Source organism: Zingiber officinale, chromosome 10B, assembly GCF_018446385.1.
Source record: "Zingiber officinale cultivar Zhangliang chromosome 10B, Zo_v1.1, whole genome shotgun sequence".
In the NCBI taxonomy this organism is placed as follows: domain Eukaryota; kingdom Viridiplantae; phylum Streptophyta; class Magnoliopsida; order Zingiberales; family Zingiberaceae; genus Zingiber; species Zingiber officinale.
This window is the reverse complement of record NC_056005.1, coordinates 90,592,552-90,664,640: the sequence shown is the minus strand read 5'-3', so window position 1 is coordinate 90,664,640 and position 72,089 is coordinate 90,592,552. Positions and strand designations below refer to the sequence as shown.

Below are 72,089 nucleotides of genomic sequence, written 5' to 3'. Positions count from 1 at the left end.
GAATGCAAGGCTGGACACTCGGCTCAAGGTAATCCTCTGTTGGCAGGTGGAGGATCGCCGTCACAGATCGTCGACCACTCGGGGCCGATTGGGAAGAGGCCATCGAACCGAAAGGTGAGGCTGTGGGAGTGGGGCGGATACCGGAGCGCAAAACCCTTTATCGGGTCGGGGGCAGAAAGGCGACTGGTTGTGTAGCGAGGGTCTCTAGCGGCAGCTCAGCCAGGGGCAGCGTCCGATCAGATGAAGTGGCCTTCGTCGTTGCTGGGATGGCCGCAGGAGATGAAGTGCCTACCCGCTCGGCAACCCTCACAGTCGAGGTGGCGGAACAGGAAGGCTGGTCCACTCAGCGTCTCTTGCGCCTAATAAGGGGCTCGCTGTCGCCCGAAGATCCGAAGCCCTCGGTCCGGGCGGTGGGTTGCGACTCGGGGTGGGGAGTAACCCCCTAGCAGCTTCAACGCTAGGTGCTCGGTCGGCAGCACCCTCGCCCACAGTAGGCGTCTCCCCGCTCTCGGCAAGCGTGCCTTCATGAGAGTCGACATGCGTTAGACCCCGGCTCGCCAATTCCCTTTGCAGTCGCCGCCTCAACCTCGGTGTCCTTAAGCTTTGTGAGGCAGACCATCCGCGCTCGCATCATGACTTCGGCTGTAAGAGACAGAAAAGAAATCAGTTAGACTCAAAGGAAAGGATTAGATAATGGCGTACCTAGGCTGCTCGGAAGCTTGGTGCGAATCGGGCTCAAACCGAAGATGTACATGATGTTGGAGTGTATACTAAAAACCTAGCTTTTTGTATAAATATTTATTTAGAAATAAGAATCACATTGGTCAAATGTCTACATTTATGCTAAGTGTAATTGTCCATTTAATTTATATTGTAGATAACATGGTGTGAGGAGACACACAGAAGATCATGTTATCATATTCTTATAAATTATAAATAGTAGCTCACAACCAAGATGGAATGGACAAACCATTGGAGTGGTTGTAGTGTAATTTGATATTAGTTTATCTAGACTATAAAATTACACTAGTACACTATGAGTGTATTGAGTAGGACCATTTGAGGTAGTTTCTTTTTATACTGACTATATAAAAGAACAAAACCTCTGTTATTATGGAAGTGCATAATCTTAATCATGATATAATAACAAGCACGTATATTTAATATTTATTTCTTTAATTTATCAAAGGGTGTGATTTAACTCGTTAAATTAATAGGCCCGATAAGTTAGGAAATGATATTATTTATATGGTGTGTTGTTGATTATAGAATGAAACTATGTCCTAATAATTTAGGTTGATGATGTCCCCTTGAGGAGCTCATAAGGATTGTCATGTAAACCCTGCAGGTGGACCTACTCCGGCATGACAATAAAGTTGAGTGGTATTACTTTTGGAGCTAGATATTAATTAAGTGAGTGTCAGTAACTCATTTAATTAATGAACATTCGATATCTTAAACACAGGGAGATTAACACACTCATAATAAGAAGGAGCCCATAATGTAATTTGGGATTGGTGTGGTAGTTTAATAGTAGCTCTTTAGTGGTATGAGTTATTATTGATGAACTTGAGTTGAGTGTTCAGGAAGAACACGGGAAATTCAAGATCATCGGGAGACCAAAATCAATTCCTCCTCTCGGTCCCTATTGTAACCTCTTATATATAGTCTTATATCCACCCAAAGCCTAGCCTTTAGACCATACTAGGGGTCGACCCCTATCCTTGCTTGGAGCCCAAGCAAGGGGCCGACCAAGATAAGCTTGGAGCTCAAGCTAGGGCCGACTAAGCCTTGCTTAGTGCCCAAGCAAGTGGCCGACCAAGTAAGGAAAAGAAAGGAAATTTTATTAAAAATAAAATTTTGATAAATTTTTTTTTATATATATTTTTATCCACATGGTTTTAAAAAGAGAGTTTTTAATTTAAAATCTTTCCTTTTATAGATTTTCTACAAAGGATTAAAAGAGAGATTAGATATCTTTTCTTATTTGTAGATATCTATAATGTTAAAAGAAAGATTTTAATTTTTAAGAAAACTTTCCTTTTTTATAACCATGATATAAAAGGAATTTTATTTTTAAAATCTTATCTTTTATAGATATCCATAAAAAGATTTAAAAGTGAGAGATTTTAATTTATAAAATATTCCTTTTATAGCTAACCACAAAAGAGATATTTTAACAGAGAGATTTTAATTTTTGTTTAAAATCTTTCCTTGTTTGTTTAATAAGAGATGGCCGGTCATGTCATGAATAGAAAAGGAAGTTTTATTTTTTGTTATAAAGCTTTCCTTTTTTGGATTCACCAAGGATTATAAAAGAGAGAAGGGTGCATTCATGGAATACAACTTATATTCTATTGTTCCTCTCTCTTTTCCTTTGGTGGTCGACCCTCTTCCTTTCTCTCTTCTCCTTTTGTTTTCCACATTGTGGCCGGCGACATCAAGTCTACTAGGTGTTTTTGTTATAAAGCTTTCCTTTTTTGGATTCACCAAGGATTATAAAAGAGAAAAGGGTGCATTCATGGAACACAACTTCTATTCTATTGTTCCTCTCTCTTTTCCTTTGGTGGTCGACCCTCTTCCTTTCTCTCTTCTCCTTTTGTTTTCCACATTGTGGCCGGCGACATCAAGTCTACTAGGTGTTTTGGTGGTCGGTTACTAGGAGGAGAAGAAGAAGAGAAAGGAGGCCCTCTTGTCTAGATCCCTTTGGTGGCCAGAGCTTGGAGGAAGAGAAGAAGGCTTTGGTGGATTTCTTCTTGGTAGATCGTCACCCACACGACGTCCAAGAGAAGGAGAGGAATACAATAGAAGATCAAGAGGTTTTTTTGTTAACAAAGAAAGATATAACTAGTTGTTTTATTCCGCATAATACTAGTTTTCTTTGTACGGATTTTTGAATTACCAAACACAAGAGGTTAACGATTCTAGGCAATCGATTTTATGTTTCGATTTTGTGTTTCTTTTATTTTTCGATCTTGTGATTCAATTGTTCTTAGTGGTTAAACCTAGGGTTACTATAAAGAGATTAAATATTGAATTTCGTTGAAAGACTTTGTCTAGGAAGTGGTGGATGATCTCATACCCAAGAAGGCATAGTGTCTCGCCATGTTTAACTTGGAAGCCGATCTTTGAAATAAATATTTAATCAACTTTGTAACATGGGTGGATTTGGATTAATAATGTTAAGTATCGTTTGTGATCCAAGTCTAAACCTCTAAGAACAGATAAGTTGAACTTGGAATTAATAATATTAAGTTCTGTTTGCGATTCCAAATTTAATTTCTAAAGAACACAATAGGTTGTTAGGAAAGGTTCGAAACTTGTACAAAATTTTTATACAGGGTGATCCGGTAGTAAGAGTGGGCCCCCCCTTTCTTGCAAAGTCAACGCCAAGTGGAAGTCACCGGAACAGCCGCCCACCCAGAGGAGAGTGTGGTCCGACCGGACGGATGGCCGTAGACGGCCGGTCCGATTGGACTGCCGGCCGGCCGATGGAATCGAGTATCCGTAGGGGCCCGGCCGGCTCGCACTTGTAGTTGGGAGGCACCCTGTCAAATCGGGGTTCCGACGCTCAGTTAAAAAGGTCATGGACCGAGCTGACCTTTTGACCGACCGCAGTCATAAAGCACCCCTGTTTGTTAGTCTCCACAAAGCACAAGTAAACCACTGCGGATGTCCGGTCGGATGTTTAGGTATCTGTCCGCTCGGACTACAAGTTTGGAGCAAAGGAAAAGGCCAGAGGATTTCTTTCTTTGACAACCTGTAGGTTTCACGTGTGTGCCATGCTCCAAATCTTGTGACAGGGGATTCTGCTGTCCCATCGAGGGCATGCTTTGACTGTAGCGATATGGGTCAGGTAAACTTTCTGACAGCCGCGTACCTAGGAAAGGACAGGTAAGCTTTCTGACAGCCGCATACCTAGGATAGGACAGGGGACACTTATGCACCTTGGTACGCGTGCCCAAACCTTTCACAGCTCTATATAAAGAACCTCAGGTTTCATCGACAAAAGATTCTGGTATGTACTCTGAGACTTCTGGAGCCACCTTGTTCATCGTGATTTACCTGACTTGAGCGTCGGAGGGTCGTCGCTGGGAATCCCCTTCCCGGCTCGACTTCTGTGCAGGATAGCCGGAGCATCTCGACACTAGTTGGAGATCTACATCAGCGAGCCTTGGAGCGTCACGTGCCCAGCGTCTGTTGACTTCTGGTTCGGACAGGATCAAATTGGCGCCGTCTGTGGGAACGCTCCTGCATCCGATCGAAGACAATGGACGAGGCTGGACGACAACACACGGTGACGCTTTCAACAGAAGAACTCGACGCCCTGGTCGAGATAAGGGCCGCCAAACTCATAGAGCAAAAACAAAAAGCATCCGCCGAGCGGGCGGAGCAGCAAGCAACATCTGCGTCTCATGGCCGAGCGGAAGCACCTCAAGCCACCGTCGCATTTCACCGAGCCTTGTTTCGCACTCCTGAAGCTGCACCAGCTCGAAGGGATAGAGGCTCCTCTTCAGATGAAATGCCAAGGCGGGATGACAGAAAAGGGAAAGCCCCCCGGGCAGACTCATCTCCCGAGCGGACCAATCGCCAATTCTCGGAAGATATTTTACGAGACCCTCTGCCCAAGCACTACGTGCCTCCGACGATCGGCGAATACAATGGAACAACGGACCCGGATGATCATCTGGGTAAGTTTGATAATACAGCCACGCTCCATCAATACACCGATGGAGTAAAGTGCCGCGTCTTTCTTACCACTCTCTCGGGATCGGCTCAACGGTGGTTCCGAAGGTGCTGACGGATCCATCACAAGCTTCAAGGACTTCGAGCGGCCTTCCTCCACCACTTCGCTAGCAATCGGCGTTATCAAAACAAGTGTTAGCTTGTTCGCCATCAAGCAAGAACCAAAAGAATCGCTTCGAGCTTACATCCAGCGATTCAACCAAGTGGCGATGGACATCCCAACGGCCACATCGGAGACGATGATGAATGCCTTCACGCAAGGCCTTGTGGATGGGGATTTCTTCCAGTCGCTCATCCGAAAGCCGCCCCGAGATTATGATCACATGCTACATCGGGCCAACGAATATATAAATGTGGAAGAGGCGCAAGCCGCTCGGAAAAAGGAAACTCCAGCCGAGCGCGCACCTGTTCATGCCGAGCGGAAACAGCACACCGCTCAGCAGCCGCACGTACAAGAAGTGGCTGCCGCTCGGCCCAAGCCAAAGAAGAGGTGGACCCCTATGTTCTGCACCTTCCACCAGACGGATACGCACAACACGAGGGATTGCCGAAGCCTTCCCTTTGTGTCCAATCCTGTTCCCCGGAGAGCCGAACGACGGTCTCCTCCCCTCGACACGAGGCAAAGGACCCAGGAAGCCGACCGGACCCGCATAGAGAGGCGACATCACCAGACGTCCGATCGGCATAGATCCCCAAGACAGGAGAGTCGCCGGACGTCCAGAGAACGGTCCCGACCGTCCGCTCGGGAGGAGGAAAATAGGAGCAATACTTCTCGGGGCGAGATCAACGTTATTGCTGGCGGACCGACCGGAGGAGATTCCAACCGAGCCCGAAAGGCGGCCGTCCGGCAGCTGCAGATCCATACGGTCGGCTGTAGCCAAGAGCGGGCAAGTGGACCGGAAATCACTTTCGGGCCTGGAGACTTGGAAGGAATAGAAGTGCCCCATGACGACGCGTTGCTCATTAAAGCGGTAATAGCAAATTACACTATTCATCGCATATTCGTTGACACAGGGAGCTCGGTCAACATCATATTCAAGAAGGCGTTCGATCAGCTGCAAATTGATCGAGCCGAGCTGCTTCCCATGACTACCCCGCTCTACGGGTTTACGGGCAACGAAGTTCAGCCGGTCGGACAGATCCGGCTGGCCACCTCACTGGGGGAAGAGCCGCTCAGGAGGACCAGGACAATAAACTTCGTGGTGGTCGACTCTCCATCATCCTACAATGTCATTCTGGGACGACCGGCGCTCGGCGAATTCCGAGCGGTTGTTTCAACCTTCCACCAGAAGATAAAGTTCCCCGTGGAAGACAAAGTAGGAGAAGTGCGTGGAGATCAACTAGCAGCTCGGCGATGCTATATAGAGATGATCCGAGCAGAAGCTTCTTCCGCTCGGAAGGCCCCCCGAATCGAGGTACACGCCATAACCGAGAAACCTCCTGCTTTAATTTATGATGAAAAGGAGGAAGTTCAGATCCATCCGACCCGATCGGAGGCCACCACTTTCATCGCCTCGGATCTAGAGGAAAAACAGAAGAAGAAGCTGATCCAATGCCTCCAGCAAAATCATGATGTCTTTGTTTGGTCGACACACGAGTTGCCGAATTTCGCCTAGCCTAGCGCAGCATGAGTTGCATGTCGACGGCTCGGCGATAAAGCATAAAAAGAGATTTTAGCGCGGCGAATGCCATAATCTGGGCGGAGTAGAAACTTCGAGGCCGCCACATACGCGAGGTGGCTAGCTAACGTGGTATTGGTCTCAAGCCGGGCGGCAAGTGGAGAGTTTGCATTGACTTTCGGACTTAAACAAAGCATGTCCCAAAGATTTTTATCCTCGCCGGATAGATCAGTGGACTCTACTGTGAATTAATTGCATGCTCGACGCCTACCGGGCTATCACTGCCGCCAAGATCGTGAAAAGGTTAGCCGTGATCGCCGGCACTCATCGTTACAACGTGATGCCGCTCGATTGAAGAATGGGGCCACCTATCAACGCTTGATGAACAAAGTGTTCGAGGAGCAGATGCGGAATCTGGAAGTTTATGTTGACGACATTCTTATCAAATCCGTCCGGGCGGCCGATCTTTTCAAAGATATGGAAGAAACCTTCCAAACACTGCGCAAATATGGAGTCAAGCTAAATCCACAGAAGTGCCTGTTCGGAGCAAAGGGAGGGCGTTTCTTGGGATACGTAGTGACCGAGCGGGGAATCGAAGCCAACCCCGGCAAGGTGAAAGCTCTGCAAGACATGCTTCCCAGAAACACAAGGGAAGTGCAACGGTTGACCGGTCGGATAAGCGCTTTGTCAGATTCATCTCACCGCCGAGTCCGCCATTCTTCAAGATCTGCGAAGGCTACTAAGTTCCAGTGGAACGAAGAGTGTGACCGAGCATTTGAAGAGTTGAAAACATATCTGAATTCTCTGCCTATACTTGTCAAGCCGATCGGGGGTGAGTCACTTTATATGTATCTATCGTCAACTGAGCATGCTGTAGGCTCAGCACTTGTGAGGGCGAACGGTGAAGAGCAACCGGTGTATTTTCTGAGCCATATTTTGAAAGATGCTGAATCTCGCTACACCGGGCTCGAGAAGTTGGCCTTTGCTTTGGTTCTAGCCGCCCGGCGCACCGTATTTCTTGGCTCACACAATCATTGTCCGGACGAACAGTCCACTCGGAAGAGTCCTGTTGAATCCAGAAGCGTCCGGACGGCTTATCAAGTGGATGACAGAATTAAGCGAGTTTGACATCCAGTACCAGCCCCGCTCGGCGATTAAAGCTCAATCCTTGGCTGATTTTGTGACCGAAGTGCAGAGGCCCGAGCCGGAAGCGCTGTGGAGGATATATGTGGATGGGTCTTCCACCCGACTCGGAAGCGGGATTGGGATATTACTTATCTCACCGCAAGAAGAAAAGATGCACCTATCCGTCCGGCTGAACTACAAGGCCACCAACAATGAGGCAGAGTATGAGGCCCTTATAGCCGGATTACAGGCAGCACGGCATGTGGGAGCCGGTCGGGTGACTCTCTATTCGGATTCACAGTTGGCCGCTCAGCAACTTTCCGGCACCTTTGAAATCAACTGTGTTCGGCTTAAACTCTACGCTGAGGCCTTTGAAAAACTCAAAGCTACTTTCCGAGAAGTGCTTATTCAGAAGATTCCCCGAACGGAGAACCAGGCGGCCGATGAGTTGGCCAAACTCGCGAGCTCAATAACGCCGGTCGCCATTCAGCAGCCAATTGAAAAAACGCTGATGGTGGCGCATGTCGACCGGATGCAAGGCCTCGCGTTTCCAAGTGACTGGAGGACACCTATTATAGAATTCCTCCGTTCGGGCACCACATCATCCGATGAATATGCAGCCCGGCTCCTCAGAAGAAGAGCCGGTCGGTTTACACTCATCGGAGATCAGCTTTACAAGAAAGCTTTCTCGCGTCCTCTGCTAAAATGTGTAAGCTCGGAGGACTCAGCTTACATCCTCCAGGAAGTACATCAAGGATCATGTGGAGGTCATCCGGGCGGACGCTCATTGGCCAAGAAGATCCTCTTGGCCGGATACTTTTGGCCAACTTTACAAGCAGATGCCGCTCGGACAGTATCTACATGCCTTTCATGCCAGAAGTATCACAACTTCTCCCACCGACCGGCAGAGGAGATGAAGGCATCAACCATCTCATGTCCGTTCGATCAGTGGGGAATGGATATTGTGGGTCCATTTCCGATGGCGACCGGGCAGAGGAAATTTTACTAGTGGCGGTAGACTATTTCTCCAAGTGGGTGGAGGCCGAGGCGCTAGCAAAGGTTAAAAATTCATATGGCAACACATCATTTGTCGGTTCGGCATCCTCGCCGGCTGGTGTCCGAGCAGTTCACAGGGAAGATGTTGGAGGATTGGTGCCAAAGCTACGGATTGAGCAACATTTCACGTCCGTGGCCTATCCTCAAAGCAACGGTCAAGCTGAAGTCGCCAAATTCTGCGCGCTCGGCTCGACCATTTGGGAGGAGTTGGCCGGACGAAGTGCCGAGCGTCTTGTGGACTATCCGAACGACGCCAAAAGAAGGGACGGGAGTCACACCGTTCCATTTGGTATATGGCGGTGAGGCTGTCATACCGGTCGAAGTCGGCGTTGAGTCGGCCAGGATCCGTAACTATGATGATGACAACACCGGACGAAGAACATGGAGCTGGACTTGGTAGAAGAGGAGAGGGCAAAAGCGTCCGTTCGGCTGATGGCGTACCGTCACGGATGAAGCAAAACTACAACCGGCCCGTAATTCCCAGATCGTTCCAAGTCGGCGATCTTGTCCGGAAGAAAGTCAAGCCGGTCGACGTGAAGCTTAAAGCGCCATGGGCAGCCCTTTCAAAATCATCAAAGCTCCGCCGCCAGTATTATCTCGGAGGACGAGGACGGACGGCCTAGATAGGCCGTGGGCGAACCACCTCCACCTTACCGCGGGTGAAAGGTGTATCACTTGTAAATCACCCTGTATTTCATTTTCGATACTTGAAATGCAGAGATGAAAAGTCAAAGGAGCGAATATAAGGCATTATCATCGTAGCGCGAAGGCCCCCGAGCCGATCGGCCGGGAGGTTTATGTGGTTAAGACTTGTAAGCAAATAACCCGTGCCGTTCGGCCGGAAGTAAATTGGTCGAGCCAAGCGCTCGAGGAACGAAGGCCCCGCGCCGTTCGGCCGGAGGTAAATGGGTCGAGCCAAACGCTCGAAGATCGAAGGCCCCGTGCCATTCGGACGGAGGTATATTATCCGAGCCAAAATACTCGATGAAGTAGATCCTGAGCCGTGCGGCCAGGAGGGCATTATCCAAGCTGGGGGAAAGGCAAAGAGCTACTCCGAACGGAAGTGTCAAAATTAGCCTTGACGGCCGTCTAGCCCAGACGTTAAACCGTAGAGACGAGCCGGCGTCTATAAACCCTCCGAGCGGAAGGCCGACGAGCACCGTCGTTAAAGATCAAGAGACGAGCCGGCGTCTATAAACCCTCCGAGCGGAAGACCGACGAGCACCGTCGTTAAAGATCAAGAGACGAGCCGGCGTCTATAAACCCTCCGAGTGGAAGACCGACGAGCACCGTCGTTAAAGATCAAGAGACGAGCCGGCGTCTATAAACCCTCCGAGCGGAAGACCAACGAGCACCGTCGTTAAAGATCAAGAGACGAGCCGGCGTCTATAAACCCTCCGAGCGGAAGGCCGACGAGCACCGTCGTTAAAGATCAAGAGACGAGCCGGCGTCTATAAACCCTCCGAGCGGAAGACCGACGAGCACCGTCGTTAAAGATCAAGAGACGAGCCGACGTCTATAAACCCTCCGAGCAGAAGACCGACGAGCACCGTCGTTAAAGATCAAGAGACGAGCCGGCGTCTATAAACCCTCCGAGCGGAAGACCGACGAGCACCGTCGTTAAAGATCAAGAGACGAGTCGGCGTCTATAAACCCTCCGAGCGGAAACCCGACGCACCGCCGTTAAAGATCAAGAGACGAGGCGGCGTCTATACCCTCCGAGCGGAAGACCGACGAGCACCGTCGTTAAAGATCAAGAGACGAGCCGGCGTCTATAAACTCTCCGAGCGGAAGACCGACGAGCACCGTCGTTAAAGATCAAGAGACGAGCCGGCGTCTATAAACTCTCCGAGCGGAAGACCGACGAGCACCGTCGTTAAAGATCAAGAGCCGCGCCGACCGGCTATAAATATCCGCGCCGACGAGCACCGTCGTTAAAGATCGAGAGACGAGTCGGCGTCTATAAATAATCCGAGCAGGCCAACCGTCGAGCTCCGAGGTTGAACATCGAGAGGTTCGGATCGTCTCATAACCAGCGATTCTTGGTAGCAACACAGAATTATGTGCGGCCGAACGGAAGAGCTGGAGAAAATACTCCAGCGATTCTCCAAAGGTGTGATGTGACAGGAGATGAGCGGACAGCACAAGTGTTAGCAAGGGGACAGAGCAAGAAGATAAAATACACGAAAGGAAAGCATTTCATTAAAATTAAAACCTTAGGCCGAGTGGCCTAAATACAAAAGGGTTCATGATCAGCCGAGCGGCTAAATTACAAGAATTACTCGATGTAGTCGTAGAGGTCCCTCGGAATGTTGCTCAGAAGCTCCACCTGATCGCCGCCCGGAATATTGGTGGACTCCGGAAGAAGGCCCTTCGACTTCAGATAGGTCATAGTAGCCGTAATTGCCAAGTCGAAAGCCGAGTACATCCGCTCGCAAATTTTCTCCGAGAACTCGGGCGATCGGATGTGGCTTTGTCGGAGAGCGGCGACTCGGCTCGGCTCGGCATCCTGGTATTCTTTGAAGGCTGCCTGGGAGCTTGTGAGGGCCTCATTCAGACGTTCGATCTTCTCCGCATCAGCCGAGCGGCCTGCCTTCTCCCGATCGAGCTGCTCTGTCAGCTCTTTTATCTTCGACTCCAGGCCCCGGGCCTCCACGTTTTTCTTCTCCAGATCGGAGATGGCTGTGTTCTTCCGAGTGGTGGCCAGAGTTATCTTTGTGTCAAGCGACTTGACCTGTCGCTCGGACTCGGCTAGGGCGTGGGCCTGGTCAGCTGTTTTCTTCTGCTCAGCAGCCAGCAGAGTTTGAGCTTTCTTCAGCTCTTTTTGCAGCTCGGAGTAGGAAGGTCCTTGGGAGCCGCTCGGACCACCTGCCGCCCGCAGTTGCCTTATCTCCTCGTCCGCCATAGCCAGACGGCTGGAAACTGCTATCTCTTCCACCCACCTCTGAAACGAGAAGGCGCAGTTGTTAGAAGCCGAGCGGAAATATTTTAGGCAAAACAAAAAACAAAAAACAACGAAGAACTTACCCCCGTAGCCGCTTGCATGTGGCTGTTGGCTAAGTTCTGGAGAGGGATCAGTGCTACGCGCGCCCGGGCGTCGGCCCACATCTCGGCGAGGGGCCCTTTCAAAGTAATAGTGTGCTCGGGCACGGTTGTCCGGTCAGCTTCTGGCAGCAACTCTTCAGTCGGAAGATGAAGAGTAACCCGTATTGTGCGGCCGTGACCAGGGATCGCCCGACCGGGATCAGAAGCTGGCGCAGAAGACCGCGAATGGATGGTCGAACGTTGGACTGAACGGCGAGCGGGGGGGAGAGTGTCGACCGGAGTGGCTTCAACCGGAGTGGCCTCGACCGGAGCAGTCAGCTCGTCCCAGTCAGAAGGCGTCCGGTCGGACGAAATGGTCTCGGGCACAGGCGCCTTCCCTTTCGCAGTCGAGGCGGCCCGGTCAGAGGGTTGGACCGCGGAGGTAGCCGAGCGTAGCGGGGTCTCCACTCGGCGTCTCTTTTGTAGTGGCTGATCCTCCTCCCGAACGGACCCTTCCTCGGGGGCCGTTGGTTCCCTGGAGGGGGTAGCTCCGCTGTCCACCTGCTGTTGAGAGGCCTGAGCGGCCGACTCAGCCTGGGTGCCGCTTTCTCCTTCGTGAGAACCGACCGGCTGAATACCCAGCGCCTTCATTTCTTTGGCTGCCACGGCCTCCAGCGCCGCTGCCTTTCTCTTTAGAACGCCGGCCATCACCGAGTCCATGACGATGTCAGCTGCAGGAAGAGAAAAAGAAATCAGTTAGCAATTAAAGCAAGTGCCAAAGCAAAGTTCTTACCGAAGCCGGTCGGAAGTGGGGTCCGTATAGGACTCAGCCCAAAAATGTACATCACTCCCTCGTGAAGAAGCTTGTTGATGTCAAGCCGTAGACCGGCTAGTACATTTGCGGCGTGAAGATAGTCCGGTCGGGTCTTGAATTTCTTCAGTTCGGGAGGGGGAGGTAGACTGACTTGCCACTGGGTCGGAAAGTTTGGCTGACTGGGCATGCGGAGGTAGAAATAATAGTCCTTCCAATGTTTATTGGAAGTGGGTAGTTTATTGAAGAAGACCAGACCGGGCCGAGCTTGGAACATAAAGGTGCCCGGCTCGGCTTGCTTAGGATAATAGAAGTAAAAGAAGACCTCCGGTCGGAGGGGGATGTTGTGAATCTTAAACAAAACGACAACGCCGCAGAGCAGACGAAAGGTATTTGGTACTAAACTGCCGAGCGGCACACTAAAATAGTTACAGACGTCTACTATAAAAGGATGTACGGGGAACCGCAGACCGGCGATGAATTGGTCGCGAAAGACACAGAAACCGCCGCGCGGTGGTCTGTGAGGCCGAGCGGCAGGACCAGCTAGGCGAACTTCGATATCCTCGGGGATTTCGAAATTGTCAGCCAAAATATCAAAATCCCGTTGTTCGAAACGAGATCGCATGGTAGTATACCATGGGCCTAAAGATTGTTCTTCGGGATGAGAAGAACTGGCCATGATCGGGACAGAAGAAATCAAAAAGGAAGTTTCAAAGACGAGGAAATGGAGTTTCAAAAACTAGAGCAGAAGTGCGAATTAGATATCGGAAAGGAAAAAGGAGAGATCTAAAACCTTACTGGGGGAAGAGGGATCGAAGAAAGGCGCCGGATAGCGTCAAAGGGCAGAAGCGAGATCGCCGGAGCTCCAGAGCGCAGAAAGCAACAGTAGAGGTGACGGAGGCGTGTGAAGGTGAGGAGGAAATGAAGAATTTATAGGGTGAGGGCCGGGCGGCCTCCACCGTCGGATCCAGGTCACGGGAATCAATGCATACATCTAGCCGTTTATTTCGAATTGCTTCGGTCACATCAAAATATCATGCAACCGCCTCCGTACTCTGATGGCATTGCTCCACGTGGCAGTCAATCATTCGGAGCATTTAATGAAGGTATGATCGACATTGATGTCGAAGATTGGCGCAGAACGCAAGGAGATCCGGCGAAAGCCATCATTGATTCATTCAAGGATATCTCTGCCGTTGACCGGGCGGAGAGTATTAGCATGGATGAGCCGTTCGGCTAGACTCACAGTCCAGTCAGTCGGACTATGCGCCTCCTTCGACTAGACTTGAAGGGAAGGCAAGTGATCCGGTAGTAAGAGTGGGCCCCCCCTTTCTTGCAAAGTCAACGCCAAGGGGAAGTCACCGGAACAGCCGCCCACCCAGAGGAGAGTGTGGTCCGACCGGACGGATGGCCGTAGACGGCCGGTCCGATTGGACTGCCGGCCGGCCGATGGAATCGAGTACCCGGAGGGGCCCGGCCGGCTCGCACTTGTAGTTGGGAGGCACCCTGTCAAATCGGGGTTCCGACGCTCAGTTAAAAAGGTCATGGACCCGCAGTCATAAAGCACCCCTGTTTGTTAGTCTCCACAAAGCACAAGTAAACCACTGCGGATGTCCGGTCGGATGTTTAGGTATCTGTCCGCTCGGACTACAAGTTTGGAGCAAAGGAAAAGGCCAGAGGATTTCTTTCTTTGACAACCTGTAGGTTTCACGTGTGTGCCATGCTCCAAATCTTGTGACAGGGGATTCTGCTGTCCCATCGAGGGCATGCTTTGACTGTAGCGATATGGGTCAGGTAAACTTTCTGACAGCCACGTACCTAGGAAAGGACAGGTAAGCTTTCTGACAGCCGCATACCTAGGATAGGACAGGGGACACTTATGCACCTTGGTACGCGTGCCCAAACCTTTCACAGCTCTATATAAAGAACCTCAGGTTTCATCGACAAAAGATTCTGGTATGTACTCTGAGACTTCTGGAGCCACCTTGTTCATCATGATTTACCTGACTTGAGCGTCGGAGGGTCGTCGCTGGGAATCCCCTTCCCGGCTCGACTTCTGTGCAGGATAGCCGGAGCATCTCGACACTAGTTGGAGATCTACATCAGCGAGCCTTGGAGCGTCACGTGCCCAGCGTCTGTTGACTTCTGGTTCGGACAGGATCACAGGGGAACCAGTACGATATTCTGAGTAGCAACCAACACATGACACCCTCCAGCAGTAGCTTATGGATGTCATATCTTTGACCAGCCATCAGGATGCTGCATGCAGATAGTCTGCTTGGCTCTTATGCTTCTTCAAGTCGGGTTGGGGTGGTAATCAGACCTGCCAACACGTCCAAAAGCTAGGCCGTTCGGGGAGTCGCATAAAGAAGAAATACTCCTTCCAATATTTGTTGGAAGTTGGCATTCTATCAAAAAAACACTAAGCCGACCCGAGACTAAAAAAGGAAAGTTCCCAATTCGGACTGCTTGGGATAGTAAAAGTAGTGGAAATCTTGAGAGGTCAAAGGAATATCGTGCAGCCGAAACAACATGATGACGCCGCACAACAAGCGAAAAGAATTTGGTACGAGCTGCAGACGGGGGGCACGGAAGTAATTACAGACTTCAATGATGAAAGGGTGGATAGGGAATCGAAGACCGACCATAAACTGGTCTCGGAATAGGCATATGGTGCCGATCGGAGGGTCATTGGGTCGATCGGACGAAGAAGCCAGAATGATTTCATGGTCAGAGGGAAGCTCGAAGGCATTTTTGAAGCTCTCAGTGCCACCCACGTCGATCCGGGTCTCCATGGTAGTGTACCAGTGCCCGAGAGCGAGGTCTGACAGTTGTGAAGTGCCAGCCATGGCCAAAATACGAAGGGAAAAGAGTCCAAGGGAAAGAAAGACGAGCAAAAAATGTAGAGCAAGCACGGACAGTACCGAGAAGCGAAAAAGATCGGAGGGAGGATTCAGAAAAAAGTTTACAGGAGGAAAACGTCGCCGCCGATGAAATGCAGGAGATCGCCGGAGCACAGAGCACGCACAAAGATCGCCGTCAAAACTTCGCAGAAGGCATAGGGTGAGAGGAGAAGTCGACGCTGCGACTTTATAAACTGCGGGCTTGGCCGACCGGAGCCGTTCAATCTAGGTCACGGGAATCGGAGCGCAGATTCGGTCGTAGAATTCAAATCGCCAAACGTCACATCAGTGCCTGTTGCTTCGGACATGCGACAACTGTGGCGGCGACATGTGGCAGTTCCCCATTGGTCCGCATTTAATGAGTGGCACTAACAGGCGTGGGCGCATGCTTGTCTTTAATGGGGGTGATTTGCACGAATTCCCAAGAGATTCGGGTGACGGCAGCGTTGACCTCATACGCGAGCACTGATCGGCTTCAAGGATCGGTCCCATGGCCGACCGATACCCTTCAACAGGCCAACTAGATCCATCAGTGGCCAGGTCGATCGACCAACTGATCCCCAGACTGTTGGTGCGGGAAGCATCCGACGATCGAACCTAAGTTTTGATAATGGCAAAGGATTCAAAGTTAAGATGTGTGGTGATCTAACGGTCTGGATGAGATTGCAGGAAAGTCCTAAGTGTACTTAGGCAAAAGCCCTAGCTACGGTTAGGCAAGGTGAAAACCCTAGGGGGTGGTAACCATAGGTCATAGGGGGTGGTAACCCTATGCGGAAAGTTTTGGTGGGTCGAGTGTTTCAGGCAAAAGTCCTAAGGGAGGGGGGGTAACCCTAGGTGGAAAGTCCTGGTGTCGCGAACTAGGTGAAAGACTGGACCAACCGGGAAGCGGAAGTCCAGCAGAAAGTCCGGAAGTATCGAGCACCGAGCAAAAGTCCAGTTGATCTGGAGGATCGCACTGGCATCAGGTTAAATCTCCTGAGTGGAGTAGGTGAGGACGCGTTCCCCGTAGAGGGAACAGTAGGCGTCGGGTCGACCTAGGGTTTCCGGTTGGAAATCCGAAGTCAGACCCGGACAGTCCGGAGACTGTCATTATATTCTGTTATCATATTTACTGTTGTTTTGTGCAAACTTTGTTTTTCAGGGTATGTGTTTGGGACTAACACTTTTTCAGGAGTAAAGGAGCACAAGTTAACCTCGGATGAACAGTGTCCGAGGCGCCTCCATGGAGCTTGGAGGTGCCTCGGGTGCAAAAGATGAGCTGGTTGCGAAGCAGGCTTGGAGGCGCCTTGAAGGAGGCTCAAGGCGCCTTGGACTGGAGGATGAAGGCGCCTTGAACCTGATAAGGTTCGACCAGTTCAGCCCCTATCTCAACGTATGACTCAGCCATCATGGAGGCGCCTTAGATGGCTTTCAAGGCGCCTTGAACACCCTTTATAAGAGGGTTTCGACCAGCAGCTCAGAGCAACTCATTCCAAGTGATCCTCTTGCTGCGTGCTGCTAAATCGACGACCCGGAAGTGCTGCGACTTGACACCGACGACCCGAAGCTTCGCTTTTTCATCCATTGTTGTCGATATAAGATTTCTGGTTTAAATTAAGCTGTAAATTGTTATACTTGTAAACCTTATCGAGCTTATAGTTGTTGCCCACGGAAAGCGATCAAGGATCGCGGGTCTTCGAGTAAGAGTCGATCTAGGCTCTGAACGAAGTAAATCCTTGTGTTCTTTCTATTTGCTTTTATTTATTCCACTGCGTGTTTTAACTCCGATAGTTTTACGATTCCGAACCGAGTGAAAGCCACGAGCGCTATTCACACCCCCCTCCCCCTCTAGCGCATCTCGATCCAACAATTGGAATTAGAGCGGGGTCGTTTTGAATCGGTGCAACCACCATTCAAAATAATTTTTTTGTGGTATTTTCAGATTTTTCGGAGTCAATTAGAATTTAGCTTTATAGATATATTCTAATTCTTTTCTCGAAACAGTTTTTGCTCGAAGTTGGTGCAACACCACTCGAGATCGTTTTCTTTTAACTACTTCCCGCACTACTAATCCAGGACCAAGTCCTGGAATTTTTTTGTCGTTTATTTTCTTCATAGTTGATCTAAAATGGCCCAACAAGAGGGTTATAGCACTGTCCGTCCCCGGCTCTTCACCGGAGAGGACTTTGGTTACTGGAAGGGCAGAATGGAGAACTTCCTGAAGATCCAGTTCGAGACGTGGATGATCGTCAAGACTGGTTTGGATCTGCCAACGAATAAAGACGCCAATCCTACACCCTGCGAGGACTGGGAACCTGCATTAATCAAGAAGGTGGAGGCAAATGCCAGAGCAACTTGTACCCTCCAGTGCGGATTAACAAAGGAGGAACTAAACCGCGTCGGTCCATTCTCAAGCGCCAAGGAGCTATGGGAGAAGCTGATCGAGCTTCACGAAGGGACCTCCGATACCAAGGTAAGTAAAAGAGATCTTTTACTTAATAAATTATATAATCTGAAAATGCAGGAAGGTGAAACGGAAAGTTCACTGCACGCAAGAATTCAAGACATCCTCAATTCTCTTCACGGAATCGGGCAAAAGGTAGAGAATCGGGACGTCATAAGGTACGCACTAAACTCGTTTCCGAGGAGCACATTGTGGGCATCTATGGTAGATGCCTACAAAGTCTCCAAGGATTTATCTTCAATAAAGTTAGATGAATTATTCTGTGAGTTTGAATTATATGAGCAGACTAATGCACAGCCAACCGAGAAGGGGGTTGCTTTGGTTGCAGGTACCAGTCGAACGCGCGAACCGAGATCACGACGAAGAACTGAACCAGAGTCAGAAGAAGAACCCGACTCAGATGATGAAGATGAAGAACTAACAACCGAGCTCATGAACCTTGTGAAGAGACTCTATAAGAAGAAGAAAGGCTTCAACAAGAAGGACCTAAAGAAGGCAGTCCAATCCAAGGAGGCCCAACCAAGTTCTAATGTGAAGTTCGAAGTGATCTGCTACGGGTGCAACCAGAAGGGGCACATCAAGGCCAACTGCCTTAATCAAAAGGATGCAAAGAAGCAAAGAAGGAAGAAGGCCTTAAAGGCGACATGGGACGAATCTTCATCAGAAGACGACGACGACGAACTCGATCAGACGAGTTTACTTGCGCTGATGGCCCGGGACCAGATCGACGAATCCGAGAGCGAGATCGAGTCGGAGGCCGAGTCCAAGCGAAGCCACGGATCCATATCCATTTCCGAAGGGCCCGATCCCTCTGTAAGTATCCCTCGACTCAATAACTTAGTCAATTATTTATTACGAAAATTAACTAAGTCGAATCTTAGAATTAAGTCACTTCTAAAGGAAGTAGCTGTCCTTAAAGAAGTGACTGACTCCAAATCTTTGACTGAACCAGCTCAGACTGGAAACTCAACTCAAGTTCAAAAACTTGAAGAAGAGAACTCCAATCTGAAAACTCAAGTCAAGGATATGGAGAAAACACTAAAACGGTTTTATTTAGGTTCCAAGAATCTTGACCTAATTCTTGGGACACAAAGAGCCGTGTACAATAGAACTGGTCTAGGATTTAAACCAAAAAGGAAATACAAATCTTACTTATCTCTTGTAGAAAGAACAAATAGAAAAACAATCCAAGCATGGTCCCCAAGTCCAAATTGATTAATCAAGTTGGACTTGGTCAATATTGGATCCCGAAGGATCAAATACACTACCTCGATAGACCATATCGAGGCTATGATCTAGGGGGAGCAAAAAGAAAAATAATATTAATAAAATGAACATAATTTCTAAAAAAAAATTAAAAATTAAAAATTAAATTAAAATTCAAAATTCAATTAAAAAATTCAAAATTAAATTAAAATTCAAAATTCAAAATTCAAAATTCAAAATTCAATTAAAAAATTCAAAATTAAATTAAAATTCAAAATTCAAAATTCAATTAAGAAATTCGAAATTAAATTTAAAATTTAAAATTTAATTAAAAATTCGAAATTAAATTAAAATTCAAAATTCAATTAAGAAATTCGAAATTAAATTAAAATTCAAAATTCAATTAAAAAACTCGAAATTAAATTAAAATTCAAAATTCAATTTAAATCAAATAAAAAAATAGAAGGAGGATCCAGAATAGCTGGCACCCCCAACTAAACTACCCGACTGGGTAACCAAACTTAATCTACCCGAAATGGGTAAACAAGAGTAGACTACCCGGTAGGGTAATTAAGGTTAGATTAAAAGGAGCTAGGTTTAACTTGACCCATGGTACTGGTGAAGTTTTTGGATGATAGTACGTTAGGGAAGCTTCGGCATCGCATGTCTAGGAAGATATGACTTCGACCTGGTGCATTTGGCCAAGTGGAACTGACCGAAGCTACCCTTAAATGAATCCTAACTAGTTAGACCAAGGTTTAGTATTAAGTTCAATGGGTAGGACTATTTGGAAAACTTCGAAGGTATGGTTACTTTAATGAGTTCCTTGTGACTCACCATAGCCCAGAAGTTTATCCAAAGAATGCTTACTTATTGAACCCAAAGCTAAACCTGAATCTAACACAAAGTTAAACATAACTCTAAAATTGAACCTCAATTCATCTCACAAAAATTATAGGATTCCCTGATTGAAAATTTAGATCGGGTGAGATAACTAAGGAATTTAAAATTCAAATTCAAAATTAAGTTCGTAATTAATATTTTTTTAAAATAAAATCCTTTAAAAACTTAATTTCAAAAATCTTTTAAAAAATCATTTTAAAAATCTTTTAAAACTTAATTTCAAAACTATTTGAAAAATACTTGAAAAATCTTTTAAAAATCATTTTAAAATCTTTTAAAAACTGATTTTCAAAATTACTTTAAAAAACTTTTAAAACTTATTTTCAAAATTATATGAAAAATTATTTTAAAAATCTTTTAAAACTTAAATTCAAAATTAGTTGAAAAAGCCTTTTAAAAATCATTTAAAATCTTTTAAAACTTATTTTCAAAATTATTTTAAAAATCTTTTAAAACTTATTTTCAAAATTATTTGAAAAATTCTTTTAAAAATCATTTTAAATCTTTTAAAACTTAATTTCAAAACTATTTGAAAAATACTTGAAAACTCTTTTAAAAACTGATTTTCAAAATTACTTTAAAAATCTTTTAAAACTTATTTTCAAAATTATTTTAAAAAAAATCTTTTAAAACTTATTTTCAAAATTACTTGAAAAATCATTTAAAAAATCTTTTAAAAATTGATTTTCAAAATTATTTTAAAAAATCTTTTAAAACATTTTTTCAAAATTACTTGAAAAATCTTTTAAAAAATCATTTTAAAAATATTTTAAAACTTATTTTCAAAATTACTTGAAAAATATTTTAAAAATCTTTTAAAAACTGATTTTCAAAATTACTTTAAAAATCTTTTAAAACTTATTTTCAAAATTATTTTAAAAATCTTTCAAAAATAAAAATTATTTTTTCAAATTATTTTTCAAACATTAATTATTTTTTCAAAATTAATTAAACTTAAAATTATTTTTCAAATTATTTTCCAAATTCAATTAACTTAAAAATTATTTTTCAAAGTTAACTTAAAATTAATTAAACTCATATCACAATTCAAACAAACAAACAAAAAATAACTGTGGCGCCTGTCGGAGGCGCCTCCCATACACGGGAGGCGCCCTAGAAAGCGGCGGGAAAACTCCTGCCGCCTGAAACTAAGACGCCTCGGATCATGTCCGAGGCGCCTTCAACGACTTTATAAGGCGCCTTAAACTCCTGTTTAAGGCGCCTTCAATAGATAATATTGAAACGAACAGAAGTGTTTCTGCTCGTTTTTTGCCGACGCCGAGCACGCGATACTCGTGCGATTTCTTCACGATCTAAGGCGCCTTCAACCTGTTCCTCTCCTTCTACACCCCACAATGCCTTCCTAGGTAAATTCTAAACACTTCCCAGTAAGTTTTTACATAATCTTTGTGCTTATTTTGTCAATTTTTGTGTAAAAACGTTGAAAATAGGAAACGACGTCAAGTCGATCCCAATCTGGCTAGACTCCCATCAGCCGACCTCAGATTCCCAACCGACCAACTTAGGGCTACATTTGCTAACTTCAAATTTAACCTTATCAAACCTAGATACGTAAATAGGCCCTTTTTTAGTCAGTACTGTCACCCATTGGTCCAGATGATAGAATATTATCGGCTGGACAAATTGGTTTACTGCAGTAATGTAGTAAATCATGATTTATGTGCACAGTTCTATCACAACCTTGAAAGGGTTGATGATCGCACATACTCCTCTAGAGTCGGTAGCACTGACATCCAGCTTACCCCCACTTTGTTACGTACCGCCTTAGGGCTTAGAGCGTCAGAGTGTACCTTCTTGTGCTACCCCGGTAGGGATCTATCATTTGGCGATCCCTACTCTCATATTACGTTAGACACTATCTATACGTACTTTTTTGGGGGGGAGAGACCACTCGGCTTGACTGAGTTCAGGTCAGTTTTTCTTAGAGTCCAGGACTATGTTATGTATAGGGTCCTGACAGCCTGCATACTGTCGATCTCATCTCGGGATGTCCCGAAGATGCGATCCTTACATTCATTCTTTCTATATGCCCTGAGTCATCGTTTGGACATTGATATAGCCTTACACATGTTCCAGAACATTATCTCAGCATCTAGTACAGTCACATCCCGTATAGTGCATATGCCCTACTGCCATATTTTGACTTCCATCTTTTCGAACATCGAGGGTATAGATGTGACCAGAGGGACAGTTATCCCCTTAACCATATACGACGAACTAGGGTCACACAGTTGTAGACTAGCCCATGCTGAGGTCAACGCTGATGGAGTTCTAGCCTGGACATGATGACCACAGCCAACCGCTGCCCCTATCACTCCAGAGGCCGAGGACATACCAATCGAGGGAGAGGAGTGGGACGACTTCTTAGCCGAGGATTTTTTCACAAATCCTTCTTCCTCTGCCGGGCCCTCCACATCAGGCGGGCCTTCATCTTCGGCACCACTTTCTGTCGAGGACAGACTCACTCGGCTCGAGATCGAGTCCTCTCAAGCGCGACGAGCTGTGCTAGATAGCCATCGCTTCCTTCGATCTATGCGATCCGAGATAGCTGTTGGGTTCGAGTCTCTCCGAGGCGAGATACGGCGTCAGGGACAGCCTCAACTGGCCCCCGGGCAGCCTCTAGCTGATCCTCCAGCTGACGATCCGCCTGCTTGACTCTATTTTTTTAGATTGTCTGGATATGTCACTCACTTTTTGGACCTGGATATCTTACTCATCTGTTGGTTGTATCTTGGAGTTAGTTATCTTATGTTTAGCTGACTTATGTTTTAATTCAGTACTTATTTGTCCCTTTTTTCAAAATTGTGAGTATAATTTTAAAACCACTTTTATATTGTTCTTAAAAAACTCTAAGAAAAATAATGATTTCAAAATCCCCTTTTCTTAGAATTTTAAAAAATTGGACTTAGTTTAGGCTTTACCCTAGAAACCATGTTCCCCTAGATTTAAGCCAGAGCATCTCACAAACACCTAGGTATACCTTGCTTGTGTTTGAGAAACATAGAATGGTGTGAGATGCATAGGGTATAGCCTGGACTCAAGAATGCTTATTTCTGTACATCAATATGAGTCTGGGCGTTAAATACTTTATTAACAGTAATCAAGTCAAGTCTTCTAGCCTTAGTCAAATCTAACTGTACTAAATGACTTAACTTGACTAACCAAGTGAAAGCTACTGCCCTCTAGGCAATCAGCAAGTAGCTAAAGGTTAGACAGTTGGTGAAGGAAATAGAAATATTAAGATTAAGTATGCTTGTAATTTAGGGCTCTGATACCTGATCAAGACAAGTTAAATAAGTTGACTCATGCTTGGACTTAAGGACCAACTGAATAAATAACTTAAATTTTTAGCTACTCTCTCTTCATCCTAAAAATTAACAAGTTCTTACTCCTAATTGTTCAAAAAATAAGTATTATTTTATTCAAAATTAAGATAAGACCCTTTTTCCACTTAAGCTATATTTTCAAAATTCAATGCTTGCAAAAGGCTTAGCTAAGTGATTCATAGAGCAAATTTCAAACTTTTTCAAACTTAGCCAACCTTGAAACCTAACTTTAAAAATTCTTACTAAGATATTTTCCTAAGTCACCTTTCAGATAGTTTTGTAAAATTTTAACTTAGTGCTTTCAAAATTTTAGGTGAAAATTTATTTTTTCAACTTAGCACTTATCCAGTTTTTTTTCATAGCCTAATTTACTTTTCAAAAAGAAAAATTGAAAATTATTTTCAACTTGCTTATTTTTTGATAAATGACAAAGGGGGAGAGTAGGAAATTCAAAAGTAAAAAAAAAAAAAAAAAATCAAAATTCAAAAAGGAAGCCCTGCATTAAGGGGGAGCTTCACAAAAGTTTAAGTGTTAGCTTAAGTTATACTTTTATTTGAATTTATATACTTAAGCTTACTCACTTAAAACCTTTTAATATACTTATGCATTTGTTTTATTTAACTTTGAATTTGGGTTGTCATAATCAAAAAGGGGGAGATTATTGGTGCGAGAAGCATCCGATGATCGAACCTAAGTTTTGATAATGGCAAATGATTCAAAGTTAAGATGTGTGGTGATCTAACGGTCTGGATAAGATTACAGGAAAGTCCTAAGTGTACTTAGGCAAAATCCCTAGCTGCGGTTAGGCAAAGTGAAAACCTTAGGGGGTGGTAACCCTAGGTCATAGGGGGTGGTAACCCTATGCGGAAAGTCTTGGTGGGTCGAGTGCTTCTGGCAAAAGTCCTAGGGGGTAACCCAAGATGGAAAGTCCTGGTGTCACGAACCAGGTGAAAGACTGGATCAGCTGGGAAGCGGAAGTCCAGCAGAAAGTCCGGAAGCATCGAGCACCGAGCAAAAGTCCAGTCGATCTAGAGGATCGCACTGGCATCAGGTAAATCTCCTGAGTGGAGTAGGTGAGAACGCGTTCCCCGTAGAAGGAACAATAGGTGTCGGGTCAACCTAGGGTTTCTGGTTGGAAATCCGAAGTCAGACCCGGACAGTCCGGAGACTGTCATTATATTATGTTATCATATTTACTGTTGTTTTGTGCTAACTTTGTTTTGCAGGGTATGTGTTTGGGACTAATACTTTTGCAGGAGCAAAGGAGCACAAGTTAACCTCAGATGAACAGTGTCTGAGGCGCCTCCATGGAGCTTGGAGGCGCCTCGGGGTGCAAAAGATGAGCTGGCTGCGAAGCAGGCTTGGAGGCGCCTTGAAGGAGGCTCAAGGCGCCTTGGACTGGAGGATGAAGGCGCCTTGAGGAAGCATGAAGGCGCCTTGAACCTGATAAGGTTCGACCAGTTCAGCCCCTATCTCAGCGTATGACTCGGCCAGCATGGAGACGCCTTGGATGACTTTCAAGGCGCCTTGAACACCCTTTATAAGAGGGTTTCGACCAGCAGCTCAGAATAACTCATTCCAAGTGATCCTCTTGCTGCGTGCTGCTAAATCGACGACCCGGAAGTGCTGCGACTTGACACCGACGACCCAGAGCTTTGCTTTTTCATCCATTGTTGTCGGTATAAGATTTCTGGTTTAAATTAAGCTATAAATTGTTATACTTGTAAATCTTATCGAGCTTATAGTTGTTGCCCACGGAAAGCGATCAAGGATCGCGGGCCTTCGAGTAGGAGTCGATCTAGGCTCCGAACGAAGTAAATCCTTGTGTTCTTTCTGTTTGCTTTTATTTATTCCGCTGCATGTTTTAACTCCGATAGTTTTACGATTCCGAACCGAGTGAAAGCCACGAGCATTATTCACCCCCCCTCTAGCGCGTCTCGATCCAACACAGACTTCTTGTCCAGTCAGTCGGACTTGCAACTTCCTTCGACTAGACTTTAGGGGGAGGCATGCGATGTGCTGATGAGGGGCCCACACAGTGGAGGGTCATTACCACGGTGGAGGTCAAAGGTCAAAGTTGTGGCGGTCAACGCCCCTTACCATCGGTCGGTCGGGCAACCCACCCACCCGACCAGGATAGAGAAGGTCTGACCCAACAGCATCGTAGCTTGGCCACATACCGAGCTTCTGACGCTCAGAGAAGTGTGTCGGTGGAGCACACGCCGAGCGGCCAGCTCCGCTCGGAGTTACATCAAACCTCGGCACCAACCTAGCGGAGCCACGACCGAGCAGTTTATATTCAAAGCGGAGCTTGGGCAGTGGGTGACTGGCCGAGCGGCCATCCCGCTCGACCCGAGAATGATAAGGTCCGGACGACTGATGGTTGGCCGAACGGCTCACCCGCTCAGCCCAGTAATGGACAAAAGGAGGATCTGTGATATCCTTCTAGGAGTCTGTGCCACCGATAGACGACATGGTTGGCGGCATGGCCAGGCAGTGGATCGTACAACGGAAGCTTCCACCGTCACGTCAGAGATATGCTTGGGTCGTTAAGTTATAGTGTCAGAAATACTTTCTTGACATGTCTTTTTAGGGGAAGCTTTGAGAAGCGTACCCATCTCGATGAGCATGCACGCGCGCCCCCGGAGCCCTATATAAAGGATCCCAAGTTTCAACGGAGGTATGCTAATTTTTACTATAGCTACATTGTTACTCTATTACTTTGCTTCCTTGCTCCCACATCGTCAGTGACTGACTTGAGCATCGGAGGGTCATCGTCGGGGAACCTTTCTTTGACTCGACCTTGACATTGTTATAATTACAGATCTCTCTAGCTCGAAGTCCACACACAGTTAATAGGAATATCACATCCCCTAATATCCATTACCTCGACTCTCGGAAGTATCAATATTATTTCTGCCCTTTTTAGGGTTTAATTCAAAAGAAAAATTGCATCTCTTGCTCGTACACATTCATTAGTCTAAACTTTTTATTTCCAAAAAAAAAACAACGAAGGTAGAATTAAATTACAAAATGTGGAGTATATTAATAATGCCGCCACCAAACGGCTGAAAGCTACCACTCAACTCCATTGGAATATCGCCACGTGTCCTCATTGCCACTTTAAAAATATCTAACATTTCTTTAAATATGTTAGACAATTTCTTTTCTTAATGAAAAATAAATAAATATTAGTTCTAATGAACAAATTTTGTTTTGATAAAAAAAAGGCTGGTTGACAGAGATATAAATTGAAGTCGAGAATATTTAATTAAAGATTAAGATAAAATTAACATTATTTTTCAAAAAAAATTAATTATAAAAAGAGAAAAAATTGTTCACTAGTAGTTTGTAGTATTTTTTTAAAAATGATAGCATAGTGTTTGAACCATCATTTTATTATTTGTTGTTGAAATACCCTATCTCTTTGTTATTTCTAAAGTGAAAGATGATTATAAATGCTTACACTTTATAAATTTTATTTTAATTTGTAAAACAATTTAGTCATTTTATCCTATATGTAAATCACTTTGCAACTAAATTTTAAGTTTTATAATTTTAAATTTTTATAACATTATAAACTAATTGAAATTAACTTATGGTAGTAAAAAGACGAATACGCTTACCCCAGCGCCTCCGTCAATACGTCCCAGGATCAATACGCAGCGTCCCCGCTAATCCGTTCCAAGATTAACACGGAAGAGGTAAATCACAGATGGCTACTAGCATTTGGAATAATGACTAGCACATAAGGAAGACATTTATCTCAGTTTTGTTGAAATTCGAACCCTAAATCTCATGATGACAACATTTCATATGTTAATCATTAGATCCATTTGAGGAGACAATTGAAATCAACTTATGCACATTTGAACTTAGGCTACGAGATAATTAGTCTATTAATATAATTAAGATTATATTATTATTTTATTTGGTACGTTTAAAACTGTAATATAATATGTATAATGTGGATGGTAAAAGATAATAAAATTTTATAATTTGGGTTAGAATCTAATTATATTTTAGCTCAATTATTAACTAAAATTTAAATATCAAATAGAAGTGACATCGTCGTTGGTTGTTGTCATCACCATCGCTGGTCTTCATCCACCGCCATCTGCCATCGGTTGTCGTTAGCCAGCTTTAGGCATCGACATTGTTGGTCGGGGCGTCAGCGTCGATCGTTGTTGATAGCCGACGATGAAAATAATAAGATATTTTTATTATTTTATAATAATTTAAAAGTAATATAATATTAATTAATTACATTATAACTTTTATTATAATTATATTATCCTTAAACTTAATCTTACAGTAGAACAGAATGACCGCAAACTAATGTGAACTTATTTCGTATATTGCTAATTTTAAAAGAGAATACAGAATATTTTTAAATATTAGCAATTTGTTGAGGGTTTGGGGGGCAAAATGAAATTTTCAATCTCCAAAGTTTGAAATATCTTTTAATCAACCCAGAAATAGAAAAAGGCGAAAGGCGTTATTTTCCTCTTCCCGCTTCGGCGCTTCCTCGCCGTTGGGGCTGGGGCCGGCGGAAAGGTCAAAATCGATGAGTTATTTGATTAATCTACTTGAGAAATCAATGGGACCGTGATCTGGAGTTCCAGATCTACTGATCTAGGTTACTTTCCGTTTCTCAGTTTGTTTGCGTTACCAATTCCTTCTTTTATTTTGATCTGTTCGCCGTCTTCCACCTCCTTGCGTCGCCGATCGAAGAAACTGATGTCATTCTAGGTTTTCTCCACCATTTTTTTTCTCATTCACCCTATAGCGATGGGATCTCTTTCCCATGAGAGAAAATATGATACCTTTGCTCCTCTCTCGTCTCCTTGTGAGTTGAAGTACATCGAGCATCATGTATCCAAGTTGGACACACTTGCAGGCGTCGCCATAAAGTACGGTGTTGAGGTAATTCGGATTTTTCTTTACGAAATGTTGATCTTGTTTCAGAAATGAGAAAAAAAAAACTCTTCTTTTGATGAATATTGCTAACAAAAAAATCTTGGTTTTACTTATTTTTCTTGAATCCTGAATCAGTAAATGTGTGATAACTGTCGGCAAGTATGATTAAGAGTTTAAAATTCCATGAGAATGCAAATAATTCAGTATTATGAAGTCCTGAAGGCATGTGAGGGCCTAACTAATAGGTGTTGCTATTCTTTCTCTCCATTATGTAGTCCTTTGATTAATATTTGCCAATTTTCCATAGTTTTCACTTTTAGATCTTTCAAGCATCTAGTGACAAGTGCAGATTGGTTAGCACTGAGAGTGTTCTCTTTTGTTCATGAAAGATTGCAGATATCAAGAGAACTAATTGTCTAACAACAGATCTTCAATTGTTTGCTCACAAAATTTTACTTATTCCTCTTCCTGGAAGGCATCCACCATCTACTCCAATTCAGTTTAATGGTTCTCTTGATGACAGGTACTTTTTGCCATCATATTTTTATGAGGATTTGTTTAAAGACAAATTAATTGTTTTTAGGTAGTAATGAACAATTGATGAATTCCCCTAGGATTAATAAAAGGGTATCATGCAATGAGCAAAAAGGATCATGATTCCACACCATAATATCTGGTTTGCTATTCCTGATATTGGATATGGGTTTCTGGTAGGTAGCACCCCAACGTAACATACTTTCTTTTTCTGTCACAAAGGTGCACTTTACTCATGATTCTTCCTTTCCTCTTTATAAATCTAGCGACTTTGAAGGATATGGCAACTGCTACTGCTAGTTCGCGAGTTATCTTTTCATGCTACTCTCCACTTTATGATGTTTTACTATCAGAAATTCATATGCATGATGGAACTTTCTTGTGTTTCTTAAGCTTTAGGATGCATTACTAGAGTTCATAAATGACACTGAAGTTACTTGAAACATACAGAAATTAGAGGGGTGACTACCCTTTATTTATCTTTTTTGTAAATTATCTTGCATAATGTAACTTGATCACTACACGTCATTCATAATGAAATTATCCAAATATTAACAATTCAACAGTCATAATATAGCAAGGAGGATTCATGAGTCGTGCTGGTGGCTGTATTTAGAAATTGGGGAGTTTGCAGAGAATCATGTATATTTTATCATTTGACTAGCTTGCTTGCATTAGCATTTTCAATTGAGAAAGGTTGAAATGGAATCACATCTATTTGGCATAGGTTACATGGATTTTGACCATTCTTTGAGTTCTATACAAGGCTCTATTGTTGTTTTTGAACAAAGTCACAGCAAGAATCTATTTCAAATTCTGTTGATAATTTGATATGAATTTTGCAAACAAGTATTAAAAGTGAAAGCAAGAAGTCCAACCTAGAGGGTCAGCTGAGGCTCACGGTTCTAAAAGGAAAAGTTTGGCTTTCATGTAGGTGAATATGACCCTCTAGCCCTCAAGGATACAATTCGAGACACCTCTACTACCTGCATGACATGCTCTAGAGGCTTGTTTGTAGACCCTTTCAACTCTAGGCAATAATGAAAAACAAAAGCTTAAATGTAAGAATAAAAAGGAGAGCTTTCAGGGTTTAGAGCACACAGTAACTTGGAATTTTGCAATTGCAAATTGCTAGTGTTCTCGTGAGTTTGAGTGAGCTACTTCGCTCCTTTTATAGAGGTTGGCACCCCAAACCCATACACCCATACCCATTGATTTGTTGTACCTCTTAAATTATGTTGATATTAATTCTGCAAATAGGAATTAAAAGTGAACTTAAGAAGTTAGAACTGGAGGCAAAACTGAATCTGAGTCCTAGAGCAAAATTCCAACCCTGGTGCAGGTGAATTCGGTCCTAAGGATACAAATGGAAACACCACTGCTGCCTGCACATGCTCTAGAGCTTGTTTGTAGACCTTTTCAACACCAAGCAATAATGGAGAAAACAAAAAAGCCTAACATAAGAAAAAGAAAGAAGAAGAGGAGAGCTTTTTACAAAGTTGAACTACACTTAACTGCTCTCAAATATAAGTATGTCATATTTTATTCCTTCGAGTAACTTCACACATTCACTTACCATCAATGAAGAATGGCAAATTGCACTATAGTTTTATAATCTATTCCTTCTACCCTAAGGGGCCATGATATTCACAAAAGACTCGAAAGAAAACTCTTTTTAACCATTCGAAAAATTTCTTTTTTCTTGTCTCTAATCTACATTATAACATGACTTGTTTCTTTGTGATGTATTAGCCCAACATTGTCTTTATCTATCCACATAACCTCTTGTTTACTCTTATAGCAAAATATATCGTTCTAATGTAGCTCTTGCAATTTGGAACCATACAGAGATGATTCTGCTACCCATTCTCCGAAAGGGAACATATTTGATTCTTTACAGCCAATGAAATTGAACTTCCTCCAAAACAGTGACATCTCACCTGTCATGAGTAGCTTACAGAGATGCTATGATCTTCCACGCCATAAAAATGGAATTACAAATAAAAGCACAGAAATGACTGTTTATAGAACAGGCAGTGTACCTTACTTTCAAGACGATTTGCTTCCAAAAATGTCACCATCATCTGAAACACAATCAAGAAGATCCATGGGTCTTCTCAGGAGCTACCACTCAGATAATGTTCTTCAGAAGGCCTTGCAACTTAACAAATGTGGAGATGCTAGTGACGGTGAGAAATCTAAGTCAGATAAGTCTGTCAGGCATCGTCAAAAAGCCGATACTGATGCTTGGAGCACTGTCGTTGAAGGGATCATAAACAATATTGGAAGAGGATTAGCCCCAAGGACATTGTTAGCTAGTCTGATGGATCACACAAGTCCATCACAAGAAACTTCTCAAACTGCTAGTTTTCTCACTGTGATCAAGTCTTTTAGCTCCTTGAGTTTGCAAGAGGAAAACGACTCCGCTTGGTCCTATTCTAGATGGACACCAAAGCCCGATTCAATCACAAAACCAATTTTATCATCTTTGCCAAAGCAAATCTCTGTCTGGAGAAGCAAAGCTGCTCTAGATTAACCACAGAACTTATTTAGTTGTTGTACCATGTCATTTTGGGACAAAGCATGTTGTGTTAATACACTGGGCCTTGAGAACAATTCATCCTCGATTAGCAAATGTTTATAGAAATGTTATTCTTGGCATGTGCCATATTAATAAAAGATCAAAGTGATAATTCTTATTAATTTACAGCCAGTGAAAATTGCAAATGTCTGGTTATGTGTTCTCATTGAATATTGCATTAAAATGTCAGAAATCACATAAAAAGGCCATTCACAATCGGGAATACCCAAATAGAATCCTATATCATTATTGTTAGAATAATTTGATTTTTTTTAAAAAATAAAGTATGAGGCTAACAGGCCTGGCTCATAATGGCCTATGCCTAGGCTCCAATATTATTGGGGCCCATTGATTAAATAATTAAATAAAGATATTAAAAAAAATAAACTGAGTCATTAATATTAATTAATGATATCATATACATTAATAAATTTCATGCTAATCCATTAATGACATCTTATTAATTAATTCATTATTCCTATTTACACATTATACTGTCCTTATTTTCTCATAATTACAATTAGCCAAAATTTTATTTTATTTAATCTTATTTCCTCATAATTGCACTTAGCCAAGATTTTATTCTATTTAATTATATATCTTATAAAACTAATAAACTCTTTTCTTCTCAATATCTCTAAAAAAATCCTAATTATTCTTTCACCAATGTTGTCTATTTCTTTTCTTCTCATTAATTTTGTATATTTATATTCTTTCGCCCGGTTATTTTTTTTTTCTTTTCTCATCAATAATTTTGTACGTGATACTGTCAAAGAACGCCCTTCCATCCCTTGCTAATAATATTTCTTTCTCACTCTTTCTTTTTCTTTCTCGGTAATAACATAAATCAGAGATTTTTTTTATCCATACAACGTAAAGTAAAATGCTTCATAAAAAAATTAAAAATTAAAATTAATAAAGTTTTATTTACGTTCAATGTCTAAAAAAGATTAAATAATTTAACCGTGTTAACAAAAATTATCTAAATATTAATGAGAAAACTAAATTTTATATAAAAATAATATTTTATTTTTTAAAAAATAAATCAAAAAATTTTAAATCGGTCATTCTCAATCCCAAATTCAAATGAAAAAAAACTTGAGAATTTTTTTTAAAATATATTAAAAGATTTTTTTAAACTTATTTTTACCTAAGGTCTCGGGAAATCTTGAGACGTCCCTAGAGGCTAAGGCCCATTTAGTATAGTATAGGAGAAACAATTTAATAAATTAAAATTACATAAATTAATTATTTTTTAAGTAAAAAAGTATCTATTGATTTAAACATCTGTCTCTCTTTTTTATTTTTATTTTTATTGAATTTTTAAAAGTTTTTTTTCTGACTTTTTATTGTTTCACTAAAATAAATTGATTTTTAAAAATAAGTTGCATTCATAATGATATTAATATTTTAGTCCTGAAGTTGAAATTCAAATTGGAAAAAGAAAGAGTTACTTTTTTTAAAAGAGACCTTGGTGATAATACTAATCAAAATTACAGGCCTTAAACTAAGAGGGGGTAAAATGAAACTTGTGTAGAATAAGGCAATAGGCCTATCTGATAAATGATAGAAGCCCGCTCCTTCGTTCCCTCTCATCTTGCTCCGCTCTTCCTTCCCGTTCCGAGCGATTCCTCCTCCGTCGACTGCGCCAGGGTTTGCATCGGCATCTTGCCCCGACGGAGGCCTCCGTCATGGAAGCCTTCAACGCCTTCAGCGTCCGCCTCAGCGGCGTCGGCGGCGGCGGCTCTGTCCTCCCCTTCCGCTTTCCGTCTCGAACCAAGAGAGTAAGCGGTCGCTATGGACATGCCCCAGTCCTTTGCTGTGCGTCACCTAAGGATCGCCCCGAGCTCAATAAGTGGGACATGATGGAGCTCAAGTTCGGGCGCCTTCTAGGAGAGGACCCTAAGCTAACTCTAGCCAAGGTAAAAAAAAAAAAATTGATCCAATAGAGTCTTATAGAATCTGGTTTTCTTGAGCAATTGAAAGTGGCTTGGCAGATTTTAGTGGCTAGGGAGCCATTAACCCTTGCATTCTCTGAGCGACTGTATGGTCAGCTTGGCTTTGTATGTTTGGTTAAAGAACACAGAATGTTTATTTGCACGGAAGAAAAAACTACTTGTGGATCAAACAAAAATAGAATGTTCCTAGCGTTTGGCAGGGAAAAAGATTGATGATTATATTTGCACGGAAGAGAAACTTAGAAAATATTTCTCTTTTTGAAATTTGAGTGAACAAATTGTGCATCTTTCCTAATCCTAGCTATATGCTTTATATGATTGCATTACATTTAACCATGTGAAAACATATAAAAACGGTTAGTGTATCAACATAACGTGTTGATACTGATGAAGGATTACTAAGGGAGATAAAAATAAGTTATTATGTGAAAGCATTTAGACGTTGATGTTTGATAAAATGAGATAAAATTGATTAAGATGACAAGGAGAGATTGATAAATTCCAAGAAAAAAAATCCAATAAATTATAGTTTATAGTGGGAGCGCTAAGGGGATGAATTCCATAGCTTTGCTTGTGTTTCATTCTCATATGGTCTTAGTCAATGTTATCTTGGATTAACCACTTAGGTACCTTCCTGTTACTGCTTTTAGCATAGGCGTGCAGACTCTTGGCTTATTTGTTTTGCTGATGTATCCCCTAAGTGTGAGCTGGCACTCCAGGCTTGATGGTGGTTGTGCTGGAAAGTGGTCATCTAATCATTGGAGGGACTGCTAACGGTCACAACGCCAGAGCAGAAGGGCAAATATGATGGAGAGAGATAGTCAACAGTAATATGGTTAGCATTTTGAAGGTCAATGCTCAGCTTCAAACAAGACATTATCAATGAATCAATTTAGGACAATGGAATAGATTAAGAATAAATAGATAAAACAAGTCAACGTACTTGATTACCATTAGAGAAAAAGATGTGTTACTGACTGGAACATCATATGTTGTTTGGTTTAAATAAGGTCCCGAATCTGGGTTTAATTGATCTAATTTTCGTATGTGTCAGGGTAGTGAGAACCATGCAATTTTTTTTTTGTGTGTCGGTGCAATAGAGCAATAAGACCTGTGTAGAGTTGGTGCATCAATGCATCAGATTGTAGAGCAACAAAACAAATCTAGGTTGCTAGTTTTTGACGTGTTGTTGAAGGCGTGGAGTGAAGATGGGTGAAGTATGTTGTGGATCCTTAATGGACAAGGTGATGGGCGCAATGAGAAGTATTGGATCTAGATGCAAGGGAAAGGGGACAAGAGCAATAGGAAGAAAAAGAGTCAAGAGGAGGGGTGGAGGGGAGGGAGGCTACATCATCAAAGAGAGGGATAAAATTGTATTATTATTACACAAAGAAAATAATTACACAGATATATGTTGGCCTTTGACATAAAACTTAATAACATAATATTCATGTTGAACTAAACAGACACATTATAATACACATATTGTCAACTTTAGTATTGTTTACTTTATATAGCAAATCCATATAGTTATATATGTGTTTTTTTTTAAATATATAAAATTAGCATCGTGACTTTAGGCAATGTTTCTCAAATTTATATTAAATCAAGTTGGGTAGAAGTTTTCAGTTCTATTCTTTAATTGAGAAAAAAAAAGGCAGCCCGGTGCACGAAGCTCCCGTCATGCGGGGCCCCGGGGAAGGATCCATTGTACGTAGCCTTACCCTGTTTTTTGCAAGAGGCTGTTTTCAAGATTCGAACTCGTTACCTTTTGGTCACATGGCAACAACTTTACCGTTGCGCCAAGACTCCCCTTCTTTCTATTCTTTAATTGATTAGATCAAAATTTCATTTAGCATTGACATCATCATATTAGAATTTATAATTATGCTAGAAATATAGAGAAGTCTAAAAATAAGAATTGTAACATGTGAGTAAGCTTAATTTTTGTTTGTAAACAGTGATGGTAAAAAATTTTCAATAACTTTATTTGGTTAAAATGCAAGATCATTGGGTTCTGTTAAGAAAGGATCCAAATAGGTGATTACCCATATTATATGATTGTATCACCTCCCAAAGGTGGCAATTGATTTTTTAGTAAAAACTACCTTACTGTTTCTATATTGTTTACAATTGCGCTTGCATTTCATGGCTGAAAATTATGATGCTTGAACACCTGGCTTGCAGATAATGGCGCGGAAATTGGATCCAAATGTCTCTTATCTTGATGTTGAAAAATCTTTCTATAAGAACAAAGGTAAAATGAGTGATTACGCACTGAATATCCCATCAGATGTGATACTGGAGGAACTGCAGCCACCAAAGAAGCCAGATACATCTTACCAGAAGAATCCACAAAATGTAAAGGATAGTAACATAAATCTGTCACGTCCAACTATAAGCAGAAGACCTAAAACCATGAAATCCTCTAAGGGTTCCATACAGGTGCAGACACAACCAAACCACAATAGAGGAAAAACTGATGACAGGAGTGAACCTCCCAACATTTCTTTGCGGAAGCCCACTGTCACCCAGGATGATGACTTTGAAATTAACTCAAAGTTCAAAATTGAACCAAATGTATTCTTGAAAATGAGAAAAACATCAAGTGAAGATATAAGTAATATGTCTCTTTTAAGGAAGCCGGAGGTTGTCAAACCAAATTTTGAATCCACACAACAGAAAGTTTCTGCGGGAGATTCTTTTCAAACTAGTCTTGATGAAGTGAGGGGCTTTGATAGTGATACAGAGATCTCAAACAAGGGAGAGATGTTGTCAGATGATCTCAATGCAATTAGCACTGTGACAAGCTCAGATGAACTTCAGTTAATCAAGTTAGGACTACCTGTGGAGAATAATAAGGATGAAGAGAACTTATATGGCAACCATGATGCCAAATCTATTTTTCCTAAGCTTGATGATGGTGGTGTGGTTACAGGTAGTGTGATAGGAAGCCTTTTCTCCGTTGTTAAAATTTAGTTAGTGTTTATATAACATTCAAATTTTTTAGGATCGCAGCCACCTAACCAAAGTGCTTCCAAAGTATCTGTTGCTTCATCAACATCTAGGCAAGCTTCCCTGTTAGGGAAGCCTCAGAGGTACTTCGCTTTCAGAATATTTCAACTATGGGAGACTTCTTGGCATTGATACAGTTTTATTATGAAAAGTACATTTATATGATTTGATGTTAGCTATCTGGTTGCCTTGTATACCTACTTTATTCAAGTGTATCTCAACCATGGAAGACTTCTTAACATTTCTACAGTTTTATTGCAAAGAGTATATTTGTATGGCCTGATGTTTTTTATCTGGTTATCTTGGATTGCTATCCTATGCAAGTATAGTTGTTTCTGCCACTTTCAGATAGATTGTCCATTTGAGATATGATTCTAGAACTCATGGCATCTGTCCCCTAGTTGTGCACCTTTTCTCTGCATGATAATATATATTAATTAGGGACGACTACAGAATACTTTTGTGTATTGCTATGTTTTACCCCTTCATGCATGGTTTTGCATCACTTAATTGCTAACTTCTTTGAATGCATGATAGTCGGATTGTCGTTGTTGGAGCTAGGGAGATGCTTTGCATGTTTGGATTTTCTGGTTACTAAATCTTTGATCATCTGTTTTTTGCCTTCCCCTATGACATTGAGTGTTAGAAAAAAAGCAGTACTATTTTAATTGATACATTGCAAACCTTTAGGCTGGACACATCCACAGAAGGGATGTTACCACTATATAGAGGGGAGAAAGTTGCTTTGCAGCTTGATGAACATGTCTTCACTTCTGGAACTGAGACTGTTATATCAGCAGATCAAGAGGTACTTTTGTTGATTTTTCTTCATTATGGCTGAAGTATTGAGCATGTTAATGAATGTGGTTTCACAATTAATGTCATGCAGTTTGGTTTACAAACTTCTTTCAGAATACTATTGGAAGATCTGTCTTACATTTAAATGGAAAATTGCAGGAAAGTGACTGGAAAAGGGCAGAATACTTGCTTCATAGTGGAGAAAAAGCTGAAGTGGAATTGATTAGTTGTAGCAGCAGAGGTTTTGTTGTCAGTTTGCTTGAACTCTGTGAATCCATGTATCTTTTTTTCATCATATACTGACTTTATTATTTATACTTCTCATTTCTCATGGTTCCTAGGTATCATTTGGATCTTTGCTTGGTTTCTTACCTTACAGACATCTTGGTGCCAAGTGGAAATTCTTAGCTTTTGAATCATGGTTAAGGAAAAAGGGGGTGGATCCCTCCTTATACAGGCAGAATCTAAGCATTGTGGGCAGTTTTGATGTGAGCAATAAAAACCTTGAATTGGAGGAGCCTACATCTCAAGAATCTTATAAAAAAACTGAAGTGTCAACATCACAAGAAAAATTTGAAGAGCTTCTTGAAGCATACAACCTTGAAAAAACTAAGTTCCTATCATCTTTTATCGGTCAGGTTGAAGGACATGCTTCATCTTTACATTCTTGATACGCTAACTTCATACTTGCAACTTAGTGAAAACCAATGTATGAATGCAGAGACTTAAAGGTTCAGTAATTCTGGCTGATAGAAAATCCAGAAAAATAATGTTCTCTGGGAGGCCAAAAGAAAAGGAAGAATTGGTTGAGAAAAAGAGAAGTCTTATGGTATGTTGCTAACTTGCTATGCTTATATAAATTTCTATCACACTTCTTTTTTGTCAGAAACCATGTTATATAGGGCAGGGATCCTCTGGTCCCGGATTCCTGGACCAGTCTTGATCCCTTGCTCATTTATTGATTGGATGGGCTGGGTCCAGTCCATCCACCCAATGAATGAATAGGGCCTCTTCTGGTCCAGAAAATTCTGGACCAGAGGATCTGACCTCTGTTATATAAAGCCAGATACTTTGGTGCATTTACTGAAGTTTTTCGGATGCCAGCTAGCAGATAGTCTTAGACAGTTATATTTGATTAAGTCTCTTCTTTATGCTAAATTCATTCTGGTACAGAACCCATTTCTAGTTTTCTTTTTGCTTGGTATGTGTAAGAAGACTATGGCATAAAGTTCTCAACAGTAGATAGGTGGGCATCAAAGCTGCCAGATCTGTTTGGCTTGGATAATGGATTATAGTAAACCTATGAAGAAAAAAGCAGGAAAGGGAAAAAAAGTGAACAAATATCATATGCACAATAAAAGGTTCTTCCTCTTCTGCTTTGTTTAGTTTATCGTGTACAAGGTCAGACATCCATGCTTTATAGTAAACCATTCAGATTTACTTGTTCTTTTCTTTATTTCTATTATTTATCTGGAATTAGATGTAGTTCTGACCAAAAAATAATCTCAAAATGGCCAAAATTGGAACACGAGTGACCACAATTGAATGGACAGGTAGAACCATGTGATTTACAATTTCCTGTTCTGTTGAAAACTTTTTTTTCCTTTTCTTAGTAGTTGATGAAACAGAGCCACTGGATACGGCTGTTTTGCCACTGTAATGGAGGCACTATATTCACCTACCAGTAAAGGAACCATATTGAGTTGATAATTCTTAATTGTTTTTTGTGCAGGCTAGACTCAATATTGGTGATGTTGTGAAATGTCAGATTAAGAAAATTACGTTCTTTGGCATATTTGTGGAGGTAATCAGTGCTCTCTATTCTTTTATAGTACCATTTTGCAATAATCTCTATAGTGACAGGAAAAGCCGATTTGGCATCAATAGGTTGAAGGAGTACCTGCCCTTGTTCACCAATCAGAAATTTCATGGGATGCAACTTTAGATCCATCCTCATACTATAAAGTCGGGCAGGTACTGCAAGGAAATGATTACTTTTCTTCATGCACAATGAATGACACTGTATATACATCCTTGCGCATTAAACTTGGACATGTATGCTAAGTGATACTTTACCTTCTTTTTTTCATCCATGGGCATTACAAAATGGTTTTGTTGTAGCCAGACTAGAATTCGTCTTGGAGTTTGAATTGATTTATCTGTTAAGAAGGATTCAGTGGTGATACCAGTTCATGCATTTTAATAGTGGTCTCATACTCCTAGAGATGTTAGATTGAAGAAAATATTGCTATTGATCAATATCTTTTGTTATGAATTATGGATGTTTAGCACTGAAATAAAGATTACAGGATCATGATAGACATTTATATGGTGAAGGGGAGCTTGACGCAATGGTAAAGTTGCTGCCGTGTGACTTAGAGGTCACGGATTTGAGTCTCAAAAATAACCTCTTGGAAAACAAGATAAGGCTCCATACAATAGACTCTTTCCCGGGACCTCACATTGATGGCAGCTTCGTGTACCAGGCTGCCCTTTATTAGTGGTAGGTTTACCATCAGCCTAGACAGATAGTGGTACATCTATGCCTTCACACAATCTAGATAACCAGGGATCTTTTACAACCATGATGTATACCATGACCAAAAATGATAATGCTTAGCGATTAATCAAGTTATCAAATCATGGCACTATTTTGGATTGTCAGTGATGTAGTTCTGAAACATTATCGATAAGAAGATAGCTAGTGATCTTATACAGACTCTGTTTATTGATTGTTTAATGTGAATAATTTATAAAGTACTCAACATTAAAGCAACGACTCAATTTAGAACATCAGATAAGTATGAATCTGTACTCATTTTATTGGGCATTGAATATTCCTATATCACATGACAATAATACCCAAGAATTGCATCCAAGCAATTCTTTTGTGCTGATTACATCTTGTTTTAGATTTGGTCTGTCAAACATATGCTATCACGTGTAATAGTTTGGAACATTACCACAACTATGTGTATATCCTATTGTTCCAATGTGTCATAACTAGAATATGACTGAATGGAAAAGATGATAGTAGCCTTACATCAAACAAACACACACAGATATGAACATTTGAATCAATTGAGCAAGTGTTTTCTAGTTAATAGGATGAAGAATGGAGATTCAAGTATATCTTCATATCCTCTTTAGGCTAAAACAAATATTCCATCAAGACTGGTACAATCTGCCATAATATATGGATTGGAGTGCTACATTATTAAGAAGCAACATGTAAATTTAATAAACATATATGAGAAAGCTAAGGTGGATGTGTGAGGATCCTAAAAAGGTGGAAATATATCATATTAATATTCAAGAGAAGGTAAGCATAGCGCCAGTAGAAAATAAAATAGGAGAAAATAGGTTGAGATGATATTGACATATTTAAAGATAACTAAGAAATTCTATAGTTAGAATAGTTTAGTCTATTAGAGTGGAAGGCGAAAGGGTAAAGTTGAAGGTGTAAGAGTTTAAGAGGGCCAAAGAAATATATTATTTAATGTAACAAAAAAATAATTTAATTAATCTTAATATTACTAATGATATAGCTTTGCATGTAGCTTAATGGATTAATGTAGTTACCCCAAATAATTGGATAAAAACACTTGACAAGATGATGAAGATGATGAATTGAACAGGCATTTTCTAGCACGTGAATAACAAACCTTGTGGGGTGGTTAACAGATTAGGTGAGGATGCCAATAAGATAACAGAAATTTTTTTGCACTTGGTTAGTATTGATGCACACCAAATAAAAGTCTTTGTTCTCATTGAATGCTCCATTATACTAGAAGTAATGCACATGAGGGAGTGGTTTCAAAATGCAACACCTTGATTAATGAAATTGAGCAAAGATTCTGCATAATTTAACAATATTCATTCTCTTTAAACTTTATGAAACTTTAGCATATCTATTTTTTTCCCCAGATGGTGGAAGCAAAAGTTCATCAACTAGATTATACTCTTGAACGAATCTTTTTATCTTTGAGGGACATAATGGTATGCATGTCCACATTCCGTGAGTTTCATGCAATAAGATATGTTTGGATATAAGTATATAACTATCAAACTTCTTCCTCGTCACATTTTCAGCCAGATCCATTGATGGAGGCCTTGGAATCTGTTATTGGTGATGGTACTGCTTTGGGCGGAAAACTTGAAGCCACACAAGCTGATGTCGAGGTGTTAAATCTTTCCATCTTTTGTTAATGTTTCAGTATACTACAAGTGTTATATGCAGCATAAGGGCTTATTTAATTGAAAATTTTCACGGTAGCATCAATAATAAGAGCAGTCCTCTAGAACATATTTCATTTTGAATATTCATTAGTAGTATCTATTAAACTATTGCTGCATCAACTTATTTTTTCCATTGTATCATAATCTTCTGAATGTAATTTTGCATTCACTCAGCCTATTTGTATATATTTTGAACATATATTCAAGATAGTCAGTAGCCTTTCCTCTATTTTTTTTTTCACAATATGACCTTACTGTAACATATTTGAATTGTGCTCAGTGGGCTGATGTGGATTTGCTCATAGAAGAGTTGCAGAAGATTGAAGGAATATCTAGTGTTTCTAAAGGCCGTTTTTTCAAAAGCCTCGGTTTAGCTCCAACATTCCAGGTTAATTAGCATAATTTTTTCTTTTTCTTTGCTAAGTTGTAGATCATTCAATATATTGTTATTACATAATTTTATTTTATTTTATTTTTATTTTCAGGTGTATATGGCTTCTATGTTCAGAAACAAGTACAAATTGCTTGCTCGTTTTGAAAACAAGATCCAAGAGGTATCAATTTTGTAGGATGAATGCTAGGATGCCAAGTAGTTTTATTTACTGCAATTTAAATATGGGCAACTTCTTAGTCAAACAAAGCTTAGTTTTGAAAAGATTTCAGTGCTAATATTGGTAGAAAATAGCATTATTTTGATCACATTGGCAAGCAGTAATCATCTTCAACCTCTCATACAAGCACAGAAATACACTTTTTTTGTTTTGTTTAGTACATATTAATTTGTCAGAATCTACATCTTGCTAATGCTTCATCTACCATCTACTAGTTATGTTTTCTCGATCTATCTAATTATATGGATCCTCCTTTATCATTTGGCTCGATCTCCTACCATGTTTAACATCTAATCTGACAAATAAATATTTTCCTTCAAAAGTTTCACAATTACCTAAATATATCCCTTTTCTTGTCCTGTCTTCCTTGTTTCATCATATAAACCAAATGAAATTATTTTTCTGCTCATTTCTTGTAATTGCGATGCTTATCTTTTTCGTAACAGTTCTTTACACTTTGAAACACGATTATGTTGTGCAGATCATTGTGGAATCATCACTGGATAAAGAACAAATGAAGACTGTAATTTTAACTTGTACCAGTAAAGTCAACTGAAAGAGTATTAATGATTATCGTGAATCTTTTCTCTCTCTTTTTTGCCATTTTATTTGACAATTTCCACTCTTGATAATTGTCCACTCATTTCATAGACGAAAAAGGGTTCGTCTGTATATTATGCTCCTATTTTAGGGTGTAAATAATAACTCTTGTATAATTTAGAAAACCATAACATGAGTAGGACAAGCCCCGTAGGAACTTTGATGGGATGGATTACATAGCAGATTTTTTTTCCTTTATTTATTAAATATATAATTCTAATTAGGGATTAAAAATTAAATTAAATAAATCAAAATTTAATTAATTATTATTTTAAATAAATCAAATTAATTGAATTTTATTATTAAAATTGAACAAATTGAATATATATATATATATATATATATATATATATATATATATATATATATATATATATATATATATATATATATATATATGCTTTGATCGATTATTGAATTAATTAAATTTTTTTATCAGTTGATGGATCATCAACTCCATTGATATTGGACGAGTATTTCGATTTATCAATCAAATTGTGTAGTTGTTTGATTTAGATATAGTAGTTGATTGATATTTGATCGGTTTAATTGATTTTGGAAATTTGAAATTTTAAAATGAAGATTAATCAAATATATCGAAATAGTTCAGATTGTTTTTTAAAAAAATATTTGAGTTAATTGTTATTTTGATTTAATTAAGATTTTGTTCACGTCTGATTTTTGGGCGTGTTTCAGCATGAGTAAAGTGGAGGTAATATTAAGAGGGTTAAAAATGAATCTAATTCGATAATTTTATCTGAATTGATCCCAAAAATATTAGATAGAGAGTTTTTGGGTTCAAATGGGATATTTTCGGATTATGTTAGGATAAGTTACAGGTGTATCCATTTGAATTTAAAATTTAGTGAAATTTTTTAATTTAAATTTAATTTTATTTAAAAAATTAAAATTAATATAAAATTAATATGATGAAGTATTAAAATAAAAATAAATAATTAATTAGATTATTCAGATTATTTAGGTTAATTGGATTATTTAAATTCGGATTTAAAATTTTTAGATTATATTTTATTGTAAAATCTTTACTTTGATTTGAAGCACTCAACTCATCCGAATTGACACGGCAAAAAGAGCTATGATACTCATAAGGAAATTTTTTAAGGATTCACTTTTTGTGAATCTCATCATTTATATATTTATCCTTAAAAATTTTCCTTAAGAATATTATTTCTCCGGCAATATATAGAATGTATGAGGCAAACTGGTTCAAAACCTGATCATCTAAACAAATGATGAGCCCAATCAGCTTATTTCTATATCGATTGAACCAAATTAACAAATGGATCGTGCGGGATCGCCCACCAATCGGGCCGATGTGGGCCGAGCAGGGCACGGACCGGGTGCTGTGCCGGGCCCAATCCGATCCAGGTTCACCACCATCGGCTAGCTCTATATATTCCTATTCGCACGCAGACTGTGGCCCGTGCCGTTGATTTCGAGCGCTTGACGGCGAGCTGCGTGGAGCTCTAGATCGATTCTACAATCAGTTCTTCTTTTCTGGTATGGTTCATAGGAGATCACTCAGTTCCATCCTTTGTCTTCTTCTTCTTCTTCTTTCTGCTGCTCGCTCGATTTCTAGGGTTCGCTCAGCCGGTTGGGCGCTTTTGGTTATTTCCTATTTATTGCTCATGAATCCTGCATTCTCAGTTCGTAGTTTTCTCCGAAGTGTTTTTGATATGGTTGAAGTCGCGTTCCTGTTGCTAGATTTGTAGGAAATTTTAGAGTCAATTAAAGTTTCGGTGTTCGTCCCTTTTTTTTTAGCTGTTTTGCTTCTGGAAATGAAAGGTATAATATTTCTCGATTTTGATTGACTTTGTTTGTCCCTTTTTCTTTGGACTTCTCAATGAATACATCAAACAATCTGTGGCATTTCATATCCTTCCCAAATGGATGGTTATGGCAGTAATCTATAAAAGGAGGGGGAAAAAGGGATCTGTACCAAATGCCGATTGTATTCTAGTATTTTATTTCTACTAAAAAACAACATTTTTTGAAATTATAACACTTTAGCCTTTCTTTTCTCTCTTTACTATATTAATGTTCTTAATTTGATTATTGGATTAATCTCATGCGCGTACATATGAATATTGTTTCTCTCTGGCCTAAACGTCCTAAGGTTCCATAAACTTGCTGAAGAAACCTGGATGATTAGATGGAGATTTTTAAATATCGAAATTTTGATAAACCTACATATTGAAGTTTTTATGAGATTATCATTATTACTGGAATGTGTGGTATATTTGCCTGTATTTCCTAATGATTGTTAATTTTCTGTTTATGCTAGATAAAATCTAGTTAGTTGGAATCGGCAAGCAACAATTTTTTTATGAGACTATCATGATTACTTGAATGTGTGGTGTATCTGCCTGTGTCCTGATTGTTAATTTTCTGTTTATGCTAAATGGAATCAAGTTTTTGTCTCAGTAGTTAATTAGTTATTCTTGGTGGTGCTCATTTGCTAAGAAAACAATTTGGAACTTCCGGTACCCTGCACAAAGTATATGGGAAAACATAGTGAATATAATGAAGAGAATGTGAGCTGTGAACAGGAGAATGATAGCGAGATCGAAGAAGTTCCTTCTGAGGAGGAATATATTGAAGTGAGTGATGAACAAAACCTTGATGAAGAGTCCAGTGAAGGAGAGGAACCCTGTGAAGAACTTATTGAAGAAGATCCTGATGAAGAACTCATTGAAGACGATCCAGATGAAGAACTTATTGAAGAAGATCCTGATCAAGAACCTTACAAGAAGGAACTTTGTGAGGAGCAAGGTGAAGAACTATATGAAAGTGAACCAGAAGAAGAAGAGGAGATTGATGATGAACGTATTGAGGTACATGGTGAATATGTTCAAGAAGGATTTGAACCTCAGACATCTTTGAAGCATAATGATGAAAAGCATAAGTTGAGCTCTGGACCTTCCTGTTTAGATAAGAAGAGAAGATCAGCTGGTAAATCCCAAGGGTATGAGGAAAACAGGCAAAAACATAATGAGGACTCACACACTTATTCCACCAGTATGGAAGAAAAAGAGAACACTCAAAGGTTTGGTAATAAAAGACGCAGCAAATGGGATAAAGACCCTGAAACTTACAGAGTGGAATGCAGTACTAATCCAGATACTACAACTAAAAAGCGAAGGACAAGATGGTCTACTGAGGATTCCCAATCAAAATTGTTAGACCCTTCAAACCTTCCAGATTTTGTCAAAAATATCGTAGGTGGTACTTCTGCTGATCCAGTACTTGAGAAATTGAACTCTGAGCTCATTCAAATTAACCAAAAATTGAATGATATTGTATCAGTTGACAACCAAGCTTCTCTGAATGATCCAATCAAGGCCAAGCTTGAAAAGAAGCTCATAAAGAGGCGGCAAGAGATCATGTTACGGCTGATTCAGGGGAATGCTGCTTTCTATTTCCGTCCTAAAAAGCTTTTCAGGAAGCTCTACATACCAGTAGAGGAATACCCTGACTACAATTTTGTTGGTCTTATACTTGGTCCAAGGGGGAACACACAGAAAAAAATGGAGATGGAAACAGGGGCTAAGATTTTGTTGCGAGGTAAAGGTTCTACCATGAAAAATAAGCACACTGTAAAAAACTTGGAGGATGATGATTTACATGTCTACATAGAGGCAGAGACCCCGGAGTCACTGAATGCTGCAGCCAAGATGGTAGAAAAACTGCTAGTTCCTATGGAAGAAACAATGAATGAACACAAGAAATTTCAGCTGAGGGAGCTTGCGGCATTGAATGGAACACTTAGACAAGATGAATATAGTTGTAAAACACAAAATCCATGTGATATCTGTGGAAACACAATGCATCCTACCACATCTTGTCCTTTGACTGCTTCAAATCCTGGAGTCATCAAAAGTAACGATTTCCTCGCTTATGTGGGTAGTTTTGGAGCTTCCCCATTTATCCATCCCCAAGTTCCTAGTTACAGTCCTACCTTGGTCGGCAATCAACAATCTGAAGCTTTGGCATCTTCAAACATAAAGTGTTTAAACGAGATGAATGTGACTAATTTATATGTAGCCCATCTTCCACATTTCGTGAATGATGAAAAACTAAAAGAACTTTTTTCACCATTTGGATGCATCTCCAAGGCAGTAGTGATCAAGGAAAAGACCACCGGTTTAAGCAAAGGATATGGTTTTGTCCACTACACTGATCCTGCCTGTTCTGCAGCAGCGGTCACTCATATGAATGGGTACAGTATAGCTGGAAAGATTCTTTTAGTTAAAGTTGCAGATCATCTATTGTCTAATACCAATACTAATATTATAACACAACAATCAAATTTTGGCAATCTACCAAGCCATCCAACTGCAACAATTGCTCAGGGAGTACCTGATGTTATGAGCTGGCCAGGTCCTCCAGGATCTATTCTACCTGAAACTCATGTAACTTTTCCTTCAAAAAACAGTTTGGCAGCTGATTCTTCAAGCTATCCAGCTTTCGTTTCTCAAGGTGAGCAATGTGCTATGAGTTGGCCAGGTCCTCCAGGATCTATGCTTCCTGAAGCTTATGCATCTTTTCCTCCAAAAAACAGTTTTGCAGTTGATTCTTCAAGCTATCCAACTTCTTCCATTTCTCAAGGTGAACAAGGTGCTATTAGTTGGCCAGGTCCTCCAGGATCTATGCTTTCCCAAGCTCCTGAATCTTTTCCTCTAAAAAAAAGTTTTATGACAGCAGATTTTTCAATCTATCCTACTTCTGCCATCTCTCAAGGTGAACATGGTGCTATGAATTGGACAGGTTCTCCAGGGTCTATGTTCCCCAAAGCTCATGCATCTTTTCCTCCTAAAAGCAACTTTACATCAACTGCAGATTTACTAAGCAATCGAACTTCAACTTCTGCCATTTATCAGCTGGACCCACCTGGTGGTAGGAATTGGCCTGGCCCTCCAGGATCTCTGCTTCCTGAAGCTCATGCATCTTTTCCTCCAAAACAAAACTTTACGTCACACACCAATTGGCCAAGCTATCCAACTGCAGGTTCTCAGGGAGAATCTAGTGTTGTAAACTGGCCAGGTCCTCCAGGATCTATGCTTCCCTAAGTTCATGCATCCTTTCCTCTGAAAAGCAACTTTACATCAGATGCTGATCGTTAATCGGGCTTTCTCCATTGTCTATCAACGCCTCATGTCAAAATGTATGAACCCATATGAATCCTCCGCATGCCATCACAAACACAAGGGAACTCAAGTGGTCCCCTGGTTATATGAAGAGCAGAGACTTTCAAGATCAGTAATGTGGATTAATTTGTTCCGACAATGTACCCTCTTAGTATGTACCTAGCCCATCCAACATGAGCAACCATTACCCTGGTAAAAGGTAACAACAAGCTTTTGACTATGTTGTTCATTGAGGGTTGATAATTGGATTTCACATCATGCTCCTTTGTAATCCTACTGATAGAAGGTTTTTGCCCTCGTTAAAAATAGATAGTGTCTTTTATTCTTCATGATCTTGGTTACAGCTCTATTGGACCCTCGTGGTTTACATCCATAATAAAATTGTGCGCCCTCTGTGAATTGTCTAATTTACATGGCTGTTCATGTGTAAGAGTATTGCCATTTTATTATTGCTTCATAAACATTGTTCTGTGATCTGAATATGAAAACATGGTTTGCTAATGCCTGCTAACATAAAGCTAAAGGTAGAGTATTTAAAAACATATCAGATTGGTCAGTTTAAAAGAATGAATCTGAAGGCTAATGATTTTTAGACTAAGGTGAAGATTTAGATTTTTATGTAAATTTGTTCTGATTTATGCTTCAAGATAGGGTTGAAAATGAACCGGATTTAGTTACATAAGAACTTTGTTCATGTACTTTGTTGCGGCTTTTGCTTTGCCTCAATTCTCCGTGTAGCTTTTGTCATGGTTGCTTAGCTTTTGGTTGTGTTGTGTTAGCTTTTGTAATGGGGTTGCTTAGCTTTTGGATGTGTTGTGATATGGATGGTGTTATGGATAGTACGATACCATATGAACTACGTCATTAAATTATATTACTTGAACTTGAGTATGAGTGTCAGGCTTTCGTTTAACACAAGAAGTTCTCACACATAGTAAATAAGGGTGTTGAGTTTAATACATAAGGAGGGTGCATAGGTAGGGGTATAAGAAGAGTTTGAGAATTTGAGTACATTTCAAGTAATGAATCAAAAGTTTGATCCTTGAGCTTTTACATGGTTTAAGATTGCACCTTCAACTTTTTTTTAGCTATCCTTATATTTTCTTTGTTTTTTATTTTGATGAGGTCAAAAGAAAGATTAATATCCCCGTCAATCTATCCTAGGGTCAACACGGAGGAGGTAATTCACGGATGACTACTAGTCTTTGGAATAATGACTAGTATATAAGGGAGCTATTACCTCGACTTTGTCGAGATTTGAATCTTAGATTTCACGATGACAACACCTCATGTGCTAACCACTAGATCCATCCGAAGGGTTATACCTTTCTCGGCCTTTTAGCTAAGATCAAGTGTAGTATCTAATGCATTTATGAAGATTAGGTTGCTTGTCATAAACACCCTTCGAATGGGACGGTTGCATAAAAATTTCAAATTTGATGAATAATTTGAGACTTTGCCTACTTAGATTTGATATTCAGCCCATAAAGTTATTAATTTTTTTGTCATCATATACTAATTGCGACTTTACTCCTAACTAGGTTTTGATTGATTAATCAGTTATTATATGTATGTATTTCATTTTTTCTGCACGAAGTTAATTAATTAATTCTTAATAATTAATTGAGAAAAATTAATTATTTTTTTAAAAAAATTGATTTCACAATTTATTTTCACCGTAAATGGTTCTACACTTGTATGTATGTATTGTTAGTCTTGGTAGGTGGCTAGAGTAGGGTGAATAGTCTCACAATTAGAGTTAGAAGTTTCTCTTACCTGGAACTTATCAATGACACAAATATTAGATAAATAAAATAATTAATAATAAACAAAAAAGTAAAATAAGAGATAGAGATTTTTATTTGATTACAATTTAGATAGTTGTTAATTAAGACAATGAAAATACTAAAGGAATTTCCTTCGTTGTAACTAGATAAGCTTCTTACAAACATTGATAGCTCAAGAAAATAGTTAGGAATTGATTACAGAAGTTATTATTTTAATTCTTAGTTCTAGGAGGCTTTTTATAACATCTTGGGTTGATGTTACCATTAGCTTTAGTTGATTAGAGGCGTCTCCAATGGGATCCAGGGCGTCTCCAAGAGGAGAAAGTTTATCCTTTTTTCAACGGTAGCCAATGACTACTGTTTGCTCTAGGGCGTCTCTAAAAGAGGTGCGAGGGTGCCTCTAAAAGAGGCGTGAGGGAGCCTCCAAAAGAGGCGTGAGGACGCCTCCAACTTTGTCCAAGGGAGGCGCGAGGACGCCTCCAGTTTTATCCAGGGTGGCTCTAGCTTCGTTCAGGGTGGCTCCAATAGGAGGCGCGAGGGCGCCTTCAGCCAGCTTCATCCATTTAGTTAACTTTTAAAAGGTTAACTCTTTCTTGTATTCGCTTGGATGATCATCCGAGCGTCCTGAATTGAGTTCACCATAATTCAACTTTGACATTTTCCTTGAATAGATTTCCTCCCCGGTTTCTTGTCCTTCGAACGTCATGCATGTCTTTCTTGTCCACCGATGTACTCTTCCGTAGATTCTCGTTCCTCAGATGTATTGAGTCTGTTGGTTCTTTTTTTGTGCCATCATTTTTGCTTACTGCGTCTTTTACTTGACTTCTTATGTTCCTAAGCTCCTGCATATTCAAACACAATACATAAAAAATCGTAAGACCTAACTTAACATAGTTAATCATATCAAAATTAATCTGGAGGATATATATATATATATATATATATATATATATATATATATATATATATATATATATATATATATATATATAGACACACACTTACTCAAGTTAATGTTTATATTTTCATATTTACTTATTTATTTATATTTGCTCACTAAATAAATTTGGGAAACGAGTTGATCTGTAGTTCGATGATGTCCAACACTCTAGGTTTTCAAGTATCGTAGGCGCTTGAATTTGCGTTGCTAGATAATCAAATTCTCGACGTTGAATGTATCCTCCATGCTTCTTGCAAATTTACTGTGCCCGCGGGGCATATGTATCCATATTTATTACAATAAAATATGATAACTCTTATTCCGGGCCCCTTCCCCTTCAAGACTACCTTGATCTGGAAGGGGGAGATAAATTATGAGCATTTTGTCATGCACCTTTTGCACGGGGAGTACCAGTCAATCTGGCCATTTAAACATCTTCTAAGCAACTATTTCAAGTCTGAAATGTTGGCTTCGTGTTATTTCTTAGAAGGTCCCCTTCACATTAATTTTGTGGCATAATGCATCAGACCCGTCAAGGTCACTCTAAAATCGTCGTGGACTATCTTTAAAACATTTCAGGTCGTGTCAATGGAAATGGTCGTAGACTCTAAGCCCATGTTTGGACGGTTCTAAGTTCAAGAAAAAACAGGAGGAAAGAGAAGGATAATTTATTTACACTCCGATTTAGAAGGTAAAAAACATATGTGAAGTAGAGAGGATAAAAATTTTCCTCCCCTCGTTCCTTCGTCTTCTTCCCAAACGAAGGTGAAAATTACCTTTCCATTATTTATCCGACCCCACCTCCTCCCAAACAGAAGACTTGGGAGTCATTATCTGGAACAAAATCTAAATCGAACCATGGTTAGTTAACCTGCTTTGCAAGAGTGATAAGTACGGCAATATTGTTCAGATAATTCTAAAAAATGTCGATGTAGCAAATATCTTTGTATTCTATCTCTTTATTATTTTTTTTCCAAAATTGATTTCCATAATTGAGAAAGTATTTGTTTTTCTAATTCCATATCGCCTTCCTCAATTTTTTCCTTGCCCTTTATTCACAACATCTTCATGTTATTTTATAAATTTTCACTCTCTCCTTCTATTATGATATTCTCTACATATTCACATATTTATATCTTGCTATGCTTTCTCTTAGATAAAAGCTAGAGCTACAATGAACTATCAAATGAAGTATCCTGTAATTATAGTGATTTCGGTCGCATCCTCTCCTATTTTTTGTTCCAAAAGTCACTAATTCAGGATGAGGATTGACTACAAGATCACTCGATTTCTCTATATATTTTTATTTTCTATTATTTCAAGTAATTCTTTTATCTTTTCATTCATATGTATCTCCTCCAATGATAGCTTCTTCATTCAGTTTGCTTAAATGATACAGTTAGGATATTCATTATTACTTTGGCATCCAACTTCTGTGCCATCTAGTTGTGATATCTTCATTGGACGTGAAGTATCATCAATGAAATCAAGATTCCCAATCAATGTATTTTCATATTAGATAGGGATTAATTCAATCGTAATATGTTAAATTATAAAAACAAATCTTAAAAACTATACATTAACCTAAGTTAGGTGATAGTCTTTAATATTTACCTCTTCAGGTGAGACTCGGTTCAACAAGACCCTCACCTTACTGATATGTGAAGAATATTCTTCTACTTGTTTATTCACGCTACTTCAATATTGTATGATTTTTAGATTGGAATATGCTCCAAAAATCATGCTTGATTTATCATAACAAGTATTACATATTTGAAAATGTCCACCAAATATTATCAAATTTAATATTAAAAATAAACTTAAGCTGGAAGACAACAAATCCCTTTAAGTAATGTTGGATTGATTTGTCTGAGTTGATGAAAATAAATCCCTAATCTTAGGTAATTATGGAGTCATAAATTGATAGATGACTTCAACCTAATTGAATTTATCAAAATTGTCAAAATCATCAAAATCATCTACCATATCTACAAGACCTAAAAGAACCTTATATATATTAGAAGAAAAATAAGATAAATATATATATACAAAATATAGAATTTACAAAATCCTAAAATATCATCATGTATTTCAACTCCATGGAAATAAAATTTAAACAACTCTTTAATTCTTGATCTGGTAAGTTCTTTTTTATTTGATAAGTAAGAATAAAAGATGTTACCCGATACTTTAGTTGAATTCATATGAACCAAAGCATCTCGGTCTATAATATCAATAACAAAGACACGTCTCTTCTAGTGAAGGTAATTGATACACCTAAAAATCTAGAATGATTAGTTATCTTTTACAATATATTTTCTGTTGACTAAAATAAAAAACATTAAGTTTCTCAAATTATTTGATTTTACTAAAGTACTTACTACTTCATGCTTAAATTCAATAATTACAAGTTGTACCTGAGAATCGAAAGGTTTAGATGTTGAATCCCAGTTTTAAAATATATTAACTAATATACCATGGATACGCTACATATTTTGTATGTCTAAGAAACACCAAAGGGGCACTTTTTGATAATTGCTATGTGTTGATCAAATAAATAAACAAATCCATGATGCGTTCTTTTTATTTTAGATACTCAAAAAAACTGTTAAAGTGATTTATTACATTGTTCCAATACAGTTTCTGTTCAATATCAACGGTAGAGCTATCAGATGAGCAAACTCGTGGCAAGGTGGGTCGGCCCGTGGTGGGCCAACCATTTGGCGGGGCAGGGCCGGTCGACCTGTCAACTTGGCGGGTTGGGAAATTTCCAATCCAACCCAATACAAGGCGGGTTGCGGATTTGGCGGGCCAACCCGCGGGCCCGTCAATTTTAAAAAATAAAAATAAAAAAAATATTTCATATCTTCAACGTTTTACTTCGAAAAGATTTCATCAATCAAATATATCCATAAATATGTATTTATGTGGGATGAAAAGTACTATTTTTATTTTAAAATTATAACAAAGAAAGATAATAAATTGACATAAAACTTAGCTTACATATGTTTCTCAACCCGCGGGCCAACTCAAGCTCGTCACGGGCCGACCCGCATGGATCGCGAGTTTAGGCGGATCGGCCCGTGGCGGGTTTGGGTTGATAAAATTTCAACCCAACCTGCTTAAATTGTTTAGCGGGGCCGGCCAACCCGATGGGCCCAACACAAATTGTCAGTTCCAATCAACAGAAGCCTACAAAATATTGCAATTAATAACAACCAAATTTAAACCGATGGAGGTTTTCCAATTCTAGATGCACATTGTTCTGAATATATCCAGCACAACAGCAGTAATGTTTTGACTTAGACAGATTCGATTGAACCCATTTCAAGTCCTATAGATTTCCAAGGTTGCAAGGAGTCTAAAAGTACCCTCCATTGCTTATTTAGAGGATGTCACGCTCCGGGGGAGTCCCTGTCTGAAGAAATTTCGACAGCATCTCCCCTGTACGGCTGACAATCTGAGCCATCTCTACAGACATAATATACCTCAACCACATGCGGCTGGAATATACACACAACTACGCAGTTTATATGCAGCCTACTCGGCTGATATAATAAAAACACAACCACGCAGTTATATGTAAATCAAACAGCCCACTCGGCTATATCAAAACCAAACACAACGGAAAATACAATGGACAACACATACAACTAAAAACGAAGACTGCTAGCCGGCTAGGCTTATACCACACAACAAAACAACACTCCAGAAATAAAACCGGAACACAAAGCTAAATACACAAATCTTATATACCAAATCAAAGGTACACAGATCAGATAAGGTATAAAAACCTAGATCCTGAACATAATAAACACATGGTTGTGTCACTACCCCTATAAGCATGTATAATCAGGTAGGTACTAATATGAAGTGCATAATAAGTAAACAAAACAAGCATGTAACAGGTATCGGGTAGTGACCAACCGAAGCAAAGACGAACATAATCATTACTAAAGGTTATAACCTACTAAACATATCAACATGACATTATCAAAGATAATTTAAGGTACCCGCCTCCAATAGGAAGGTTTAATCCAGTCCAAATCCGACGTCGAGATGCTCGTCTCGTGTCAATGTCCTGTGATACATGATATCCAGATTTAGCTAATTACATATAAATAAATTAGCTAAATCAAATCCTCGAGAAGCTAACATAAATCCAGATCCAATTATAAACCCTAATTAGATCATTTAACTCCTCAATCGATTCTAACTAATCCATTCGAACTAGAACTTGCAATAAGCATAATCAATCATAGCAACTTACCCAATTTAGTCCTAATTCAACACATATATCAACTAATCAAATAATCCAAATTCACTATGATCTACAACCAAGACCAATTACCTACTCCTTACCTCAATTCACAACCAAGTGACAGCTGGTGGAAGGTTGTTTGCTACTGGAATTAGAACAAGCAACTTCACAGCCGTGCTTGTTGATCCACAGCACACAAAAGCCTGCTGAAATCCTTCCTTCAGTTCACGACCCCTTGATGATACTGGAACAAAGTGAGTCAGACCAAGAACACCACAGCAACGATCAAGTACCCAGCTCACTAATTAGGGCAGCACCCTTACCTCTGTGCTCTGAGCCCCAAATCGATGCCGGCGATCTAGGGCTGAGGTCCGTCGATGGCGCGGCAGCAACTCACGAAGAGGAAGAGGCTCGACAGTAAAGAACTAGGGCACGACTTGGAGGGCTTCGACAGATCTAGGGCAGAGGAACTTGGTCGGCTGCCAGCGCTTGGAAGAGGAGAAGAAGGGTCGGCGCTAGGGCTCCTGTGGCCGGCGGTGTCTTGGAAGGGTGAGGGAGTCGCGGGTCAATCGGACTAGGGCAGAAGAAGCCGCGGTGGCGTAGGCTGTGGCGACGACAGCGGCGCTAGGGCTCAGATGCCGGTGGATCGAGGGTCGGCGTTGCGTCGGCCAGCTTCGGCACAAGAAGAGAAGAGAGGGGCTCGGGCAGGAAGAAGAGGAAGAGAGCTTGGCCGAGGGGTTTATTCGCGAGGGGGAGCGGCACTTTTGCGTCGCCGGTTGGGAGAGGGCGATTAGAGCACGGGGTGGTTCAGCGGGGGAAGGAAGAGGGGGGCGCACGGTTTCGGCGAGGAAGGGAAGAAAGAAAATAAAGAAAAGAAAATAAAATCAAATAAAAAGGAATTAAGAAAATAAATATTTTCTCGCTTAAATGGGTAGCGTAAACAGGCTTTTCCCGAGCCCCGTTTTTATCCCCGTAACCTGAGCCATACGAGCTCCGAAAAATTTCCAGAAAATTTCTAAAAAAATTTTGAAAAATTCCCTTATCATTATTCGTCATTTTTCGATATTTTACATTCTTCCCTACTAATAAAAATTTGGTCCCCAAATTTCATTATCTACCATCAGCAAATACTAATAACAGATAAAGAGTATAAATGCTGAACGGTAAATTAACTTACACATCTCAAGTGAAAAGATGGAGGTATCGAGCTCGGATAGTATCCTCGAGCTCCCAGGTAACCTCCTCGTCCGAATGATGCTGCCATCCAACTTTAACCAGCCGGATAGTCTTGTTTTGCAACTGACGCTCTTTCCGGTCCAGAATTCGTACCGAAACCTCCTCATAAGTGACGTCAGGCTGAACGGGAACTGAGATATCTGTCAGCACATGTGTCAGGTCGGGTACGTATCTCTTCAACATAGATACGTTGAATACGTCGTGAACGCCTGCTAGGGACGGTGGTAGTGCCTGCCGATAAGCTACTGCTCCAATTCTCTCCAGGATCTGGAAAGGGCCAATGTACCGCGGAGCTAGCTTACCTCTGAGGCCAAATCTCTTCACCCCTTTCGTGGGTGAAACTCGCAGAAATACATGGTCGCCTGTAGAGAACTCCAGGGGTCTGCGTCTTTGATCTGCATAACTCTTCTGGCGATCCTGCGCCTCTGACATCCTCCGTCTGATAGTACGGACCAACTCTGCCTCATGCTGAGCTCTATGAGGTCCCAACAACTGGGCCTCCACAACCTCATCCCAGAGGGTGGGTGTCCGACAAGGACTACTATACAACGCTTCAAACGGTGCCATCTGGATAGCCGAATGAAAGTCGTTGTTGTAGGCAAACTCTACCTATGGCAAATGATTCCCCCCCCCTAACTGCTTCCGAAATCCAAAACACAAGACCTCAGCAAGTTCTCTAGAGTCTGAATTGTCCACTTTGACTGTCCATCTGTCTGCAGATGGAAAGCTATACTGAAACGGAGGTGAGTGCCCAAAGCCTGCTGCAGACTCTGCCAGAATCAAGACGTGAACCGGGGATCTCTATCCGAAATAATAGTCAAAGGGACACTATGTAATCTGATGATCTCCTCGCAATACAGATCTGCCAATCGATCTAGAGAATCAATCTTCCGGATCGCTAAGAAGTGTGCGGATTTGGTTAATCGATTAACGATTACCCAAATCGCGTCATGGCCTCATCGTGTCCTAGGCAAACCCACTACAAAATCCATGGTGATGTGTTCCCATTTCCACTCAGGAATAGGAATCCGTTGAAGTAAGCCTGCAGGTCTCTGGTGCTCAGCCTTCACCTGCTGACAGACAAGACATCTCGCTACAAATTCCGTGATATCTTTCTTCATACCGTTCCACCAATAGGAACGCTTCAAATCTCGATACATGCGGGTCTCACCAGGATGGATCGCAAATTGAGAGCGATGAGCCTCCTGAAGTAGCTCCTGCAAGACCAGGTGAGACTGAGGTACGCCTAATCTGCCTCGGAAGTATATAATACCCTCCTCATCTCGTGTGAACTTGGCCTGCTGCTCGGAAGCTATCTGTCTGCCAATAAACTGCAAATGCTGATCATCTGCCTGGGCCTCTCGGATCCTCGTCCTGATCGACGATTGAGCAACCATGGTAACCAGAATACCCTGCTCTGTCTGTCCCTGCTCCTGAAGGCCCAACTCAGAGAAACCCTGAACCAAATCTGTGACTGAAACTCGGTGGCAAGCCAAAGCCCCTCTGGACTTCCTATTGAGTGCATCGACAACCACATTAGCTTTCCCCGGGTGGTAGCTAATGATACAGTCATAATCCTTCAGGAATTCCATCCATCTCCTCAGTCGGAGATTAAGTTTCTTCTGGGTGAAAATATATTTGAGACTTTATGATCCGTGAGAATCTCAAAGGTAATGCCGTACAGATAATGCCGGCAAATCTTCAAAGCAAAGATAATGGCGACTAGCTCCAATCATGTACTGGGTAGTTCTTCTCATGCCCTTCAACTGCCGAGAAGCACAAGAGACTACCCTGCCGTGCTGCATCAAAACAACACCCAAACCCTGTAGAGAAGCATCGGTGTAGAGTACGAATCCGTTCTCTCCAGAAGGTAAAATCAAAACTGGAGCCGACACTAATCTCCGCTTCAGCTCCTAGAAGCTGGTCTCGCAGTCCTGGGTCCAAGTGAACTTCACGCTTTTCCTGGTCAGGTGTGTCAGCGGCATAGCAATGTGGGAGAAACCCTCGACGAAAGGTCTGTAATATCCTGCCAGTCCCAAGAACTACGGATCTCTTGCACTGATTTCGGCTGCTCCCAACTGGTGACAGCCTCGATCTTCTGAGGGTCTACTTAAATACCTCGTCTAGAGACCACATGACCCAGAAAAATCGACTAAAGATAGGCAGAAGGCACACTTGCTGAACTTCGCGTACAGCTGATGTCGTCGAAGAGTCTCCAAGACCATGCGAAGATGCTGTACATGTTCCTCCTCGGAATGTGAGTAGATCAATATGTCGTCGACGAAAACGACAACGAATTGATCTAGATACTCCATAAATATGCGGTTCATCAAATCCATAAATACTGCTGGAGCATCGGTAAGCCCAAATGACATTACCAAAAACTCATAATGTCTGTACAACAAACATTCTCAACCAGAGATCCCCGATAACAAGTCCGAAATCTGATCACTAACTACAAATCATCAAAGAATAGATCATCTAATGTGAGAGCAACGCTCCATCACAAGAAGTACTACATATGTGGGAGCAACACTCTACCACCAACAAGGTAACCTATATGGGAGCAGCACTCCACCACAAAAATCCAAAATATGCGGGAGCAATGCTCCACCACAAACCATCCATAATACGTGGAAGCAACGCTCCACCACAACAATCCATAATATGTGGGAGCAACACTTCACCACAAACAATCCATAATACGTGGGAGCAACGCTCCACCACAACAATCCATAATACGTGGGAGCAACGCTCCACCACAACCATCTAAAATATGTGGGAGCAACGCTCCACCACAATCAACTCATAAGTGAACCAGACATCTCACTATCCAACTAGTGACTGCACGAAATCACTCTATCATATATCACTGTAAACAACCAAGGGTATCACAATCCAGTAAGTAAATCAAATCCATTGTCAACTCTATCAACATCGTAGTGAGTCACCCACTAATAGGAGAATTAGTTGGCAAAGTAATACAACAAATGACATAATGTAGACACTCCACATAAGTAGAATCATCATGATACTACCAACAATATACCTGGCACATGTGCACACACAACATAGGTATGATCGACATAATCCTCCAATTAGTACACATCAAACATACTTATATCACAAGTATAAATCAGTGTGATACCTCTAACAATACATACCGAATCCGTGTGCATAAATCAACGTAGGTATAATCGTCAATACACCTCAAACAACACTCACCTAACATATATACACCTATGCCAAGAGTATAATCAACGTAATACTTTCAACGAATTATAATAGTCACAAGTGTACATACAGAACAAATATAATCAACACGATATCTCCCAAAATACACCAAACATATGTACACATAACATATATATGAATAATCAGCATATTTAACTCAATCAACCTGACATTCCCTATGCTACCTTCTATGTTATCCAACTAGGTATATACAGTCTAAAATTAAAGTCCACATGGAATAGGATACATCGATCCTCTATAGACTGACCAAACCGACAATGGTATACGGCTAATTCAGTCTTTTCCACGTCCGTACAAGCCATGTACTCAAATGTGCTCTAGATACCCAACTAAACACAAATAACCCAAAGATTCAAACCTCTAAAAAAAATAGAGTATGACAATCCCCTACTGATCGGACCAACAAAACTAAATCGGTCATCTACTAATTAATCAAGAATACATTAATCCTCCACAAGCAACTAAGGTAAATCAATCCACGATTACCCAAATCAACAAGTGTAAATCAGATTTCTACTGACCGATCTAACAAAAGTAAATCAATTATCTACTGATGAAATTAACTAAGATAAAATGGTATTCTACTGGCTAAGTCAGCATAAATATGTAGATACTATCCACTACCCAGCTAATAATAGCAGAGGCTGGTATGTGCCTCCATCTCCTAACCAACTAGTAGTAACAGAAGCTAAAACTACTGGTGGTATGATATGAAAAATTATCAAAGACTATAATCCTTGATCTCTATTAGGGTCGATCATTATCAGTGGCTAACCCATCACATGTAATATGAGCTACAACAACCAGACAAGTACTAAATAAAAAGTGTTAATACATGTCATAACTATCATAGTCAACAATGCATACTAACAAAAAGGTAGAATAACAGTATACCAACATACCTCCTATAGCTTGGAGATGTCCTGCCGCTGCCATGTCCCAAAACTCGAAAAGTCACATCGAGAAAACTAAAACACGAAATCCGAAACACGGGGTATAAGACTCGTAAATCGGGCTCTGATACTAAATAAATTGGTATCAGATAAATCTCGAAATCCGTAACACGATATACAAACAAGTATCGCCAACTTGACTCTGATACTAAAATAAATTGTCATGCCCCGGGGGAGTCCCTGTCCGAAGAAATTTCGATAGCATCACCCCTGTACGGCTGACAATCTGAGCCATCTCTACAGACATAATATACCTTAGCCACAGGCGGCTGGAATATACACACAACCACGCAGTTTATATGCAGCCTACTCGGCTGATACAATAAAAATACAACCACGCAGTTATATGTAAATCAAACAGCCCACTCGGCTGTACCAAAACCAAACACAATGGAAAATACAATGGACAACACATACAACTAAAAACGAAGACTGCTAGCCGGCTAGGCTTACACCACACAACAAAACAACACTCCAGAAACAAAACCGGAACACAAAGCTAAATACACAAATCTCATATATCAAATCAAAGGTACACAGATCAGATAAGGTATAAAAACCTAGATCCTGAACATAATAAACACATGGTTGTGTCACTACCCCTATAAGCATGTATAATCAGGTAGGTACTAATATGAAGTGCATAATAAGTAAACAAAACAAGCATGTAACAGGTATCGGGTAGTGACCAACCGAAGCAAAGACGAACATAATCATTACTAAAGGTTATAACCTACTAAACATATCAACATAACATTATCAAAGATAAGTCAAGGTACCCGCCTCCAATAGGAAGGTTTAATCCAGTCCAAATCCGACGTCGAGATGCTCGTCTCGTGTCAAAGTCCTGTAATACATGGTATCCAAATTTAGCTAATTACATATAAATAAATTAGCTAAATCAAATTCTCGAGAAGCTAACATAAATTCAGATCCAATTATAAATCCTAATTGGATCATTTAACTCCTCAATCGATTCTAACTAATCCATTCGAACTAGGACTTGCAATAAGCATAATCTATCATAGCAACTTACCCAATTTAGTCCTAATTCAACACATATATCAACTAATCAAATAATCCAAATTCACTATGATCTACAACCAAGACCAATTACCTACTCCTTACCTCAATTCACAACCAAGTGACAGCTGGTGGAAGGTTGTTTGCTGTTGGAATTAGAACAAGCAACTTCACAGTCGTACTTGTTGATCCACAGCACACAAAAGCCTGTTGAAATCCTTCCTTCAGTTCACGGCCCCCTGATGATACTGGAATAAAGTGAGTCAGACCAAGAACACCACAGCAACGATCAAGTACCCTACTCACTAATTAGGGTAGCATCCTTACCTCTGTGCTCTGAGCCCCAAATCGATGCCGGTGATCTAGGGCTGAGGTCCGTCGATGGCGCGGCAGCAACTCACGAAGAGGAAGAGGCTCGGCAGTAAAGAACTAGGGCACGACTTGGAGGGCTTCGGCAAATCTAGGGCATAGGAACTTGGTCGGCTACCGGCGCTTGGAAGAGGAGAAGAAGGGTCGGTGCTAGGGCTCCTGTGGCCGGCGGTGTCTCGGAAGGGTGAGGGAGTCGCGGGTCGGCCGGGCTAGGGCAGAAGAAGCCGCGACGGCGTAGGCTGTGGCGACGACAGCGGCGCTAGGGCTCGGATGCCGACGGATCGGGGGTTGGCGTCGCGTCGGCCAGCTTCGGCAGAAGAAGAGAAGAGAGGGGCTCGGGTAGGACGAAGAGGAAGAGAGCTTGGCCGAGGGGTTTATTCACGAGGGGGAGCGGCGGTTTTGCGTCGTCGGTTGGGAGAGGGCGGTTAGGGAACGGGGTGGTTCGGCGGGGGAAGGAAGAGGGGCGCGCACGGTTTCGGCGAGGAAGGGAAGAAAAGAAATAAAGGAAAGAAAATAAAATCAAATAAAAAGGAATTAAGAAAATAAACATTTTCTCGCTTAAATGGGTAGCTAAACAGGCTTTTCTCGGGCCTCGTTTTTATCCCCGTAACCTGAATCATACGAGCTCCGAAAAATTACCAGAAAATTTTTAAAAAAAATTCAAAAAATTCCCTTATCATTATTCGTCATTTTTCAGTATTTTACAGAGGAGCTCTCCAGAGGTGCCACAATGTTACGCTAAATTTCAGCTAGAACATGATTCTGATCTCTAAAAAATCATGCTCACGTTGGACTAATATAAGATTAAACTAGGCCCATGGTAGTGCTGATCTCCTGTCCTTAAATATGTTCATTAAACATACCTTTGCAGATGATTAAGAAGCATAGGCTGAAACACCCACTGCACCTTCTTGCGTCTTTCTAAAACAAGAGTATAAGCGACGAACAAAATCCTAAACTTGCGTGCAGAGAGTCAATCTATGTGGTTTCATCGAAAATCCTCATCGCCAAGGACATTTGCAGAGGCATTCAGTGTGGGACGATCTCGCTGATTAAAATAGAGCATCGGATTTTTATAGTCGGAGACTTATAGGTTTACATGCACGGAGAGGAGGGAAAAAAATGTTGACTTTGCATGGATTCAAACCATCCCAATTATTTTAAAATCAAAACGCTTTAAATGCGGCTTGGATGACGGATATTCGTAGTAGGAAAGGTAAAATGAGAAGATTAGATAAATACATGCGCCCTTTAATAATCATGATGCCCTTTCATAAATTTTCAAATCTGATTTGATAAATTTCTTCATTAATTTTGTGGCATAATGCTCGTGGGTAATACATCAGACCCGTCAAGGTCACTCTAAAATCGTCATGGACCCTTCTTTCAACACCTTTCAGGTCGTGTCAACGGAAATTGTCGCAGACTCTAAAAGAGACTTGGAAGTCGTTACCTGAAACAAAATCTAAATCGAACCATGATTAGATCCTATTCGAGTGTGAGTAGACGGACGTTAGAAAGATAATGTTCATATTGACTGGATATCGACTGATAATGACGTGGACCTCCGACGAACTAAGTCTACAATCACAGAGTCGTTGGTACCGAGCCAGGGAGGGGATCCCCGGTGATAGCCCTCCGACGCTCAAGTCAACTACCTGCGACGATAAATGAAGTAGAGAAGAAACGAGCAGCGTAACTGTAGCAATAGTAGTCCAAAACATACCTCCGATGAAGCTCTAGGGCTCCTTATATAGGGCTACCAGAGGACACGCACATGTTTCCCAAGGTGCGCACGCACTACAACAAAAACATTAAAAGACAACGGTTAAAAACCATTGTCATAAGCCCTTTAAAACCGTTGTAATTGACAGTGTTGTTAAAAGTGGGGGGCTACGACAACGATTTTAAACCGTTGTCTTTGAATGAAAGATAACAGTTTTGCAACGGTTTTAAACCGTTGTCTTTGAATGAAAAGACAACGGTTTAAAATCGTTGTTATTTAGAGCATTTTTAATAATGTAACACTGCCAGTTATAATCGTTTTTGGAGATACGACAACGGTTTTTAACCGTTGTCTTTGAGGATGATAGACAACAATAACGATTTTAAACCGTTGTCTTTTAAATTATTATCTTTTAATACTAATATATCATATTTCAATTTAAATATATAATAAAGAATCATAATCAAGAAAGAATATTCCCTACATCAACATCATTCAAAATGTTAGTTATACAAGAATTACAATCACAAAAGAAAAAACATATCTCATGTTCAAATAAAATTTATCCCAATAATATGAAAACATAACGGTGGTTTCCTCGAGCTGACTTGGTCATGTGCTTGTTGAGACTTGGAAGTCGTTACCTGGGACAAAATCTAAATCGAACCATGGTTAGTTAACCTGCTTTGCTAGAGTGGTAAGTACGGCAACCACCTGCTTGTCAGATAATTCATATTCATCAATAAATAGTGTTGGAGATGGAGCTCTAGCTACCACCATGCTTTATTGTTTCTGCACAGAACATGAACAACAATTCATCTGTTTCCCTCATGTATTATTATTCCCTCCTCTTCTTCTCCAATATTTGTTTATCAGCTGTAGCTACTGAGTTTCTCTTCAATGGGTTCCGAGATGCTGCGAAAAACCTTAGCATGGATGGTGCTGCGCTTATCACATCCAATGGAGTTCTCCAGATAACAAATGACAGCACGAGGCAAATCGGCCACGCCTTCTTTAACTCCCGTGTGCTCATGTTGAAGAATGATTCTATCTCCTCTCCCGCTCTCTCATTCAGCACGACTTTCGTGCTCGACATCATCACTTACAATGGCACCGGAGGGCATGGCATGGCCTTCGTGATCGCCCTCTCCATCCCCCTTCATGGAGTTCAAGATGGTCAGTACCTCGGACTCCTTAACGAGAATAACAATGGCAACTTCTCCAACCATCTCTTCGCTATAGAGTTCGACACGGTTAATGCCACCAGACGGTTTGTTGACTTCAAGGAGAACCATGTCGGAGTGGACATTAACAACCTCACTTCAGTCGTCGCGGTGCCTGCTGCTTATCACACAGACGAGCACAAAAATGTGACGGTGAACTTGTTGGGCGGAGAGCCAATTCAGGCGTGGATCGACTACGATGGCGCTGCGAAAGTTTTGAACGTAACCATAGCTCCATTTATGGTTCCAAAGCCGCACCAACCTCTCATATCTTGGCCGATCAATCTTTCGCCAATATTCAAAGAGTACATGTACGTCGGTTTCTCCGCGGCAACTGGGAGGCCTACGAGCAACCATTATGTCCTAGGCTGGAGCTTTAGCACAGTTGGGTTAGCACCCAACCTAACTCTGTCAGAATTGCCTCTTCCTCCAAGGAAAAAGGTAAACTCATCGACTTCAAGAATTGGTATCGTTAAGGCTGTGCTTGTATCTTCCCTTATCACATTAGTATTTCTGTTGTTCTTGTTTCTTGTTTCCAAGTACTTACGAAATCGAAGAATACTGTCAGAGAACCTTGAGGATTGGGAGTTCGATTACCCCAACAGGTTCCCGTATAAAGAGCTCTATAGAGCGACCAAAGGTTTTAAAGAAACTGAGGTCCTCGGCTCAGGAGGTTTTGGTAAAGTCTACAGAGGGATCTTGCGGCGCACCGGAAAACAAGTGGCTATAAAAAAGATATCAAATTCTTCTAGTCAAGGTGTGCGGGAGTTCATTGCGGAGCTCTCTAGTTTAGGCCAGATGAGACATCGGAACATAGTGCAGCTCCTAGGATGGTGCAAGCGGAATGAGGACCTCCTCCTCGTCTACGACTACATGCCCAACGGAAGCCTCGACACCTTCCTCTTCGATGACGATAGGGGCACCGACTTGAGTTGGAACCAGAGATTCAAGATTCTGAAGGATATCGCATTTGGGCTCCTTTACTTGCACGAGGAATGGGAGCAAGTGGTAGTTCATAGAGATGTCAAGTCGAGCAACATGCTGCTAGATGCCGAGTTGAATGGAAGATTGGGTGATTTCGGCCTTGCTAGGCTACATGAGCATGGAAAGGACCCTCGCACCACCCGAGCTGTGGGAACGATGGGATACATTTCCCCTGAGCTATACAACACTGGTAAGGCCACTACCGGATCAGATGTTTTTGCTTATGGCATATTGCTCTTCGAGGTGGCTTCTGGTCGGAGGCCAATAGAACACACTGCTCCATCGATATTGCAGGTGGTTCTAATTGATTGGGTGCGAGAGTGCCACACCATGAACAAACTACTAACTGTCGTAGATCCAAGGCTAAATGAATACTACGACAAGAAGGAGATGGAACTCGTACTGAAGTTGGGATTGCTTTGTTCTCAATCTATTCCTGAAGCTAGGCCTACCATGAGGCAAGTGACACAATATCTCAATGGCAATGACATTCTCAGTGATGATGTTGCTTTTGTGTTCTCAGAAGTAAATTCACACGATTTGAACTCTCAACTTCGATATACTTCGTCATCCAAAGCAACGATATCATCAACTCTCTGGGAAGGGAGATGACAAATCACACAGTTAATTGCATGCATTGAGATGAGTAAGGTTAAGAATTGTGTCAGGGATATTCTTCCACCACTTAACTCTCTGTCGTGGCCTATAGAAATATGGATTTAGTGTATGAAATATGTTGAAATTATTTAGTACCATCAATCATGTCTTCTTATTCATCTATTGTATCCTCTGTTTTTTTTGTAATATAATTACATCTATCTTTGATGTTAATCAGCATTTTATTTTTTTAGTGTGAATTTCTCTTAGGAATCAACATGGCATTGCCCATGGTTAGTTTTGTGATGCTTGATAGGATAGTAATTATCCTAAGGACAGATAAGAAGGGAGAATTGAGAAGAAGGTAAAAAATAGAAACTGCCAAAAAGTAACTTTATTAAGAATTAAGTATCCTCATTACAACAAATTTTACTTTCCGCGATGCATCATCAACAACGCATGGTTAGGACGACTGATCCGATGGCAAGAACGGGGGGATCATTCGTTGGCGGGAGGTCAACGACACATGGAGGTCAAGGGTCAAGAGGGTCAACACCAAGGTCGTGCCGAGCGGACTGGCCGACCATCCCCGGACATCCGGCCGACCGGGCGCCCGGTCCGGGTCTCCTAGGCGATAGGACAAAAGACAACCTGACCATGGGGCGGGTTTCCGATGCTCAAGGTAAAAGAGTCTTTAAGCCGAGCGGTCAGGACGCTCGGCTAAGCTGCAGGACAGTAATCCGCAATCCCAGCCGAACACGTGAATAGGGCTTCTTGGAGGACATGAGCGCCGAGCGACCGTTCCGCTCGACCCGGGAACAGATAAGAGCGCTAGGAGACAAAAAGGACAGCTGATAGCTTCATCCTCGAGACACCTGCCGCCGACAAATAGCATAGTCGGCGGCCGGAGCGGACAGAATATCGTACGATAGAAGCTTCCACCGTCACATCTGGGATATGCTAGGACGATTGCGGAATGACGTCAGGCGTACTTTTCTGACACAACCCTACTGAGGTATGTTTGGGGAAGCGTGCACGCATCGAGAAACGTGCCCACGCCTCCCCGGGGGTCCTATATAAGGACCCTCAGACTTCGATGGAGGTATGCAATCTTGATCATTGTAGCCACAATAACATTACTCTGCTTCTTCGCTGACTAACTTGAGCGTCAGAGGGTCGTCGCCGGGAAACCCCTCCCGGCTCGGCTTCTTTGCAGGTTCGCCGGAGATCTACACCACCAGTCGGAGACAGCGGAGAGTGCCACGTCCCCAGCGTCCGTCGACTCAGCGCTCGGACATGATCAAATTGGCGCTGTCTGTGGGAACGCACCTGAATCCGAGCCTAGAAGATGGAAGAAGCTGGACATCAACTCTTGGTAACGCTCTCTCCTGAGGAGCTCGAAGCACTCATTCAAGCGCGAGCCTCAAAGATGGTCGAGCAGCAGCAGAAGGCTCAAGCAAAAAGGATAACGCAGCAGGCCGCATCCGTCTCTGGAGGCCGAGCGGCAATGGAGGACCGACCGGAACAATATTCTACGTGGGCTCAAAACAAGGAGCAGACCGACACACCAGGAGACGCGCCGGCCGCCCCTATTCCTTTCCATCGAGCACTATTCCAGACGCTATCAGAATTGGCCCTAGCCAACCAGGGATCGTCCGACGAGGCGCCTATCCGTGACGCTAGGAAGGGCAAGGCGCCCCAGACGGATTCGTCCCCCGAGCGGATCAATCGGCAGTTCTCCGACGCCATCCTGAGAGACCCACTACCAAAGCATTATGCGCCTCCGGCGATCGGAGAATACAACGGGACCACCGACCCAGATGACCATCTGGATAAGTTTGACAACACTGCCACTTTACATCAATATACAGATGGGGTGAAGTGCCGAGTGTTCCTCACCACTCTTTCTGGGTCGGCACAACGGTGGTTCCGTAGGCTGCCGGACGGATCAATAACAAGCTTCAAGGAGTTCCGCACGACTTTTCTCCACCACTTCGCGAATAGCAGACGCTATCAGAAAACCAGCGTCAGCCTATTCGCCATCAAACATAGACCGAGGGAGTCGCTCCGGGCCTACATCCAATGCTTCAACCAGGTGGCCATGGACATCCCGACGGCCACCTCGGAAACTATGATGAACGCATTTACACAGGGGCTTGTGGACGAGGATTTCTTCCGTGCGCTCGTCAGAAAGCCGTCCCGCAGCTACGACCACATGTTGAACAAGGCCATTGAGTACATAAACGTGGAGGAAGCTTAGATGGTGAGGAAAAAGGAAGCACCAGCCGAGTCGCCAGTCCCCGCCAGCGAGCGGAAGCCGCCATCCAAATTATCAACCGCCAAGAGGACCCCGCGCAGAGATGGCTCGTCCTCATCAGCAAGCGAGGTCACACGCTGTTTAACATGTAGCGGCCGATCGGCCTAAGCCAAAAGGGAAGGTGTGGACTCCCATGTTCTGCTCGCTCTACCAATCCGCCACACATAACACCCGGGATTATCGGAGTCTCCCTCCGATCGCTCATCCCGCTCCTACGAGTTATCGTCGCCGATCCCCATCGCCTGATAGGCAACATCGGCACCAAGAGGCCGGGCGGCGGGCAACCAGAGAATCACCCGAGCGGCACCTTCACCAGCCGCACAGATCTAATCCCCGAGTGTCGCATGAATGACCTAAGCCGTCCGCTCGGGAGGAAGAGAACAGAGAAAATGCCCCGAGGGGCGAAATCAACATTATCGTCGGAGGCCCAACCGGAGGAGATTCCAACAGGGTACGGAAGGCGAATGCAAGGTAGCTCACGATCCATGCAGTTGGCTGCAGTCAGAAGCAGGCGAACGGGCCTGAGATCAGCTTTGGGCTGAGGGACCTCGAAGGAGTTGAAGTTCCGCATGATGACGCCCTCATCATTCGAGCGGTAATAGCTAACTACACTATTCACCGCATTTTCATTGATACAGGCAGCTCGGTCAATGTTATCTTCCGGAAGGCATTTGACCAATTGCAAATTGACCGAGCCGAGTTGCTGTCGATGACAACCCCCTCTACGGATTCACCGGTAACGAAGTTTTGTCGGTCGGACAAGTCCGGCTGACTATCTCGCTGGGGGAGGAGCCACTCAGAAGAACGCGGACCGCCAACTTCATCGTGGTCGACGCTCCCTCCGCGTACAATGTTATTTTGGGACGACCGGCTCTCAACGAGTTCCGAGCGGTCGTCTCCACCTTCTGCCAGAAGATCAAGTTTCCGGTGGAAGATCAAGTTGGGGAGGTCCGAGGAGATCAGCTTGCAGCCCGGCGATGCTACGTAGAGATGGTCCGAGCCGAGGCTAGATCCGCTCGGAAAGTGTCACGAGTCGAGGTAAACGCTATAACTGAAAAACCACCTTCTCTAGTTTATGAAGAAAAAGAGGAGGAACAGATCAACCCTTCCCGACCGGAGGCAACGACTTTCATAGCAGCCGACCTAGAGGCAAGTCAGAAAAAGAAGCTGATCGGCTGCCTCTAGAAAAACTGTGACGTTTTCGTTTGGTCGACCCATGAGCTGCCAGGAGTCTCGCCGAGCATAGCGCAGCACGAGCTTCACGTCCGACTGGATGCTCGGCCGGTAAAGCAAAGGAAGAGAGACTTCAGTGCCGAACAGAATATCATCATCTGGGCGGAGGTGGAGAAGCTCTTGGAGGCTAGCCACATACGGAAGGTGCAGTTCCCGAGCTGGCTCGCAAACGTGGTGTTGGTCTCCAAACCAAGCAACAAGTGGCGAGTCTGCATCGACTTCCAGGATCTGAACAAGGCCTGCCCAAAGGATTTCTACCCCTTGCGCCGAATCGATCAACTGGTAGACTCCACGACCGGATGCGAACTGATATGTATGTTGAATGTATATCAGGGCTACCATCAAGTGCCGCTCGTCCGAGAAGACCAAGAGAAAGTCAATTTAGTCACTGTAGACGACACTAACTGTTGTAGATCCAAAGCTAAATGAATACTACGACAGGGAGGAAATGGAACTCGTGCTAAAGTTGGGATTGCTTTGTTCTCAATCTACTCCTGAAGCAAGGCCTACCATGAGGCAAGTGACACAATATCTCAATGGCAATGACATTCTCAGTGATGATGTTGCTTTTGTGTTCTCAGAAGTAAATTCACACGATTTGAACTCTCAACTTCGATATACTTCATCATCCAAAGAAGGGATGTCATCTACTTCTACTTCTCTCTGCCAAGGGAGATGTCCACCACTTTAACTCTTTGTTATGGCCTAGGGAAATATGAATTTAGGGTTTGAAAGATGAAGTAATACTAAGTACCAACCATAATGGTCTTTTATCCATCTATTGTATCACCATTTTTTATTGAAATATATTCACTAGGATAGTGAATCTATCCTTACTTTCTTTCTTTTTTTTAATGAAATATATTATATTGTCTTTCAAGTTCAGCATTTTATTCTTTGGTGTGAATTCCTCTTATGACAATATTACAGGATACTGCTCAAATCTGTATAATTTGGGCGTCTCAAAAAGATCACAGTTCAGCCCTCTTAACCTTTATAATTTTCAAATTCATACTTACAGTTTTACCATTAAATTTTGTTTCAATTTCTTTTGGAAAAGTAAAAAATATATAAATCATAAATCCAAGAGAACATAATAATAAAAAATTAAATCATGTCTTATTATTTTAAAAGTTGATTATAACCTTATATTTTTTTATTTTGTCATTTCACCCTCAAAGTATGATATATGTTATTGCATTTTAGTTTTTTTTTTGTAAAACAATATTTTTTATATCCCATTAACTCGAAGGAACTAGACCAAAAAAAAAAAAATCTATATTTTTTTTCAAATTCTTATGCAATTGTATAAAATCAAATTTCCTCTTAAATTTTCAAACTCTTATCCAAGAATTTGTTCTTGATGAAAAAATAAGTTAAAATATCAATTATTTTCTTATTATATAAAACAAATTAATACTAATAATATCTACGAGATGAAATACTTTTTGAATAAGCATATATATGAAATTGATTCAGTTAGATCATGTAATATCTAGTTGAATCAAATTTATATCTAAATGCTATAACTTTTTACCATAACAATTAAATTAGAATGAAAAAAATGCAAAATATGAAAAAACCATAAAAATCTAAAATTAATTTAGAATTTAATATATCATTTTTTACCTATTAATATTTATCATAATTCTAAATCGAAGTATTAAATATTACAGTATCTAGTATATTTATTGCAAAAGTGTCTTCCATAATTAAAAATCATTCCATTGTGAATGATGTTCTTTGTGAATATGTGACTACTCAATCACAAATGACCATTAGTATATAGATTGACATCCATGATACATTCGTGAATAAATTTAATGGTCGACTTGGTAAGAACTTGTTTATATTTACTCAATATACATAAAATTAATTAAGCAAACAAGCTTGAATAGTTCGTTAAATTAAACAAACAAGCTTGAACACATATGTATTCAGCTCCTTAACGTTCGTAAATAATGTTCGTGAACAATATTCATTAATAAAATTCTTTTCAATAGGTTAAATAAACAATAAAATAAATAAATTTGAATTATCAAGCTCAATAATCAATCAAACAGCTAAAAGTTTCAAACAATCAAACATGATTGAATTAAGAGCTTGATAACATCAAAACAAATCAAGCTCGAACCAAGCTCGAATCAAACTTCAAACAAACTCAAGCTCATAAAAAATAAACCAAATCAAGCATGAACAATCATTTCAAAAACTTAGTTCATTTTAAGCTCGGCTCGACTATCTTATCAAACAAACTTGAACATCTCAAAACTCAACTTGGCTTGGCTCGTTTACAACCCTAGTTGCTTAGCCTTTTGTTATGGAGTGATATTGATATATAGTACAACCATATGAACAACACCACTAAACTATATTACTTGAACGTAAGCATAAGGGTGGGAATTTTGTTCAACGCTTTTAAAGTTCTCACGCATAGTAAATAAGTGTTGAGAGTCCAATACATAAGGAAGGTATATCAAGAGTGAGTTGTTGAATGAACAAGATTCCAATTATTGAACCCAAATTTTGATCCTTTGACCTTGTACATTGTTTAAGATTGCACCTTCAACTTTTGTAG

At 41.2% G+C, this 72,089-nt stretch overlaps 3 protein-coding genes and 1 pseudogene across 5 annotated transcripts; all 4 read left to right on the top strand.

The window, feature by feature from the left end:
- Nucleotides 1–27,679: 27,679 nt before the first annotated feature.
- Nucleotides 27,680–31,340, top strand: LOC122028712. Its single transcript, XM_042587569.1, has 3 exons — nucleotides 27,680–28,109; nucleotides 28,493–28,626; nucleotides 30,486–31,340. Exons 1-3 carry the CDS (start codon nucleotides 27,975–27,977, stop codon nucleotides 31,171–31,173), a joined length of 957 nt encoding a protein of 318 aa, XP_042443503.1. The 5' UTR covers nucleotides 27,680–27,974; the 3' UTR covers nucleotides 31,174–31,340.
- A 1,452-nt stretch (nucleotides 31,341–32,792) lies between these two features.
- On the top strand, nucleotides 32,793–42,600 carry LOC122029556. The gene is made up of 14 exons (XM_042588594.1): nucleotides 32,793–33,140; nucleotides 35,364–36,114; nucleotides 36,187–36,274; nucleotides 36,882–36,999; nucleotides 37,149–37,238; nucleotides 37,331–37,627; nucleotides 37,711–37,818; nucleotides 38,722–38,793; nucleotides 38,877–38,963; nucleotides 40,917–40,988; nucleotides 41,082–41,171; nucleotides 41,509–41,616; nucleotides 41,714–41,782; nucleotides 42,321–42,600. The coding sequence occupies exons 1-14, from the start codon at nucleotides 32,910–32,912 to the stop codon at nucleotides 42,393–42,395; spliced, it is 2,256 nt and encodes a 751-aa protein (XP_042444528.1). The 5' UTR covers nucleotides 32,793–32,909; the 3' UTR covers nucleotides 42,396–42,600.
- Nucleotides 42,601–43,873: 1,273 nt separating this feature from the next.
- On the top strand, nucleotides 43,874–48,037 carry LOC122028791 (splicing factor-like protein 1). Of its 3 annotated transcripts, none has more exons than XM_042587685.1 (2): nucleotides 43,874–43,960; nucleotides 44,924–48,037. In XM_042587685.1, exon 2 carries the CDS (start codon nucleotides 44,962–44,964, stop codon nucleotides 47,527–47,529), a length of 2,568 nt encoding a protein of 855 aa, XP_042443619.1. In that variant the 5' UTR covers nucleotides 43,874–43,960; nucleotides 44,924–44,961; the 3' UTR covers nucleotides 47,530–48,037. The 3 variants fall into 3 exon arrangements, with proteins under 3 accessions (XP_042443619.1, XP_042443620.1, XP_042443621.1); XM_042587686.1 differs by having other exon boundaries at nucleotides 44,745–48,037; XM_042587687.1 differs by lacking the exon at nucleotides 43,874–43,960 and having other exon boundaries at nucleotides 43,972–46,939; nucleotides 47,022–47,278.
- A 14,211-nt stretch (nucleotides 48,038–62,248) lies between these two features.
- Nucleotides 62,249–65,976, top strand: LOC122029265 (annotated as a pseudogene).
- The last annotated feature ends 6,113 nt before the right edge of the window (nucleotides 65,977–72,089 follow it).

Bases quoted from the DNA above. Each gene is read 5' to 3' on its own strand.
- LOC122029556 (XM_042588594.1), top strand. From the start codon at position 32,910: ATGGAAGCCTTCAACGCCTTCAGCGTCCGCCTCAGCGGCGTCGGCGGC. The intron at 36,275-36,881 runs GTACTTCGCTTT...GCAAACCTTTAG, and splicing joins CTGTTAGGGAAGCCTCAGAG to GCTGGACACATCCACAGAAG. The intron at 41,172-41,508 runs GTGTTAAATCTT...AATTGTGCTCAG, and splicing joins CCACACAAGCTGATGTCGAG to TGGGCTGATGTGGATTTGCT.
- LOC122028712 (XM_042587569.1), top strand. From the start codon at position 27,975: ATGGGATCTCTTTCCCATGAGAGAAAATATGATACCTTTGCTCCTCTC. The intron at 28,110-28,492 runs GTAATTCGGATT...TGTTCATGAAAG, and splicing joins CCATAAAGTACGGTGTTGAG to ATTGCAGATATCAAGAGAAC. The intron at 28,627-30,485 runs GTACTTTTTGCC...GGAACCATACAG, and splicing joins AATGGTTCTCTTGATGACAG to AGATGATTCTGCTACCCATT.
- LOC122028791 (XM_042587685.1), top strand. From the start codon at position 44,962: ATGGGAAAACATAGTGAATATAATGAAGAGAATGTGAGCTGTGAACAG.